The sequence below is a fragment of the Cherax quadricarinatus genome, chromosome 64, assembly GCF_038502225.1.
Source record: "Cherax quadricarinatus isolate ZL_2023a chromosome 64, ASM3850222v1, whole genome shotgun sequence".
In the NCBI taxonomy this organism is placed as follows: domain Eukaryota; kingdom Metazoa; phylum Arthropoda; class Malacostraca; order Decapoda; family Parastacidae; genus Cherax; species Cherax quadricarinatus.
Genome location: NC_091355.1, coordinates 6,657,957 through 6,718,904, shown reverse-complemented (window position 1 = coordinate 6,718,904; position 60,948 = coordinate 6,657,957). Strand labels below are relative to the sequence as shown.

General features: G+C 39.4%; 2 protein-coding genes across 5 annotated transcripts in view; one reads left to right on the top strand and one right to left on the bottom strand.

The window, feature by feature from the left end:
• The first annotated feature begins 816 nt into the window (after positions 1 to 816).
• LOC128699986 (uncharacterized) lies at positions 817 to 15,197 on the top strand. 3 transcript variants are annotated; one of them, XM_053792852.2, is made up of 7 exons: positions 817 to 1,132; positions 3,791 to 4,436; positions 4,832 to 4,990; positions 8,190 to 8,343; positions 11,326 to 11,430; positions 12,817 to 13,006; positions 14,951 to 15,197. In XM_053792852.2, the coding sequence occupies exons 2-7, from the start codon at positions 3,793 to 3,795 to the stop codon at positions 15,160 to 15,162; spliced, it is 1,464 nt and encodes a 487-aa protein (XP_053648827.2). In that variant the 5' UTR covers positions 817 to 1,132; positions 3,791 to 3,792; the 3' UTR covers positions 15,163 to 15,197. The 3 variants fall into 3 exon arrangements, with proteins under 3 accessions (XP_053648827.2, XP_053648829.2, XP_053648826.2); XM_053792854.2 differs by having other exon boundaries at positions 817 to 1,191; XM_053792851.2 differs by having other exon boundaries at positions 818 to 1,111.
• A 20,398-nt stretch (positions 15,198 to 35,595) lies between these two features.
• LOC128699985 (armadillo repeat-containing protein 2) overlaps positions 35,596 to 60,948 on the bottom strand; it is a 77,741-nt gene continuing 52,388 nt past the window's right edge. The window contains exons 12-20 of one of the 2 annotated variants that reach the window (XR_008408691.2): positions 60,892 to 60,948; positions 58,796 to 58,964; positions 58,012 to 58,152; positions 53,911 to 54,127; positions 49,154 to 49,267; positions 47,123 to 47,255; positions 42,852 to 43,012; positions 40,841 to 42,073; positions 35,596 to 39,518 (exon numbers count right to left, since the gene is read on the bottom strand). The exon at positions 60,892 to 60,948 is cut by the window's right edge and continues 140 nt beyond it. Coding sequence is in view for 1 of the 2 variants with exons in the window: in XM_053792848.2 (XP_053648823.1) it covers positions 41,910 to 42,073; positions 42,852 to 43,012; positions 47,123 to 47,255; positions 49,154 to 49,267; positions 53,911 to 54,127; positions 58,012 to 58,152; positions 58,796 to 58,964; positions 60,892 to 60,948 (1,156 nt within the window). In the remaining variant the exon portion in view is untranslated. Of the gene's footprint in view, positions 42,074 to 42,851; positions 43,013 to 47,122; positions 47,256 to 49,153; positions 49,268 to 53,910; positions 54,128 to 58,011; positions 58,153 to 58,795; positions 58,965 to 60,891 lie in introns of both variants that reach the window. The other variant, XM_053792848.2, reaches the window with a different exon arrangement.

The following is a 60,948-nucleotide window of genomic DNA, read 5'->3' as shown; positions in this document are numbered from 1 at the left end:
TGTCGTCTCACTTCGCATCTTCATCAGCAGGCGTCGTCTTGGTCTTCATCAGCAGGTGTCCACTTGGGCTTCATCAGCAGGCGTCTGTAGGGCCCATGGTATCTTGAAGTAAAAGTGGATAACTTCCAGCAAGTGATCACTGGTGAAAACGATTCAGTGGATGCAGACAGTGAGAGTGATTACGCACTAGACTTCTGCGTCAGCCTTCGTCGGGTGTGAACGTCTCTCTCTCGCCTGAGTATCAGTGACAAATTTCCCCCGTCCTCACTGGGACGCTTGTCTTCATCTATTTTGCCCGCCGGGCACTCTACAGGAGGGGCACCTGTACATCAACTTACTTTAGCCAGCTCCATTTTTTCCGCTCTGCGGAAAATTCTTTTAGAAATTTTAGCATACATACAGAGGTACAAAAAAAAATACAGGTAAGAGCAGCATGCCAAAGCCACTTATATGCATAGCATTACGGGCTGGCTTAAAATTAACTTAAGATTAACTAAGCATTGATGAAATCAGTGATAAGACATTATTGTAAACAGATAACTATAAAGCACAAATGAGTATTACAAAGATAGGTCATATGGTTGCATGCATTGCTGTTCATTCAGTAGAATGGAGTATTCTGTTAGGTAGTGTATTTAAAAAAATAACAAAGTTAGATTGGGTCCTAGGTTTAACATTTATGTGATATAATTGTGAGTAACATTTTGGATATACAATTTATAAGGTTCAGTTATTCAGTATTTATTTGGTTTTGAGTAAGTGAACTTTGAGAAGAGACTTGAATTTATCGGTGTTTAGTGGGAAGCCGGTTACTGAACTCAGGTGTGAGTGTGGGCGTCCCTCTCTGCTGGGGCTTGGCAAGGACGTCCACCGGATCTAATTGTAAACTTCAAGTTTCTATCTCTATTTCCAAAGGAATTTTTGTTCCTTTTCTCTCATCGCCCAGCCTTGGGCAACAAATCTTCCTGGTACCATCTAGAAACCGGGTTCGATACAGCGTCTGCTGTCAGTGGCCCTGATAATCCCAACAAAGAAAAAAAAAAGAAAGTGATAACACATTAGAGTTGTTACAGTCACAGGGAGGAGAGGAAACCTCTACAGTAAATTGCTGGTGAGAAGCTCTTGATCCAAGGTATTTGACCTATCCTCTCATTCCTTGGATCGAAAATCATTGCCCATCATTCTGCTCAGGTGCTGTATGACCCCTACAGGTTCACTTCTTCCCCATGAATATGCTAAGTTGAGCAGTGCTAGTAAATAAGTAAGTTTATTTAGGTATAGGTACACATTAGTACAATTATCATACATAGTAATATACAAAGTAACCACTGTGAAAAAAACAGTGAATTTCCAAGTGCTTGGAGATTCACTATCTTTTCACAGTGGATATTTTGTATTGTGTGATATAATCTGTTTACTGTGATCTTATTGCATGATAGTAACATATGTGTAACTTACCTAGGATTGCCAAAAAGGTCAGGCAAAGTGACTTATTTCCATTGGGGTGTTGCTTTACTAGGCCCCTCAAGGAAGGTTCCTTGATGTTGGTGAGGGGCTCTTGATTTAGGGAATTGGATCTGTGCTTCAGTTCCCCGAATTAAGCCTGAATGCCTTCCACATCCCCCCCAGGCGCTGTATAATCCTCCGGGTTTAGCGCTTCCCCCTTGATTATAATAATAATAATGCTTTACTAGGACACAACTCATAAGTCTGCTAGCCTCAGTCACTTTGACTTTCTTGGGTTATCCTAGGTCATCTACACATATGCTGCTATGTTTGATAATTTATGTAACTGTATTTATGTGTACCTGTATCTGAGTAAGCTTACTTAATTACTTACTAGAGGAACAACAGCAACAGGAGTTATAAGATTTGGCCATAGGTCTCACCCAATCCAAGATTGAATCCAGTGGAAATAAGTCACATTATATAAGAACGGGAATTTTTTAGTAGGCCTGCTTGCCCATACTAGGCAGGTCCTTCTCATATCCAATGTTTCTCACTCGTATGTTTGTCTAACCATTATTTTTGAGCTTGGAACATTGTCCCACTTGCCTGCAACTCTGTTTCAAACCCAATTCTTTCCAATATCCTTTCCAAATCTGAATTTATTCAAACTGAATCCGTTGTTTTTTTAGTTTTTCTTGGTTAGATATATGTTTTCCAGCCGTACCATGAGCTGAATGTGCTAGCAATCGAGCTGTGATGCATTCTGGGAAGAGGACCAAATACCCCCAGTGGAAATATGTGAGACATACTGGCTTTATTGGGTGATCCTGTGTTACTAAGCCTTTGCATTAATAAGTTGAATAAAATATTCTCTCATACTTTGCCTTTCAAGAGAGTGTAGATTCTATGCTCGCAATTCCTTATAGAGTGAATAAATGTTGTCATTCATTCTAGGTTCTCCAATTCAATTATATCCATTCTGTAATATGGCAATGAGAACTTTGCTGAATAATCTAAATGAGGCTAACTAATGAGGTATAGTGTTGTGGAATAACCTTTGGATTCTTGTTGCTTATAAATTAGGTACTGCCATCTTGGCTTCAGATTTTTACTTAATAAAACTCTCAGGCCCTTTTCACACACTGTATGATCAAGTTCTTTATTATTCAGATTATACATACTGCTTATTTTCATTCATAAGGGTAAGGACTTACTCTTTTTTGCATTGAACCCCATTTGCCACTGTTCTTAGTCCATTTTTTAATGTCTTTAAATATTATGTGCATATGTATTAATTATTTTATGATGGGTTGGGTTAAATTCCTCTCTGTTCCCCTAAGAGATGTTTTGGTCTTCTCTTCATCCATTTGAGATCATGTTTATTTCATCTAATTTCTCTGTGGGGAGTAAAAATTCTTTGGGCTTCAAGTACAACTGAAATCTTGCATGTTTATGAGACAAAAAAAGGACACTAGCAATCCCCCCATCATGTAAAACAATTACAGGCTTTCGTTTTACACTCACTTGGCAGGACGGTAGTACCTCCCTGGGTGGTTGCTGTCTACCAACCTACTACCTTCTTATCATTATTTTATGTAACACATGTACTGTATTAAAAGTTATAGATTTGCAATTCTCTGTGCCAAGGTCTACTGTAATCTCTACATTATTTACAAGGTATCCTTGTTTACCAGAACCATGTCAGTCAAGTTATGACCTAGCTACTTTACTGTATGCCTTTTCTATCCTAGACCATCCTTAATCTTGACCAGTCTTAAGATATTGTTTTAGGGCTGTTGTATTATATTTTTAAATATGAAGTGTAAGTTTGTTGGTTAACATCCATGTATGAATTTCTTTTAAGTTCATTACTTAAGTTGTTTAGTGTGTTGGCATCAGCATGCAGGAAGACAGTTGTCATCCAGTACCTGATTGAGTGAGAAAACATGGTATTATTAATTCTTATAATGCTTAGCAAAAAAATGCGTTTAGTTATAATCAAGGAGATTTTGATATTTTAGAATATTCTACCATTTAAGGGGATGCCTTAATTGTTGTGAAAGGCTCTTATACAAGAAATTAGAGCTTCTGGTCACAGGCCGGGCTGTGGGGGCGTTGACCTGCTAAACCCTCTCCGGGTATACTCTTCTTTGGATGAAACCTAATTACTTCCCATTCTCCAGGCATTGTATAACCCCTCTGTGTGTAATCCTTCCTAATAACTATAAAAATTTTGTGTAATCCTTCCTAATAACTATAAAAATTTTGTGTACACATTAAAAACTTAGTATGTAGCAAAAAATGTATTCATGAAAATTATTACTTTCTGTGAATTTTTCAGGAATGCAGCAGAGGAGTTTATCACGTATGCACATCCTAGTGCAGAGATGGGGTCGAACCTGTGGCAGCTGTACATCATTTCGTCATGTACACAGTGATGCCAGTCCATCTACAATATATAACAAAGACAGGGAGCTTAGAACTGATAAACAATTGGATTTGATAGTACATCAGTTTCAAAATACATTTTTGAAAATCAGGGATGGGAAAAAAGGATGTGTGAGAGCTAATAAGTATAGAAACAATAAATATAACAGTAGCTTTGATAAAGAGTCACTCACTGACATAAACAAGAATGAGAACATTATTGATTGTGACTCAAATACCACTTGTAACAATAACAATACAGATTTAAGATCTCTTAATGTGTTTGCAGTGGAAAAGGAGTCAGCAAAACTTAGTGCACAAATTGAGAAAAATACATCTCTGAATAATACTAAAGGTATAGATCAGTTTGACAAAATGAACAGTAAGACATCTGAGTCATCAACCATGGGGAATAAAAGTGCTGATGTAAATTTTATGGCATTTAAGAGCAATTTAGAACAACCAAAGATACTAAGCAGCAAAGAACTCTTTCTCCTGAATGACCTTGTTAGATCTGCACAGCAAACCAAGGAACTAAAAGAGGTAGAAAATTGTGTCAGGTAAGAATGAAAAAAAAAATCATAAATCTTAGATTTATATAGTGTGGATAGCTTTATCAGTAGTATTTGCAAGAGAACATGAATATGCTCAATTCTCAAAACTTGTTTTGATCAGAATGTGGAAGTCAGTTTAGTAAAACATATTGATGATTTGATTATAATTGAATGATAATTTCTTCACACTAGCCCATATTATTTAAGATACAAATATTAAACTCTGTATATTGTGCTTACTTCAAGGGGGTGTCATTTTTGCTGGTGAAAGGCTCTTCATCCAAAGAGTGGAACAACCATATCCATCCTTGGATCAAACCTATTTCTCATTTCCCTGTTGCTGTATGCCCCCTGTGAGTTTAGTACCTCTCCAAATATGTAATAAGAATACTTTACGACAGAGAGAACATTCAGCCACCCTTTGCTGTGCTACAAAGATTATGTGCTCGGACCAGCAAGTCCAATCAAGTAGGTGTTATACACAAGTTGCAGGAGCTTGCTCAGGAGATGTACCCTGAGGAATCTGTCCAACATATGGGCTTCAAATATTACCTTGCAAGGTAAGTCAGGTTTACAACTTAATAAGAAACAGTTAGGTTCCAAAAGAAGATTTTTGAAACTAGTTTGGTCCAAATCTAGTTTCAAGGGACCAATATTTTGTTATAAACATTTGTTCCCACAGTGGGTTTCGAAGATAACTTTGCTCACATGTACCTGCTGGATGCTCAAGCCCTTCCTCTCAAAATCTCTTTCAACACTTAACCCTTTCCCTGTTGTCATCTCCCAAATTGAAAGCCCCTTCAAAAATGGAAAATTTGATGTAATACTCACAGAATTATGCAGGCATGAAGTTGGAGGTCAGAGAGTGCTTTATGCAACAGTGATTTTATCTTCTTCGAGGACCATTATAGCCAATTCCAGTGGTCAAAAATAACCCAATTACTGGCTTTTGTACTAGTATGCTTCGGTCCTATACATTGATTTCAAGAAACTGCCCATTCAGCCATCAGAACTGCGCTATTAAGTACAGCCTCTCCTCACTTAACGATGGAGTTCCATCCCTAAGACCACATCGTTCAAAGAGTGCGTCGCTAAGTGAGGAGCATACTTTAATTGTAGTGAGTTTGTGTCAACCATTTTTTATATTGTTTTAATGTCACCTTTGCACCATTTATAAAATTTTTGGTATATTTTTAAATGTTTATACAGTAGTGTACTGTACATATTGAAATAAACAGAATAGAGGAAATCAGCTCTAATATACATTATTTAGGTATGACTGTTGGTCAGAGAGCCCATCGTAAGTCCAAGGTGTTGGTAAACGAGTACGTCGCTAAGTGAGGAGAGGAGAGGCTGTACTTAGAAGTTAGTAATTTGTCCAATTTTACACTAGAGTATTTTCAGAAAATTTTAATTTAAATACAGAGCTCAAAACAAACACTGTAGGCATTCCAGCGATGGGCTGGAGTTTTGAGACACTCTGACCGCGGGTTCAATCCCGGCCGGGGTATGGTTTGTTTGCAATCGTGTCATTACGATTTTGTGAGTCATTCCAACTATTAAAGCAACCTTCCTTTTCTTCATTAATCATGTCCCCAAGCCTCTCCTATATAACACTTGCTTTTCAGTTTCAGTCCATTGTCCTGCAAAAATTTGAGGTTTTTTTCCTATTTCTTGATTAATAAACCTTAACCAAGAATTCTCATTCATGGTTTTGGCTGTTCCCATAATTGAAGCAGACATAGTAAAAACCCATAAAACAGACTGGGGTGGAAAGGGTAGGGAGCCCCTACCCTTCACTAGGAAAATTGTCAAAAAATCATCAGTTTACAATATTTTGAGGCCTACTGAAGGCTGTTAGGTAAAAGGACACAAGTGACATTTTATTGTGGCAACGTTTCGCTCTCCAAGAGCTTTGTCAAGTTTCACGTGTGTCCTTTTACTTAACAGCCTTCATTAGGCCTCAAAATATTGGAAAGTGACGATTTTTGACAATTTTCCTAGTAAAAGGACACAAGTTTCACTTGTGTCCTTTTACCTAACATATTGTCAGTAATTTTACCAACATTAATACTACTGAAGGCTACTTCTGGTCTGAAACTGACCAGAATTTTCTGTATTCTGCTAGTGTGTTTTCTAGTCTATCTGATAACACCAAGAACCTGCCAATAAAAAATGAAAAACCTCTTTAAAAAAGTATCCCAAAGTTGCCATTTTAACCGAATTGTGGTGGGAGAGGATTTTGTTTTTATACTGTGTACACCTGCCACACAAATCCATTCTCTTATGTCTAAAGCAAAAGTTGCCATGCACAGAATATTTGATGGTGTTGTGAATTATGCATAGATCTCCGCAAGTGACATTGATGTAGATCTATGTAACCGAAATCAAAAAGGCTAATGGGAGACTCTGTACACTCTTTCTGTCCACCTTAGGTTTACATCTTTCTGGTAAACTCAAGGATCCCCCACTGAAATAAGTTCCATAATTTGACACTTTATTGGGCAAGCCTAGGTTAAATTCCACATAATTGCTAAATAAAATTACATTGGACCCCTGGATATCAGCCAAATCAGATTTTGGCCGCTTTTTTGGCCGAAATTCTGTTCTGGATTTCGGCCAGCAACTCGGAAATCGGCTGTATGGGACGTGTCCGCCCGCCACACCACGTGCGTGAGTCAGTCTGGCTGTGTGTCTTGGTGAGTGAGCAACACTCTGCGCATTCATTCAAACATTTCGTTATAATCCATTGTTTTTTGTGGTTGTTTATGGAGTGTGACTGCGAAATAAGCCACCATGGGCCCAAAGAATGTTCCTAGTGCCAACCCTTTGGTCAAGAAAGTGAGAAACATGATAGAATTCAAGAAAGAAATTGTAACAAAGTACGAAAGTGGTGCACGTGTGCTCAAGCTTGCCAGGATGTATGGGAAATCCAAATCAACAATCTCACTCTGGACAGTTCTTTTGTGCGACAGGGGTGAAGTGACTTTCAAGCTGGTCTTAGTGCCAATAAAAGACAAAGAATTGAAGTATCCCCTGATAGGGACTTGATAACTGAAGTCCTTATGGAGGGAGGATTCCCCTTCCAAACAATAATCAGTCCTCCCTCTCTCCTCCTCCCTGTCTTCCATACGCCAACAAGAATCTTCAGTAAAGGTTAGTGTGATGTTAAATGTTCATTTATCCATTTCATTAGTCATTTTATTTAGTTCTCATTGTTTTGTGTATGTAAAACTATAGTTAATCTTTAAAAGAATGTATTTTTTGTTAATATTTTTTGGTGTCTGGAATGGATTAATTGTATTTACATTAATTTTTATGGGAAATATTACTTCGGTTTTTGGCCTTTTCGGATTTAGGCCGACCTTCTGGAATGGATTACGGCTGAAATCCGGGGTTCCACTGTATTGTAAAATTTTCATATTATGTGCAGTATGAAGCCTAAACAAAAGTTTATATCAATCCATCTTTTATAAAATGTTCTATCATAACAAAAATCTTCCACTCACTGAATAATGCTTCTCACTAATGTTCCATTTTTTCAATCCTTATTTTCTGTATAAATTGATCTTATACATACCATTGCCTCCAACCTTATCTTTGCAACATCAATGACAGTACCTCATACCCACTCTGTAATTATTATTATTATTGTTATTATTATTCTGTTGTATTAACCAGTGTTGTAAACATTTCAGCCTGTTTTTGAACACTTTTGCACTCTTTAAGGTGGTAGTGTAATACACTAATACTTTCCAGTGCCCTGTGTTATGCTGGAGATGTGAAAGGAAGCTTGGAGCAGCTTTCTCAGCTGTACTTCAGTCACCCTCGGGGACTGAAGAAGGTCAAGGATACTACCACTTTTGTTATTTATCATGTTCTCAGTTCCAACAATGAAGAACATGAACAACTGGTAATTACTTCATTTATTTATTGATTTGCTTACTTTTTGGGGGGGGAATGTTGCATTTTGAAGAGGTATTTGAAGGGTGATGGCCAAACACTTCTGGCAAGACAGCTGTTGAATGGTTTATAATGAATGTGTTCCTTTTTTGGGTCACACTACTTTGATGGGAAGATATCTGTGGTAAAAAAAAAAAAGTTACAGTACTGTACTATATTTTTTATTTTGTTTCTAACAGGTCTCTTATTTTTGTGTATACATAATTCTATCACTATTACTACTACTGCTATTACAGCTACTGCTGTTACTACTACTATTACTACTACCACCACCAATACTACTACAGTGGACCCCCGGTATTTGATGGCATCGGTATTCGATAAATCCGGTATTCGATGCATTATATCGCAAAAAAATTTTCCTCGGTATTCGATTGAAAACCCGGTATTCGATACGATTCGTACGAGACCTGTCCACATGTGGCCTGAACTGCCCCATGTGTGCCAGTGTTTACAAGCCAGCCAGTGTGCGCGCATCTAAGGATACATTTGGTACATTCCATATTATCCATATTATCACTGTGTTTGGTGCTTGTTTCTGCAAAATAAGTCACCATGGGCCCCAAGAAAGCTTCTAGTGCCAACCCTGTGGTAAAAAGGGTAAAAATTAGTATGGAAATTAAGAAAGATTTTGAAGGGTTTGGGGCTAAACCTGAGAAGCCTATGCCAGTTGTGGAATCCATTGTGTCTACTTCAAAAATTAAGGAAATGTGTGCACAGTGGGTTGAAGTGCAAACCTTTATGGATGAAAATCACCCTAACACAGCTATTACAATGACAATGTTGTGGCCCATTTTAGACAAATCGTAAAGGAACGGGAGGTACAGAGCTCTATGGACAGATTTGTTGTGCGACAGAGGTCCAGTGACTCTCAAGCTGGTCCTAGTGGCATTAAAAGAAGAAGGGAAGTAACCCTGGAAAAGGACTTGCTACCTCAAGTCCTAATGGAAGGGGATTCCCCTTCTAAACACTAACACCTCTCCCCTCCTCCCATCCCATCAATCATCACCAGATCTTCATTAAAGGTAAGTGTCAATTATTTTATTGTTATTGTAATTATTCTATTGCATTAAACTAATATTTCATGTAGTAAAAATTTTTTTTCATACTTTTGAGTGTCTTGCACGGATTAATTTGATTTTCATTATTTCTTATGAGGAAAATTGATTCAGTTTTCGATATTATCGGTATTCGATGAGCTCTCAGGAATGGATTAATATCGAATACCGGGGTCCACTGTACTACTATTACTACTATTTTTACTACTACTATTTTTACTACTATTTTTACTACTACTATTTTTACTACTACTATTTTTATTATTTTTTTTTTTATTATCACACTGGCCGATTCCCACCAAGGCAGGGTGGCCCGAAAAAGAAAAACTTTCACCATCATTCACTCCATCACTGTCTTGCCAGAAGGGTGCTTTACACTACAGTTTTTAAACTGCAGCATTAACACCCCTCCTTCAGAGTGCAGGCACTGTACTTCCCATCTCCAGGACTCAAGTCCGGCCTGCCGGTTTCCCTGAATCCCTTCATAAATGTTACTTTGCTCACACTCCAACAGCACGTCAAGTATTAAAAACCATTTGTCTCCATTCACTCCTATCAAACACGCTCACGCATGCCTGCTGGAAGTCCAAGCCCCTCGCACACAAAACCTCCTTTACCCCCTCCCTCCAACCTTTCCTAGGCCGACCCCTACCCCGCCTTCCTTCCACTACAGACTGATACACTCTTGAAGTCATTCTGTTTCGCTCCATTCTCTCTACATGTCCGAACCACCTCAACAACCCTTCCTCAGCCCTCTGGACAACAGTTTTGGTAATCCCGCACCTCCTCCTAACTTCCAAACTACGAATTCTCTGCATTATATTCACACCACACATTGCCCTCAGACATGACATCTCCACTGCCTCCAGCCTTCTCCTCGCTGCAACATTCATCACCCATGCTTCACACCCATATAAGAGCGTTGGTAAAACTATACTCTCATACATTCCCCTCTTTGCCTCCAAGGACAAAGTTCTTTGTGTCCACAGACTCCTAAGTGCACCACTCACCCTTTTCCCCTCATCAATTCTATGATTCACTTCATCTTTCATAGACCCATCCGCTGACACGTCCACTCCCAAATATCTGAATACATTCACCTCCTCCATACTCTCTCCCTCCAATCTGATATCCAATCTTTCATCACCTAATCTTTTTGTTATCCTCATAACCTTACTCTTTCCTGTATTCACCTTTAATTTTCTTCTTTTGCACACCCTACCAAATTCATCCACCAATCCCTGCAACTTCTCTTCAGAATCTCCCAAGAGCACAGTGTCATCAGCAAAGAGCAACTGTGACAACTCCCACTTTGTGTGTGATTCTTTATCTTTTAACTCCACCCATAACATTTTTACTACTACTATTTTTACTACTACTATTTTTACTACTACTATTTTTACTACTACTATTTTTACTACTACTATTTTTACTACTACTATTATTACTACTACTATTATTACTACTACTATTATTACTACTACTACTATTATTACTACTACTACTATTATTACTACTACTACTACTATTACTACTGATAATACTATTACTACTACTACTGTTACCACTACAGTGGTACCTTGAATTTCAAACAGCTCCCAACTCGAACAGTTATGTAAGTGTATTTTTGTAAGTGCTTTTGTAAGTGTATTTTTGGGGGTTTGAAACAGACTAATCTAATTTACATTATTCCTTTTGGGAATAAATTTGTACGGTAACGGCACTTGAACAGCCTTTTGGAATAAATTTCGCCCGATACTTGAGGTACCACTGTACTGCCGTTATTACTACTATTTCTACTACTAGTATTACTACTACTATTTTTAATGACTATTATTACTACTACTACTAATAATAATGTCATTATCTTTCAGGTTCTGAAGTTTGTTAACAATTTGGCCGAAGAGCTGGGTTGGCTAGCTCCTGCTCTCTCATTGTGGAGTATCAGTTTCTCTAGCTCACTCTACAGACTTCAGATGGCAAGTGTCACTCCTCTTTATATCTGTTATATTTAGTGTTTCTTTAAATAGAAATGAGATTTAATGTCACTTATTTTTTATGGAGGCAGTGTCTTATTTGCTTACAGTCCTTCCATAAATCCTTATACTATATCTACAAATTTTAGGATCCATGAGATATTTTTGTCAGTTTTTACCCACATAAATACAAAATGGGAGTTGACACAGTTACTTTTGCTAATGATACTTTTCTTTTGGAGGATTTTAAAGAAAAGTAGCAAAGGTTAGTGGACAACAGTGGCGTCGTAAAGGGGGGGTGCCCTGGGTGACACCATAGAGCCTCTAAAGAAGGTGACACTAATGCCCAAAAGAGTGCTGCAGCAACAAAAGAGAAAAATCCTTCGTTTCTATATAGCCTCTTATATGATTACAGAGTACAAATATGCGTATATATAGGTAGTAGGTTGGTAGACAGCAACCACCCAGGGAGGTACTACCGTCCTGCCAAGTGAGTGTAAAACGAAAGCCTGTAATTGTTTTACATGATGGTAGGATTGCTGATGTCTTTTGTCTGTCTCATAAAGGAAATTTTGTGGGGGAGGGGCTTGGACTTCCAGAAAGCATGCATGAGTGTGTAAGATGGGAGTGCATGGAGACGAATGGTTTTTGGGACCTGACGAGCTGTTGGAGTATGAGCAGGGTAATATTTTGTGAAGGGATTCAGGGAAACCGGTTATCTGGACTTGAGTCCTAGAAATGGGAAGTACATTGCCTGCACTTTAAAGGAGGGGTTTGGGACATTGGTTGTTTGGAGGGACGTCTAAGCTGTCGTATCTGAGTGCCTCTGCAAAGACAGTGATTATGTATGAGTGATGGTGAAAGTGTTGAATGATGATGAAAGTTTTTTCTTTCATCTTGGGTCACCCTGCCTCGGTGGGAAATGGCCGATGTGTTAAAAAAAAAATAAATAAATTATTATTAGATCATCTTAGATGCTACTGATGATATTGGCTGTTTGGAGTGACATCTGAACTGTCATATCTGGGTGCCTCTGCAAAGACAGTGATTATGTGTGAATGATGGTGAAAGTGTTTCATTCTTTTTTGGGTCGCCCTGCCTCAGTGGAAGAAAGTCGACGTTAAAAAAAAAGATGCTGTCGTTAATAATATATATTGATATGTTGAGCTTTGGTTCAAGTATCCATAACATTTTATATTTATAAATGACCTTAAGCCTTGTTTGAAGCTACGCTTTATGTTAAAAAAGCTTAATCTTTTTACAGATACTAGCTGTCATAATGAATGTTTCAATTGTAATACTTAAAATTTTTTCCTTCAAGAAACATCAGCATGACTGTAGTCAATAGTTGAGTTGATGTCTCTTGCTTAATTGATCTCTCTTTCCTAGATGTCTGAAGAATTGCTAGAGAAGCATCCTGGCCTTATTAAGATGCTGCAACGTAAGCTTGATGGCATGGTACAGAGGGCTACGTGGGATGGAGATACTGATCTATTGTACCGAATTTTACAACTTATGCTTCACTTTCAACTATCAAAATCCTATTCTCCTGTCACTAGCATGCTATTAAAATTGCAGTGTAAGTTTATGTTAATGGGGGTAATACTTTTTATTAGAAATTTTGTTGTTCTTTTCATTGTATAAAATATAAAATTTTAGGTAGAATAATTTAAAAGTCTTGATATTAGACATCGGTTCCAGCAGTATATAATGTATCAGACATCACTTCCAGCAGTATATAAGGTATCAGATATCACTTCCAGTAGTATATAAGGTATCAGACATCACTTCCAGCAGCATATAAGGCATTAGACATCACTTCCAGCATACCCAAAGCCTCTTTATATGCAGATCATTTTGGGCAGACTTGAGACTAACTTAAGATTAATAAGGCAATAACAAATGCAGTAATTGTACATATGGTCATTAGGTGAGTTACAGTGAATACAAGAGAATTAAATATTCTGTTAGATCATGCTATATGCCTTTAATAAGTTTGATAGAGAAGAATTACAGTTTTGATTATTAACCTAAGGTGGACACACTGGAATGATTACCATTTGAGAGGATTACAGATATTGAGAGTATACCTGGAGAGAGTTTAGGGGGCCAACGCCCCTGTGGCCTGGTCTGTAACCAGGCCTAGTAAGTATATATCGATTATAATGTTTTACCTGTGTTCATATTGAACAAATGCACATATAGTTTTTACATATGTATTTCTGATGGACTGAGATAGGTTAAGGAGATAAGGTGTTTTCTAACTGTAGTTTTAAAATTGCTAGCTGAGCCAATGGTTCGGGATATTTCTGGTAGAGTTCCGGATTTTGGGCCCTTTTATGTACATTGAGTTTTTGAAAAGATTTAGCCTGGCAAGGGGAATGTTATAGAGATTTTTTTGTCTAGTGTGTCTATGGGTCCTATTGCAATTGTCAAGAAAACACTTCAGGTCAGGCTTTATATTAAAATTGATTGTTTTGTCAATGTAGGTTGCACAGTATTATGGGTGAATGTTTTGTACAGTGAATAGGTTTAGATCTTTGAAGTGGATGGGGGGATGTGTTGTCTAGCAGTGCATTGTGTGATCATTTGCACTTCAGCTTTTTGTTGGATTATTATTGGCTTTAGGTGATTTGTCGTTGTGGAACCTCAGGCACAAATAGCATAGGTGAGGTAGGGGTAGATCAATGAATAGTATAATGTAAGTAGTGCTGTTTGTGGTACATAGTAACGTATCTTTGAGAGAATGCCAACTGTTTTAGATACTTTTTTTGTTGTGTTGGATATGGCAGTTGAATTTCAGGTTGCTGTCAAAGTATAAACCCAGGAATTTTCTATGTTTAGCAGCTAATAAGGATGTTGTTAAACATAATGTTTAGTTGGCCCTCACTTGCTCTACTCCCAAACATAATGTAAAAGGTTTCATCTATATTAAGTGTAAGTTTATTGACAGTCATCCAGGTTGCTATTTTAGTGAGCTCTTCATTAACCATAGTATTAAGTGAGGCTAGATTAGGGTGGGAGATGACAAAAGTTGTGTCATCAGGAAAGAGAATAGGCGTAAGTAGTGATACGCTTGGAAGGTCGTTGATGCATAAAAGGGAAAAGGAGGGGGCCAAGAATGCTTCCCTGTGGTGCAGCAGTATCCAGGGGTCTTGTTGAGGAGGTTGTGTCCTTGATAGAGACTTATTGCTTTCTATTAGTAAGGTACAAAATGATGTATGCAAGTGCATGGCCTCTTATACCGTAATGATCAGGCTTGAGGAATAGGATGCTGTGGTCTACTGTATCAAGAGCTTTCTTAAACTCGATAGAGAGTCCAAGTGGGTATTTGTTTTTTTTTCAAGTGCTGTGTAAAGTAGGTCTAGCATTTTTATTATTTCATCATTTGTGCTTTTGTTTCTCCTGAAGGCAAACTGGCAGGGTTGAGGATGCTTTGTGATAATTAGTAATAAGTGGATAAAGAAATTTATTTAAGACTAAAATAGGTAACACCACAAAATATTTTTACAATTTGCAACAGGTGATATGGGAAACCTAAGTGGAGCAGAAGAAACAATAAAATTTGCCCGGCACATGGATGTGCAATTGACTGCATCAGCTGTGCAGAGGTTCCTAGCCTTGCTTAACTACCACAAACGGCCAGCTCCATTGTTCCTCCTTTCTCTTAAGTACGGTCACCCTCCTGCCAAGCCTTCAGTATCTAAACCACCTAAGTATACTTATAAATTTTAGTAATAAAAATTTAGTAATAAAATTTATTCCATGAATGTATTTTCTTCTTGCGCCCTCATTAGTTCATTTTGAATATTGATGAAGAATACGCATATGTAATCAGCATATGCAGTTCAGACCATGTTCAGCTAGATTATACAAATATTAGTGACCTATATTGCTTTAGTACTGTTTTGTGAATATACAGTGGAACCTCTGTTTTCGTTTTTAATTCGTTCCAGAGTGATGAAAACCAAATTCGATGAAAACTAAAGCAATATTTCCCATAAGAAATAATGTAAATCCAATTAATCCATTCCAGACACCCAAAAATATTAGCAAAAAATACATTTTATAGAGAATAACTATAGTGTTGCAGCTCTTCAGTGGTCAGCTCTTCCTTGTGGTCATCCACCAACTCTTCCACATCCTGGACACTCACATCCAACCTCATGGACTTCCCCCAAAGCCACAATAGATTCCACAACAGGCATAGGGTTGTCAAGTTTACACTAACTTATATTTAGTTAGTAATAGAACTAAGAACTAAAACACAAAAAGTAAAATACATAAACAGTACATTCATTACTTACCTTAAAATATTTGTAGTCTTAATGTAGGGCGAGAGGTCAGTAGTACTTATTTGTAGGAAGTCAGGCGTAGGTAGCCGGTAGATGTAGGTATGTAGTCCGGCTGGGCTACATACCTACACCTACCCACATAGCTACATGATATTTAATGCAGCCCAGAGCCATATTATTACCATCGACATACCATGTTCACTGAGTTTAATCGTTTCTAACAACTACCTCTAGATGTCATCATAAACAAAGGGAGTTATGAATAATTCATGCCGAGAATTTTAAACAAGTGTTGTGTTAAGAGGGGTGACTAGGCCAATGCAGATTCATACACGTTTTCTCTGATGCTGAACCAGAGAAAATACAGTGGACCCCCGGTATTCGATATTAATCCGTTCCTGAGAGCTCATCGAATACCGATAATATCGAAAACCGAATCAATTTTCCTCATAAGAAATAATGGAAATCAAATTAATCCGTGCAAGACACCCAAAAGTATGAAAAAAAAATTTTACTACATGAAATATTAAGTTTAATGTAATAGAATGATTACAATAACAGTAAAATAATTGACACTTTAATGAAGATCTGGTGATGATTGATGGGATGGGAGGAGGGGAGAGGTGTTAGTGTTTAGAAGGGGAATCCCCTTCCATTAGGACTTGAGGTAGCAAGTCCTTTTCTGGGGTTACTTCCCTTCTTCTTTTAATGCCACTAGGACCAGCTTGAGAGTCACTGGACCTCTGTCACACAACAAATCTGTCCATAGAGCTCTGTACCTCCCGTTCCTTTACGATTTATCTAAAATGGGCCACAACATTGTCATTGTAATAGTCACCAGCACGACTTGCAATAGCTGTGTTAGGGTGATTTTCATCCATAAAGGTTTGCACTTCAACCCACTGTGCACACATTTCCTTAATTTTTGAAGTAGACACAATGGATTCCACAACTGGCATAGGCTTCTCAGGTTTAGCCCCAAACCCTTCAAAATCTTTCTTAATTTCCATACTAATTCTCACCCTTTTTACCACAGGGTTGGCACTAGAAGCTTTCTTGGGGCCCATGGTGACTTATTTTGCAGAAACAAGCACCAAACACAGTGATAATATGGGTAATATGGAATGTACTGAATGTATCCTTAGATGCGCGCACACTGGCTGGCTTGCAAACACTGGCACACGGGGCAGTTCTGGCCACACATGGACAGGTCTTGTACGAATCATATCGAATACCGGGTTTCCAATCGAATACCGGATTTATCAAATACTGATGCCATCGAATACCGGGGGTCCACTGTATAATGTTTTCCCTCCACCCGACTACCACCCCTCCATGTAACGTGTTTCTTATATAATTTTGAAGAAAATATCATACATGGATTAATGAAAATGTCTATATTAACGTAAAATAAGACATTTAAACCTTTCAGGGTTGGCAGGCCCTCTCCTAAACTTGTTCTCAGGATCGGAAATTTTTCGAAAAAAAAAATTTATTTTTCTTATGGAATGATAGAGAATTTTTTCCCGATCATAATGACACCAAAAGTATGAAATTTGATGGAAAACTTAGGAAATTATGCTCTCACGAAGTTAGCGGTCTTGACGATGTTTACGCATCGGTGATTTCGCCCACTTTGAGCCCTATTTTCAGCCAATTCCAATGTACCAGTCGACAAAAATCATAACTATTTTGCTAAACTCCATTTTTTCTATCGAATGAGTACAAGAAACCACCCATTTACCGATTTCAACTATCCAATAAAGTGGTCAGAAATTGGCAATTTTGCCAATTTCACACAAATTTCAAAAGATGCCAATTTCCAAATAGGGTCAAGAATAAACAAGACAGACATTTCTGGCACTAAAATAACATTTCCTCTGTTCATTAGTCACATCCCCAGGCCTCTGTTACATTTCTTTTGCTTTTCACTTTGAATTTTTATTCTCACAAAAAAATAGAAGATTTACTGTTTATGCAGACTGCTGCATTAGTGTAGAAATGGTATAAATAATATCAGTACACTTGTGAAAGAATATTAGACTCACCAGTTGACGTGTATTGGATGCATGGCATGTTTTGTTTACTTTTGAACTTTGGCAAAAGTCGAACATTTCTGCTACTTGGAGCTCAATTTCAAGGTACTTTTCATTGTGAAACCAATCAAAATCATCTCAATTTCCATAATATGTCTTCCATTCTATAAAATGGGACCAGGAAAACTAGAATACAACCATAAATAGCATACGAAAATACACTGCAAAGTCGCTGTTTTAAACCAAAAACATGGTCGGAGTTTTTTTCTTTTTCTCATTATGCACTGTGTGCTGCAGGATTTTTTTTTATGTTGTGCACACTGACCACATAGACCCACTCTTTCATATGTAGGTCTACCAGCTTTCTCTCGCTAGATTTGAAGGCACTAGAATTTATGCATATTAGTATGACACCAACCCTGGCGTGCAAGCCGTACTAGTACGGCACCAACCCTGAAAGGGTTAATGTGCCCAGGAGTGATTATTATTACATATTGTACAGTGGAACCTCAAATTTCGAACGTATCGCTTATCGAACTCTTTGAAAATTGACCACTTTTTTCGAACCAACTTTGTCCTTATTATCGAACTGGCCCCTATTTTCGAACCGCCGGGTACCGGACCTGTCTGCCAGCCTGCTCTGTCTGTGTCCCCACGCAGGCGCCATGAGCCAGTCTGGCTTTGTTGATGATTGAGTGAACACTAACCTGTGGTCTCATTCAAACATTTTACAATTAATTCATTGTATTTAGTGGTAGTGGTACTCCTGTGGTAAAGAAAGTGAGCAACACCATAGATGTGAAGAAGGAAATAATACAGAAGTGGAATGATGTCCAAATGTTTGTGGAGAAGTACCACCTGGAGCAAGCTGAAACAAGCCATCTTTGCAACAAGTTCAGTGACAGAACCATGTCCCATTTTAGGGAAATCTTAAAGAGGCACCAGAAATAGAGGACTGTAGACAGTTATTTTGTGAGACAGGGGTCCAGTGTCTCAAGCTGGTCCTAGTGGCATTAAAAGACAGAGAAGGGAAGTAACCCTAGAGAGGGCTTTGATACCTAGAGTCCTTATGGAGGGGGATTCCCTCTTCCAAACACTAACCCCAACTCCCTCTCTCCTCCTCCCTATCTTCCAGATGTCATCACCAATCTTCAATAAAGGCAAGTAAAAATGTTATTTTATATGTTTATTTAAATTTATTTTTAATTGTGCACTATATTTGTTGTGTGTATGTAAAACTATAATACTATCTAGGGATCCCCGGGCAGCTAGTTTTCTGTTCCAGCGGCTCAGTGCGGTTGTTCAAAGGGGTAATGCCTACTGTATTTTGGGCACACGCCCCAGCTCTGAGGAGCTGGATGAGATTTTCGCCTTATAATCGGTGATACACACGTAACAACATGTACCTTATATGCCACCTTTATATCAACAATGTATCTCTTAAATCTTCTGTACCATATTATGTAATAAAATACTCCTATTGGTAAAAAAGAAAAATATATTAAAAGATGGGGTGGTAGGGGAAGTGGAATATTCAAATGGCTTCAGGAAGAAATCCAGACTTTGGAACAGAACTTCTCCAGGCTGAGGGACTGACAACCTCAAATCTACCACTTCAAGGGTGATGGACTGATTACATCGTCTTCACATCTCTACTGCTCCCGCCTACTTTCTGTACTCGACTGAAGAAGCCTACTGTTTAGGCGAAACGTTTCGAAATAAAGTTGCCTAAATGTTGCTTATGTGTCTTATCTATTCTTCCTTGAAGCCTTTTTATCCACTTCTCCGAGGTTATGGGTCCCACAATTTACACCAGAGGTGGACCCAATCTGTAAAATGTATTGTTTTTGTGTGAATATTTTTGGGTTTCTTGAACGGATTTACTGTAGTATTTCCATTATTTCTTATGGGAAATATTGCTTCGCCTTTCGAACTTTTCGAATTTAGAACTAGCTCCTGGAACGGATTAAGTTAGAAATTTGAGCTTCCACTGTATTACTATGGCGTTAAGAGTAGAGGGACACTCTTAGTGATTTTAATGTGTACCTGCACGAAAAGCAAGGTGATGAACGAAAACTGGGACAATATTTCGATGAAAAAAGTAATCAAAAACCAAATTCGACAAAAACCAGGGCAAATGAAAGCCAAGGTTCCACTGTATTATGCTGCATAATCCTACGGGTTTAGCTCTTCCCCTTGATTATAATAATAATAATAATCCACTGTATTATAATATACAAATATCTTTTTAAACTCTGTACCCCTTTTTTAATAGTAAGTTAATATACTGAACAGCTGTCAAAGCCTCATCTGATGGATAAATGGTCAGGTGTTAAACACTTATATGTATGATATTTGACTAGGTTTTTCTTCAGATGTGGTGATCAGAACATAAACCAAGTAAGAGAGACTTTAGTATCATACACTGAAAACTGTAGTTACTCAGATGTAGTTAACACTGATATGTGTTAACTAGGTTATAGCTGTTTTGAATGTTGACCATATAGTTGAATGAAAAGTGATGAATTGGCAAGATTAGTGGGAATTGTGTTGTTTTGGGAATTTGTGCTATTCAGTTATTTGTGATGGTACTTTAAAATTTTAGTAAGACTTTCTTTCAACACACCGACCATATCCCACCAAGGCAGGGTGGCCCAGAAGGAAAAACTAAAGTTTCTCCTTTTATATTTAGTAATATATACAGGAGAAGGGGTTAATAGCCCCTTGCTCTCGGCATTTTAGTCGCCTCTTACGACACACATGGCTTACGGAGGAAGAATTCTGTTCCACTTCCCCATGGAGATAAGAGGAAATAAATAAGAACAAGAACTAGTGATAAAATAGAAGAAAACCCAGAGGGGTGTGTATATATATATATGCTTGTAGATGTATGTGTAGTGTGACCCAAGTGTAAGTAGAAGTAGCAAGATATACCTGAAAGCTTGCATGTTTATGAGACAAAAAAAGATTTTAGTAAGACATGCTAATTATATTCCCAGGCACTAGCTCAGTTGAATAAGCTCTGGAAAGTGGAAAATAGTTAAGTGACTTTTTGGTTACGACAGAGACCAGTAGCAGAGCTTTAAGCTCCATCATCCTCATACCTCAGCAAGGAAGAATAAACAGATTTAAATGAGAAAATGTTTTTTTTACTTCAGCGAACCAGCTGTATCCCACCAAGGCAGGGTGACCTAAAAAAACCTAAAGTGTTTCTTTTTAATTTTAGTAATTTATACAGGAGAAGGGGTTACTAGCACCTTGCTCCCAGCATTTTAGTTTCTTTTCCGACATGCATGGCTTACAGAGGAAGAATTCTTTACCCATTTCCCCATGGGGAAGAAAATATTTACTAACCTTTAAAGTCAGAGATATCCACAGTTAATCAAATTATTTTCAACAGTTTAATCTTTATCTGTCCCTCAGGGGAAGCGCCTTGATGTGGGCGAGGGGGTTCTTGATCGAAGAAACTGGACCTGTCCTCCCCTTTCTTGGATCAAACCTGTTCTATGTGATCCTTAGTTTTTAATCCTGTAATATTTCCTCTTGCAACCTAGGAGGCCTAGTCCAAGACTGGGCCATGGAAAGCATAATCCCAGGAACCACTTACAGATGACTGCCTCTTTCCTGTTCCCCATTTGCTATATGACATACAATATGTTTACAAATTGATGGTATATTGTGTAGAAATACACAAATTATCAATGTTTATCACTTCATATAATAAGATTTTACACAGTCTTATAATGCTGTCCCTTGATTGTAATAATTTCTATCCAAGGAATTTGAACTACCCTCCTCCTTCTTGGATCAAACCTGATTACCTTATTGGTCGGGCTAGCAACCAGAGGGAATGGTCTGGAACCAGGCTGTGGGGAAGGTGACCTCCAGAAGCAACCAGAGGTAACCTAGAGGTAACTCACCTTCCCTTTCTATTCTCCAGGTGCTGTTGACCCTTATTAGGTTGAATGCTTTCCTGTGAATATTATCATCACCAGAGAAATGTAGGAGTACATGTATATTTGTGGCGAGAGATAATGCTGAAATATTAGAACAAATAACTGGTTTGAATGGCAAGTAATTCAACTACCATAGACATGAATCACAATGGAAAATTCATTTGTAAAAAAGAATATTATTATATATGGGGCATTGGTTGTCCAAATGGTTAGTAAGACTAAATGGGTGCTTTATTTACTTTGTGGTAAATTATAAATATTCACTAACACATCAGTCAGGTAGTTGCTTTTTTCAGCACCAGTGTTCAAATATTTTACTACATATTACTTAACCAGCTTACAAGTGCCAGTTGTTCTAAAATAATGGTACTGGCATTGGTTTGCCACACATTGTTGCTGTGGTCACTGTATCTCTCCTTTAAAGGGTGCGGATTGTTTTATTGCTGATGAAGGATTCTGGATCCAAAGCATTTGAGCTACTCTCCTCTTGGATCAAACCTGAATACCTCCCACTTCCCAGGCACTGTATAACTCCTTCAGAATTAGCACTTCCCATTAAATGTAATTTAACAGTTAAAAACAGAATAGGAGTTGGAAGTATTGGGAAAATGGCAGAAATACCTTGAACTGTTTACTGTTGATGAACAGAGGGAGGCAGTAATTTTATGCATTGGCCAGGGAGGTATAACATCTTTTAGGAGTGAAGAAGAGCTGGATGTGATTGTGGGGAAGGTGCACGAGGCACTAAGTAGAACAAAAGGAGGTAAAGCAGTTGGAATTGATGGAATTATGACAGAAATGTTGATAGCAGGGAAGGAGGTATAGTTTTAGAGTGGCTGGTACTTTTGTTCAATAAATGTATGAAAGAGGGGAAAGTACATAGGGATTGGCAGAGAGCATGTATAATTCCTTTATACAAGGGAAAGGGGGTTAGTATATCAGGTAAAGTGTATGGTAGGGTTATTTTTGAAAAAAATTAGAGGTAAGACAGAGAGCAGGATTGCAGATGAACAAGGAGGCTTTAAAATGGGTAGGGGATGTGTAGCTCAAGTGTTTACATTAAAGTATACAAGTGAACAGTATTTAGATAAAGGTAGGGATGTTTTCATTTTATTTATGGATTTAGAAAAAGCATAATAGGGTGGATAGGGAAGCAATGTGGCAGATGTTGCAAGTGTATGGAATAGGTAGCAAGTTACTAAATGCTGTAAAGAGTTTTTATGAAGATAGTGAGGTTCAGGTTAGGGTGTGTAGGAGAGAGGGAGATTACTTTCCAGTAAAAAGTAGGCCCTAGATAGGGATGTGTAATGTCACCATGGTTCTTTAAGATGTTTATGGATGGAGTTGTAAAAGAAGTAAATGCTTGGGTGTTAGGAAGAGGGGTATACCTGGAGTATGTGATAAATGGTTTAAAAACCGACAAGTTGAAGATTGAGACACTTATGCAAAACAACTCCTCTCCTTACACCTTTCTGCTTTGTATTGGACTGATGAAGCCACTGTGTGGCGAAACGATTCCCATATGTTGCATAAGTGTCTCAGTCTTCTACCTGGAGTATACCTGGAGAGGGTTTTGGGGGTCAACACCCCCGTGGCCCAGTCTGAGACCAGGCGGGATTAAATTATGGGGAATGAAATACAAAATGGGAGATGACACAGTTACTTGTTGCTCATGATACTGTGCTTTTGGGAGATTCTAAAGAGAAGTTGCAAAGATTAGTGAATGAGTTTGTAAAGAAAGAAAGTTTAAAGTGAACATAGATAAGAGATTATAGGTAGTAGGTTGGTAGACAGCAACCACCCAGGGGAGTACTACCGTCCTGCCAGATGACTGTGAAGCGGAAACCTGTAACTGTTTTGCATGATGGTAGGATTGCTGGTCTCTTTTTCTGTCTCAAACACGCTAGATAGCAGGGATATCTTGCTACTCCTACTTACACTTTGGTCACACTTCACAGACACGCACATGCATATATATATACATACATCTAGGTTTTTCTCCTTTTTCTAAATAGCTCTTGTTCTTCTTTATTTTTTCTATTGTCCATGGGGAAGTGGAAAAGAATCTTTCCTCCGTAAGCCATGCGTGTCGTATGAGGCGACTAAAATGCCGGGAGCAATGGGCTAGTAACCCCTTCTCCTGTAGACATTTACTAAAAAAGATAAGAAAAACTTTATAAAACTGGGATGCTTGAATGTGCGTGGATGTAGTGTGGATGACAAGAAACAGATGATTGCTGATGTTATGAATGAAAAGAAGTTGGATGTCCTGGCCCTAAGCGAAACAAAGCTGAAGGGGGTAGGGGAATTTCGGTGGGGGAAAATAAATGAGATTAAATCTGGAGTATCTGAGAGAGTTAGAGCAAAGGAAGGGGTAGCAGTAATGTTGAAGGATCAGTTATGGAAGGAGAAAAGAGAATATGAATGTGTAAATTCAAGAATTATGTGGATTAAAGTAAAGGTTGGATGTGAAAAGTAGGTCATAATAAGCGTGTATGCACCTGGAGAAGAGAGGAATGTAGAGGAGAGAGAGAGATTTTGGGGGATGTTAAGTGAATGTATAGGAGCCTTTGAACCAAGTGAGAGAGTAATTGTGGTAGGGGACCTGAATGCTAAAGTAGGAGAAACTTTTAGAGAGGGTGTGGTAGGTAAGTTTGGGGTGCCAGGTGTAAATGATAATGGGAGCCCTTTGATTGAACTTTGTATAGAAAGGGGTTTAGTTATAGGTAATACATATTTTAAGAAAAAGAGGATAAATAAGTATACAAGATATGATGTAGGGCGAAATGACAGTAGTTTGTTGGATTATGTATTGGTAGATAAAAGACTGTTGAGTAGACTTCAGGATGTACATGTTTATAGAGGGGCCACAGATATATCAGATCACTTTTTAGTTGTAGCTACACTGAGAGTAAAAGGTAGATGGGATACAAGGAGAATAGAAGCATCAGGGAAGAGAGAGGTGAAGGTTTATAAACTAAAAGAGGAGGCAGTTAGGGTAAGATATAAACAGCTATTGGAGGATAGATGGGCTAATGAGAGCATAGGCAATGGGGTCGAAGAGGTATGGGGTAGGTTTAAAAATGTAGTGTTGGAGTGTTCAGCAGAAGTTTGTGGTTACAGGAAGGTGGGTGCGGGAGGGAAGAGGAGCGATTGGTGGAATGATGATGTAAAGAGAGTAGTAAGGGAGAAAAAGTTAGCATATAAGAAGTTTTTACAAAGTAGAAGTGATGCAAGGAGGGAAGATTATATGGAGAAAAAGAGAGAGGTTAAGAGAGTGGTGAAGCAATGTAAAAAGAGAGCAAATGAGAGAGTGGGTGAGATGTTATCAACAAATTTTGTTGAAAATAAGAAAAAGTTTTGGAGTGAGATTAACAAGTTAAGGAAGCCTAGAGAACAAATGGATTTGTCAGTTAAAAATAGGAGAGGAGAGTTATTAAATGGAGAGTTAGAGGTATTGGGAAGATGGAGGGAATATTTTGAGGAATTGTTAAATGTTGATGAAGATAGGGAAGCTGTGATTTTGTGTATAGGGCAAGGAGGAGTAACATCTTGTAGGAGTGAGGAAGAGCCAGTTGTGAGTGTGGGGGAAGTTCGTGAGGCAGTAGGTAAAATGAAAGGGGGTAAGGCAGCCGGGATTGATGGGATAAAGATAGAAATGTTAAAAGCAGGTGGGGATATAGTTTTGGAGTGGTTGGTGCAATTATTTAATAAATGTATGGAAGAGGGTAAGGTACCTAGGGATTGGCAGAGAGCATGCATAGTTCCTTTCTATAGAGGCAAAGGGGACAAAAGAGAGTGCAAAAATTATAGGGGGATAAGTTTGTTAAGTATACCTGGTAAAGTGTATGGTAGAGTTATTATTGAAAGAATTAAGAGTAAGACGGAGAATAGGATAGCAGATGAACAAGGAGGCTTTAGGAAAGGTAGGGGGTGTGTGGACCAGGTGTTTACAGTGAAACACATAAGTGAACAGTATTTAGATAAGGCTAAAGAGGTCTTTGTGGCATTTATGGATTTAGAAAAGGCGTATGACAGGGTGGATAGGGGGGCAATGTGGCAGATGTTGCAGGTTTATGGTGTAGGAGGTAGGTTACTGAAAGCAGTGAAGAGCTTTTACGAGGATAGTGAGGCTCAAGTTAGAGTATGTAGGAAAGAGGGAAATTATTTCCCAGTAAAAGTAGGCCTTAGACAAGGATGTGTGATGTCACCATGGTTGTTTAATATATTTATAGATGGGGTTGTAAGAGAAGTAAATGCGAGGGTCTTGGCAAGAGGCGTGGAGTTAAAAGATAAAGAATCACACATAAAGTGGGAGTTGTCACAGTTGCTCTTTGCTGATGACACTGTGCTCTTGGGAGATTCTGAAGAGAAGTTGCAGAGATTGGTGGATGAATTTGGTAGGGTATGCAAAAGAAGAAAATTAAGTGAATACAGGAAAGAGTAATGTTATGAGGATAACAAAAAGATTAGGTGGTGAAAGATTGGATATCAGATTGGAGGGATAGAGTATGGAGGAGGTGAATGTATTCAGATATTTGGGAGTGGACATGTCAGCGGATGGGTCTATGAAAGATGAGGTGAATCATAGAATTCATGAAGGGAAAAGGGTGAGTGGTGCACTTAGGAGTCTGTGGAGACAAAGAACTTTGTCCTTGGAGGCAAAGAGGGGAATGTATGAGAGTATAGTTTTACCAATGCTCTTATATGGGTGTGAAGCATGGGTGATGAATGTTGCAGTGAGGAGAAGGCTGGAGGCAGTGGAGATGTCATGTCTGAGGGCAATGTGTGGTGTGAATATAATGCAGAGAATTCGTAGTTTGGAAGTTAGGAGGTGCGGGATTACCAAAACTGTTGTCCAGAGGGCTGAGGAAGGGTTGTTGAGGTGGTTCGGACATGTAGAGAGAATGGAGCGAAACAGAATGACTTCAAGAGTGTATCAGTCTGTAGTGGAAGGAAGGCAGGGTAGGGGTCGGCCTAGGAAAGGTTGGAGGGAGGGGGTAAAGGAGGTTTTGTGTGCGAGAGGCTTGGACTTCCAGCAGGCATGCGTGAGCGTGTTTGATAGGAGTGAATGGAGACAAATGGTTTTTAATACTTGACGTGCTGTTGGAGTGTGAGCAAAGTAACATTTATGAAGGGGTTCAGGGAAACCGGCAGGCCGGACTTGAGTCCTGGAGATGGGAAGTACAGTACCTGCACTCTGAAGGAGGGGTGTTAATGTTGCAGTTTAAAAACTGTAGTGTAAAGCACCCTTCTGGCAAGACAGTGATGGAGTGAATGATGGTGAAAGTTTTTCTTTTTCGGGCCACCCTGCCTTGGTGGGAATAGGCCAGTGTGATAATATAATATAATATAATATAGATAAGAGTAAAGTGATGAGGGGTATCAAATGAGTTAGGTAAAGAAAAATTGGATATCACATTGGAGGGAGGGAGTATGGAAGAAGTGAATGAGTTCAGATATTTGGGAGTAGATTTGTCAGCAGATGGGTTTATGAAAGACGAGGTTAACCATAGAATTGATGAAGGAAAAAAGGTGAGTGGTGCATTGAGGTATCTGTGGAGATAAAAAAAAAAAACATTATCCATGGAGGCAAAGAAGGGAGGGGAATGCACGAAAGTATAGTGGTATCAACACTCTTATATTGGTGTGAAACACAAGTTGTGAATGCTACAACAAGGAAGAGGCTGGTAAGGGCAATATGTGGTGTAAATATTATGCAGAGAATTATTAGTATGGAAATTAGGTGTAGAACTACAAGAAGTATTATTCAGAGGGCTGAAGAGGGGTTATTGAGGTGGTTTGGTCATTTAGAGAGGATGGAGCAAAATAGAATGCCTTGGAGGGTGTATAACTGTAGTGGAGGGAAGGAGGGGTAGGGGTCATCCTAAGAAAGGATGGAGGTGGTTAAAAGAGGTTTTGTGTGCAAGGGGCTTGGACATGCAGTAGGCATATGTAAGTGTGTTAGACGTGAATGGAGTCAAATGGTTTTTGGGACTTGATGAGCTATTGGAGTGCGAGCAGGGTAATATTTTGTGAAGGGATTCAAGGAAATCAGTTAGCTGGACTTGGGTCCTGGAGGTGGAAAGTACAATGCCTGCACTTTAAAGGAGGGGTTTGAGATATTGGCTGTTTAGAGTGACTTATAAACTGTCATATCTGGGCACCTCTGCAAAGACATTGATTATGTGTGAATGGTGGTTAAAGTGTCTCTTGTTTGGGTCACCCTGCCTCGGTAGGAGACAACCAACATGTTGAAAAAAAAATCTATATACATGCATATACTTTAAACCACTGGCTGTCTCCCATTGAGGCAGGGTGACCCAAAAAAGGAGAACTGAAAGTTGTTCTTTTTACATTTAGTAATTTATATAGAAGGGGTTATTAGCCCCTTGCTCCCAGAATTTTAGTCGCCTCTTATGACATGCATGGCTTACAAAGGAAGGATTCTTCTCCACTTACCCATGGAGAATATACCTATATTATCTTCATTTCTAAATGGAAACTTTACTCTTTTAGTCTATGTGCCAACCCTCAGTAATTCTACTTTTTTCTCCTCTGCTGTTCCCTTTAAAGAAGGTACCATAATCCTTATGAAGGGCTCTTTATCCCCTTCCTCAGATCAAACCTGAGTGCTTTACATTCTCAGTGCTATATGATTCCCCATGAATACCTCTGCTGTCAACCTACCTTGTTCTGTGGAGCAGTAAGGACCTGCATGGGTTTATGCTTTCCAGTGATTAATAAGAACTGTCTGATAAGTACATCACTTACTGGTAATTAATATGAGCAGTTACCCCTTGCTTTCACAGAGAAAAAGAATGTATGGAAAAGATAGAGCTGCTTTAGCTAGTATTAGAAGGGAAAAAATGGGAAATATAAATGTAAGTTAAAGAAAGAAAGAAAGAATATAGACATGTGCAAGTATGGAAATATACAGCATGATGATATAGAAACGTGTAGGTAAGGAAAAACAGTAGGAAGATATAGAAAAGTATTATTACTATTCACAAAAATGTACCAAGAAATTGAAAGATACAAGAAAAATATATGACTGAAAAGGTTCTTGTAGAGGTCATGCTGTATAGCCCTTGTGGCTTAGCGCTTCTGTTTGATTATAATAATAATTGTAGAGGTCAGTAAAGTGATAACCTGGCACTGATGCTGCATTAACATAACCAGAGACTTGTTAAGATACAGATTCAGTGAAGCACAACTTAATTCGTTCTTTTATTAAAAAGTTTAAAGTGCTAGTGAATATATTAGCCTTTAGTATAGTACAACTAACAGTGCAAATACATTGCTCAACATATATTTGCATTGTATACTATGTAATACAAAGTGGATGTTCTAGGCCTGTTTGCACTTAACATTTAAATCAAGTTAAAAGGTTGTCTAACTTAGACAAGGACATTAAAGTTTTCACATGCACACACACATATACTGTATATACATATATACACATACACACACTCAAGTATATTTGCACTGAAGTACACATCAAAGTTGGGATAAGTGTACTTATTTTTTTCTAAGGAAATGTTCTTTAATTTTGAATATGTTGTCTAGAAAAGGAAACACTGTACAATAGCTGATAGTAGTTCCAGAATGATGTAGTACAAAACTGAGGTTTGGTTAAAACTAAAGCACAGTTATTTAAAATTTAAGCATATGTAAGGCAGGATAATCTTTTTCTTGAGGACAATACCTCAGTTAGGACTAAATGTTCAAATATAATTTACTTACACCTCTGATTCATTTTTTTTTTAAAGAAATAATTAAGAAATGTACTTTTTACATCTACTGTGCAATGGTTGATGTGAGGAGTCAGTCAGAAGATCGATGTAAATCATTCTCACGTACTGTCAGTGTATACAGTTGTTCTTACAGGGATTTACTAACTGTATCTACAATATAAGCTTTATGTACAACTGGAACTTCATATACAAATGGAACAACATTTACTACATTTTATCAATGGTCACTGATGTAGAAATCTGTTTTATGTTAAAAAGTCACAATCACAGAACTGTAGCTTTGTCACCTCTAGATTGAAAAGTTTTTTTTGAAACAATTTGTCAGAAATATTGTAACAGATATTCAACCTACCTGTGTATGCATTATTGTACTGTAAATCCTCTAACTAACATGAACAATATCAAAAACTTTTAAATTGCAATTATTTTTTTTCAACATACCGGCTGTCTCCTAGCAAGGAAGGGCGACTTGAAATAGAAGAAAACTTCATAAAGCTCTTATTCTCTTTACATTTAGTAATTTATACAGGAGATGGGGTTACTAACCCCTTGCTCCCAGTATTTTAGTCATTTTTGTTAACTGATTATTATTATTATAATCAAAAAGAAGCGCTAAGCCACAAGGGCTATACAGCGCTGCAGGGCAGGAAGGAAGCGAGGGCATCAGGTGGCAAAAGGGAGATGGATGAATAATAGGTTACGGATAACAGCGGGGGTAGTGGATGGTGTAAGGGTAAAGGGCAGCAAGAGACTGAACTAGAAAGGGCTGAGGGGAGTGCGAAAAGTATCATCAGAGTTTGTGGAGTAAATCAGTCGTTGTCAAGAAGTCAGTGAGAGAGTCAGGATTAAAGGAGGGTCCATCAGCAAGAAGGGAAGGTAAAGAGAGTGTAGTAGAACGAAGATGACGTTGGAGGTAAATTCTGCGTGCTCGTTGATAGAGAGGGCAGTCTAACAGAATGTGGCTAATCGATACTGGAACTTGACACTGCTCACAGAGAGGAACAGGGTGCCTCTCCATGAGATACCCATGAGTAAGACGAGTGTGGCCAATGCGAAGGCGGGAGAGAGTGGTCTCCCAACCTCGGCACTGATGACAAGAAGACGGCCAGTAACCTATGCTCGGTTTAATAGAATGAAGTTTGTTACCGAGCAGAGTTGACCAACGTTGTTGCCAACGGGTGCGAAGGTGGGTAGCTATTGCAGCAAAATAGTCCAGAAATGGAACACCTCGATAGGAAATTGGTAGGTCATGTACTGCTGATCGCGCAGCAGTGTCTGCCTGTTCATTGCCCTGTACGTCGACATGACCAGGGACCCAACAAAAAACAATATCTTTATGTTTGGTAGAGATACGGCATAGCCAAAGTTGGATACGGAGAACTAGGGGATGAGATGTATCAAATTTTCGTATAGCCTGTAGAGCACTAAGGGAGTCTGAGACTACTACAAATGATGACACAGGCATAGATGCGATACGAATAAGTGCTGCAAGAATGGCATACAGTTCAGCAGTAAAAATGCTAGCTGAAGATAGTAAATGCCCCCGTACGATGCTGTCCGGAAACACTGCTGCGAATCCGACGCCGTCTGAAGACTTAGAGCCATCTGTGTACACAGCGGTGGCATGAGAATGGGAGTGGAAGTGATCAAGAAAAAGAGCGGGAAGCCACCGTAGGCAGTTGAGCTTTCGAGCAAGGGAGTGAGAAAGAACAGACCTGAACAGCTGGAACTTCCCAGGGGGGTAGGGAAAAGTGAGATGCTACATGAACATATAAAGGTGGTAACTGAAGGGAAGACAAGAGTGAATGTAGGCAAAGAGAAAAGGGACGGAGCAAACAGGGACGGCGAACGAATAAAGAATGTCTACTAATATCGGTGACCATTCTATAAATGGAAGGATTGTGTAGATCGTGAGAGCGTACATAGTAGCGAAGGCAATGGGCATCACGGCGATCAGACAAGGATGGAACATTCGCTTCTGTATAGAGGCTCTCAACAGGGGAAGAGCGAAAAGCACCAAGGTACAAACGTAATCCTTGGTGATGGATAGAGTTAAGGCTAGAGAGAGTAGAACGACCCTTACGAAAGCCATATTGACTAGCGGAGAGACTGTTGTGTGTCTCTAAATACCACATTAAACGTCGATTTACGAGACGTTCCATCACATTGCAAACTGCACTAGTAAGAGCGATGGGGCGATAGTGGGAGGCATCATGTCCTGTAGTACCCGGTTTGCGGAAAGGGAGAACAATGGCAGATTTCCACAGCTCTGGAAGAACTCTTTGTGCCCAAATAAGATTGAAGAGGTGTAAGAGGACTACAAGGGCTGACCGATGTAAATGTTGTAACATACGAATATGAATGTCATCAGGCCCAGCTGCCGATGATCGGCAAGCTGAGAGCGTTGCCTCCAGTTCTTGAAGTGTAAAAGGCACATTATACTGTTCTTCTCTGAGAGAAGAAAAGTCCAAGGGTACTAACTCTCTGGCAGACTTTGAGGAAAGAAACGAGGGGCATAGATGGAGCCCTCGGGAAATACGGACCAGATGTGTGCCAAGTTCAATGGCAACGTCGAGAGGGTTTGCTACATCAACACCAGCGACCCGTAGAACAGGAGCCAGGTCAGGAGAGTATTTACCACTCAATTTCCTCACTTTTTTCCAGACTGCACTCATAGAAGAAGCAGAGGTGATGGTGGAAACATAATCTCGCCAACAAGTGCGTTTAGCTTCACGGATGACACGGCGAGCGATCGCACGCTTCTGCTTAAAATCAAGAAGTCTCTCAGCGGTTCTATTGTACCGGTACTTGCCCCATGCAGCACGTTTCAAATGTACTGCACGAGCACAAGCAGGAGACCACCAAGGCACGTACTTCTGAGAATACCTGCCTGAGGTTTGGGGTATAGAATGAGAAGCTGCGCTATAAACTGACGTCGAGAAGATGTGTAGGAGCTCATCAATGGAGGATGAAGAAGGAACCTCACTAAAAGCAGTGAGGTGTGAGTAAAGATCCCAATTTGCCCGATCAAATTGCCAGCGAGGGCTACGGAAAGGTGGTGAATAGGAAGGAGAAGTAAGAATGATCGGAAAATGATCGCTGTCATGTAAGTCTGGTAGAACAGACCAGGTGAAGTCTAGTGCAGTGGAGGAAGAGCAGACTGATAGATCGATGCAAGAGAGAGTATGAGTACGAGGATCAAAATGGGTGGGAGTACCCGTATTTAAAACATGGAGGGGGTGAGAGGCGAGAAAAGCCTCCAACTGGATGCCACGTGAGTCACAATGAGACCCCCCCCCAGAGGAAATGGTGGGCATTAAAATCACCAAGTAACAGAAGGGGTGGTGGTAAGGATGAAACAAGAAAGGCAAAGTCTGGGATAGAAAATGCTCGAGAAGGAGAGAGATATAAAGAACATATTGTAAACCACTTATTCAAGTGGATACGGGCTGCAGTGTAATGCAGCGAGGTATGGACAAATAGTTGACAGTACGGAATATCATTGCGTAGAAGAAGGGCACTTTCATTAAGGGTCCCATCTGAGAAAGGATCCGAAGAATACAATAAATTATAGCCTGAGATAGGTTGGAAAATAGCCGAGTGTAATTTTGGTTCTTGTAAGCAAGCACCAACAGGGGAAAACCTGGAAAGCAACATCTGAAGCTCATCCCGATTACCCCTGAGGCCGCAGATATTCCACTGTAAATAGGCCATGATTGGCAATGAAGAAAATACCAGGAATCTGTAGGTAAAGGCACCTACGGACTAGAGGGGTTAGAAAAGTCAATGTGTGGTAGCATTGGAAGACGTTCAAGTAGCGAAGGAATGGAGCGTTGCGAAGAATGGGGTTGTGAAGATGGAGGAGAGGGAAGAGAAGGAACAGGAAGTGAATCAGTGTCCATTGAAGGTTTAGTCTCTGCAATATATTCTGAAATGGCTTCAAGTGTTTCTGAATTCAAAGATGTATGGGAGACCATATTGGAGATAGAAGGAGGAGGGTGAGTAAAGATTGGGACAGTAATGGACTGTACCAAAGTAGAGGGGGAGGGAAGAGTGTAAGGGACTGGAGATGAAGTGTGGGGGGGGGGGACAGAAGAGGCAGAAACCTGGGAGGTGGCAGAAGAGGGAGAAACTTGGGAGGGGACGGGGGTGGAAGGCATAGTACGAGGAGGAGGGTGAATCTCCACACTTGTAACAGAGCCAGAGAGAGGGGAAGAACTAGGTACAGAGACTGGAAAGGTAAAGTGTGGAGGTGGAAGAAGGGAAGGAAGGGGCAAAGATGATTTGAGCAATGTGGATTTTTTGGACTTCTGAGTAGAGGGGCGATTGGTATTAGGTGTCGTATGAAGTCTTGTCGATACTGGGGTTTGTGAGGAAGGACGCAAAGATGTGAGAACAGACTGAGTTGTAGTCGGGACGTCAGAGCCAAGGACAGCAAAAGGATTAGATGCCGTAGTGGCTATGGGAGGGGTAACAACAGAGGAGGCTGCAGAAGATGGGACCCCAGAAGTGGGGGATGTTTGGAAACACGAGAATAAGAAACGCGGGGTAGTCTCCCTTGGAGGCGGAGATGAGTAACTGCCATAGCATAAGGGAGACCTTCTGCCTCTTTGAGGCAACGGATTTCACGCTCATTTAAGTAGACCTGGCAATGGCGGGAGTACGAAGGGTGAGCTTCATTACAATTAAGGCAAGATGGAGGTTGACTGTAAGATGTATTAGAATGGTCGTCGGCACCACAGACTGGGCATTCGGCCATAGATCTGCAATATTTCGCTGGGTGACCAAAACACCAGCAATTTCTACATTGTTGCGGTGTAGGTATCACCTTTCGAACTTGTAACCGATGTCCCGCGACATATACAGAGGACGGGAGTTCTCGGCTGTCAAAAGTTAAACGAGCCACATTGCAAGGGTAACGTCTCCGCCCCCGGGCAGGAAGGACATAAGTGTCTACTTTGAGGATTGGGAGATCCTGGAGTTCCAGCTGTTCAAAAATGTCATTGCCACATGACTGGAAACTCTGTTGGACCATGGTATGGGGCAGAATGACAGTACCACTACAAGAATTGAGAGAAAGATGTTTTTCAATAGTGATAGGAGTAGTATCGATATTCGAAAGGAGAGAAAGATCATGAGCTTGGGTAGCATTCTGGACAGTGACGATGTGCATACCGCTCTTAAGAGCATGAAATGAAATATCTCTACCAACATGACGCAGGAGCGCTTTGCCAATACTATGGTCAGAAACGTAGGCAGAAGAAGAAGTCGGTCTTAAAGTAAAGAATTTAGGCCATTGTGTGGTCTGAAACTGAGCGTGGAGAGGGAGTGCTTGACGTGTCGGTCTTTTCCAAGTAGAATGGGAAGGTAACGAAGGAGCATCATCAGGAGATGGACGTTGGCGTTTAGGAGTAGGACCGGAGTTGGTCCGGTTTGAAATGGAAGGGGCGATTCAAAAATTGCCGTACCGTAGAGGGAGAAGCCGGAAGCATAGTCAAAGGAGAGCGGAGTTCAGACAAATCGAAGGAGTCAGTCGAAGCCCCGGTACCTGAAGCGGGTGAGGAAACAGCACCAGCAAGAGGTACAGGGGCATCAGGAGTGTCCGAAGAGTGGTCTAAACACAAGGCAGGGTCAGAATGGGGTGCGGTATCAAGAAGGGGCCCGGGGGTAGTGGGTTCATGGACTAGGGCTGCCATGGTTAGGTTACTCCTTTGCTTTTTGTTTTTAAGAAAAAAAAAGAAAGAAGAAAAGAAAATAAAAATAAAAAAAAAAGAATAAAAAAAGGGGGGAGCGGGGAGGAATAGTTCCCAGGAGGAATGAAAGGGCCGGAAATCTCCCTCCGCGCCCAAGAGGACCTCAGCACCACTAGTAGCGCAGATGCAGCATGGAACCCGTGCCATACCCTACCCTTCATGCCAGTAAACCAGCAATCCGGGCTAGCAACCTCACATCTGCCGAGCTACCTCGGTGGACAAAAGAGAGGGCGGCCGGATATCCGCCACAAAGCATACCTCCTTCGGCCACCACCCCCGGAATCCGAAAGGTGGCTTCCAGAGATACACCCGTCGCCCGAAAGACACCCAAAGCTACTCCGGGATACCAGAGAGGGATCGGGCCATCCCCAGGCAATCCAGATTCCACGGCAAACTATGCCACCGCCAAGAACCTCAACGGAATGGGATGGACCCCGGTGTCCTTTCCCCTACCTAGGAACTAGCGCGCCTGTGGGAGAAATCCCAAAGGCCAAAAAGAGGAAGGGCAAAAGGGAGGGGTGAGGAGGAGGAGGAGGAATGGAAAAAGGGGAGGATGGGATAGGGGAGGGGAGAATGGGGGGTAATTAGGTTCAGTCTGAGGAAGAAGACCGACAGGGCTAATTCCTCAGACCAAGAGCCTCTTCACCACGCCAAGGAGCCCCCCTTGAAGAGGTTTGTTAACTGAGAGGTTTACAGAATAGCGTTGCACAATTGGTCTCCTAAACATTATAAAATACTTCACACTAAATAATGAGATTTACCACCTCACAGAACTATCAGAATTGGAAGTAGTTTCCTTTAGGACAATATAATCTCAAGGAAAGTCATGAAGTTTAAAATCATCTGCATCTGTAAGAAAGTCAAGATTCCAGATGCTGGTTTATCTGCAGCATTCAGACCTTCAACATAGGTAAGATTCTACCTGCAGATCAATTTATAAAGTCTTAATTTTAAATTAGTAGTAATATCTCACCACAAGGAAGGGTTTGGGATATTGGCCGTTTGGAGGGATATATTGTGTATTTTTTATACGTATATACTTCTAAACTGTTGTATTCTGGGCGCCTCTGCAAAAACAGTGATTATGTGTGAGTGAGGCGAAAGTGTTGAATGATGATGAAAGTATTTTCTTTCTTTTTGGGTCACCCTGCCTTGGCGGGAGACGGCCGGCTTGTTGGAAAAAAAAAAAAAGCACCATGGATAAAATATTATACACTATTACTGGCATATACAATACAATATATCCACTGTATATAACAATAATTGTTTTAACATTTACAAGTACTATATAACAAAATTAAAAACAGTCGAGAATCCGTTATCCGAAATGCTTGGGACCAGAAGTGTTTCCTATTTCAGATTTTGGAAACTGGGACAACTTGGGGATGGGACCCAAGTCTAAACACATTATTGTACTGTACAAGTACAGTACCAAGAAACACGATCACTGCTTATAAAAAGAAGATAAATGTAGGCCTAGACTATGCCGTTAGATTTTCACCAGCAACAATCTTGCCAAACACACAAATGAATTTCTCTGCTGCTTTGTGATCAGCAGATGCTTTATCACCACTAATCTTTAAATATTTAATGCTGTGTCTTTTCTTAAATTTTTGTAACTAGCCAGCAGAATATTCACAGTTACCTTTAATATTTAGTTATCATAATAGATTTTTGTTTGTTTCGTGATCAGCATTTTGTTAAGAGGCATGTGCTCACCCCAGTGTTGACAAATCCACTCCAATACATGATCACAATCTTCATTTTTCCTTCTGTGCAATGTTTTTTCTGTTTTTTCATTAACTTCTGTTCAACACTTTCAGCACAGAACTTCAACAGTTTGTCCTTCTGTTTGGTTAGGTGGTCGATTGTGGTTGTTCCAACACCAAACTTCCCAGTCAGACACTTCACACTTATGCCACTGTCAAGTTTTTCCAACAACTTGACTTTCTGTGATATATAAAAACATAAATGCTTCCTCTTTTTCTTTTAACCATTACCCATATGCCTTTTTGACATTTTCAACAATATCTTCACACCACAGAGCACAAAACAAGTGGTAGTCAGAGAGTAATTTCCGCTGACAACAAAGTGGCACTAGTACAAATGTGAAGCATGTCTGGACTCAACAGATGGAGGATTGCGCCTCCATCACATCTTGTTCTCAATGATCCATTTGCGACGCATCATGTCAACACTCAAAACACTCAGATTTTGGAGGCTTTTGGATTTTGGATAAAGGATTCTTTACTGTAATTGGAATTTCTTGTAAATATAATTAATCACAGTCATATTTAAAGATTATCACCTTTATCCAGATACTACATTTTTAAAGTTATCTATAAAATATTTTTATTTAAAATATGTATAATTAGAAGATATTGAACTGATTTTTAAAGTTCTTATATTCGTGAAAACTTTTATCTATTTTAATTCGTAGTATTTTATTTTAACCGTCAGTAATACAGTAATCCCATTTAGTGACTATAATTTTGACAAGTAACTAAAAGATACATATGAGAATATATTTTGTTAGTACTACTTGTTCCCCTCTAAAGAGAACACCCCATGTTAAACATCTATAAAGATTAGCATTCATATTACAGTTTTGTTGCTCACACTAGCTCTTCTCTCACACCTGTACACCTTCACTTTGTGCCTTTAGTTACTTGTTATTATATTCATTAGGCAGCACTAAACCCATAAGGGCTATACAACACCTGGAGAATAAGAGGCAATTAAATTTAATTCAAGGAAAGGCAGGGTAGCTCAAATTCTTTGGATCAAAGAGCCCTTAGCCAGCATTAAGGTGCCTTCCTTGAAGGGACTTATCATAATCATTATTGCACAGTACTTTTAGAAAATGTGATGCAAACTGAACACTTCATTTTAATGCTACCTTATTATAATTCTGAAATCTTGACCTCTTAAGAGTTCAAGCTCTTAGTATTAAGAGTTGACAATCAGGGGGAAGCCCCCTGATATTTAACAAAATAGAAAATCATGGTTCTATTTACATATACAATACAGGCTTTTGTGTTTACTGTAGGTTTGCCTTAAGCGAATTCACTATTACGCGGTCCCATTTCTATCAGTAATCCTGTATACCAGTTATACATTCGCTGCATGTGAACAGTGCAAGTTCACAAAGATTTTTCAAGACACTTATTATGTAGAATTAGGTGCTGTTTATCCAACTACACTTAGTACAGCTGCCCTGTCCCTGTAAAACATTTAATGCATAAAGCCAGGGACACCTGCATGCCTAAATTATCATGTTTCTATACAAGTCAAAGTGCCATAACTAAAACATTACAACAAGACCACTATTTGTGAAAGGTGAATTATGTTTTTGTGTTTTCTGGATTGGTATCCTTTACACCTCTTCAAGGGAAAATGCCTTGATGCTGGTGAAGGGTGCTTGATACAAGAAATTGATTATTCGTGCCTTTCTTTGGGTCAAATTTGATTGCCTCCCATTTCCCAGGTGCTGTTTGACCCTCAGGTATTTTGTGCTTCCCCCATGAATATGAAAATAAATAAAATATGATCAGTGTTAATAGAGGTTGTTTTATGATCAGTACTATTGGCTTAGGCTGGTACACAGTGTACACCCAGATTTATAATAAAAGCAATAATATTTTTTTAACACTATGGCAGTATCCCTCAAAGAAGAAAATACTTTAACTGTCACTCATTCAATCACTGTCCTGCCAAAAGGGTGTTGACATCATAGTTAAGATTACCCTCCAAACTGCAGCATCCTCACTCCTCCTTCAGAGTGCAGGTACTGTACCTCCCACCACCAGGACTAACTGGTTTCCATGAATCTCTTCATAAATGTCACCTTGCTCACACTCCAACAGCATATCAACTCATAAAAACCACTTGCCTCCACTCATTCCTGACCAACATGCTCACAAAAGCCTGTTGGATGCCCAAGCCCCTAGCACTCAAAACTTCCTTTACTCCCTCTTTGGATGACCCCTACCTCTCCTTCCCTCTTTCCCCAAATTTATATGTCCTCCTAGTCATCCTATTTATCTCCATTCTCTCTAAATATCTAAACCATGTCATTAACCCCTACTGCAACATTCAAAACCCATGCTTGGCATCCATACAAGTGTTGGTACCATTATACTCTGGCACCCTTCCCTTTTTGTCTTCATGGATAAAGTTCTTTGTCTGCACAGATGCCTCAGTGCACCCTACCTTTTTCTCCTCACCTCATGGTTCACCTCATCTCTTACAGAACGAACTGGAGGCAAGCTCCTCTCAGCATGTCAAGCCACACCTAGCCAAGAACAAGGTTATGTTAAAATTGTCACCCACCTTGAAGTCCCTGATTGATTAAATTGTAATTTATGGTTGCATAATATCAAACACTAAAATAACAAATGTCTTCTATACAGCACTTGTTATATTTGACATACCGGATGTATCGAATGTATTATTTTGTCTCAAACACATAAATGCAGTAATTAATAACCATATCATTTGCAAAAATCTGTGAAACCCATTTTATATACTGCACTGTATTCAACCCTTTCAGGGTCGGAACCTCTGATCTGAAACTTGATCTCAGGGTCGGAGAATTTAAAAAGAAATGAGATGATACAGAATCATTTTCCAAACATATTGAAACCAAAAGTATGAAATTTGATGGAAAACTTACGGAATTACGCTATCATAAAGTTAGCGGTTTTGGCAATATTTATGCATCAGCAATTTCAGCCAATTTCAGCCTTATTTGTGGCCAATTCCATTCTTCAAGCTGCCAAACTCTAGTATTAATTTTATTCTGTCGATCGAGTACAAGGAACTGCCCATTTACCTATTTTCAACTACCCAACAAAATTCAAGAACTGCTAATTTCAAAATAGGGTCCAGAATAAACACTGTAGACATTCCTGGCACTAAAACAACATTTCCTCTGTTCATTAGTCACGTCCTCAGGCCTATCCTATATTATGCCTGTTTTCCCATGTTGAACTTTTATTCACACAAAAAATAAAGGATTTACTGTTATGCAGACTACTGCATTATTGTAATACTTGTATAAACCATATCAGCACATTTCTGAACACGTATCAGACCGACCAACTGGACAGGTATTGGATGAGTGACAATTTGTGTACTCTAGAATATCGGCAAAAATTGAACATTTCCACTACTTTGAGCTCAATTTTAAGCTACTTTCAGTCCTGAAACCAATCAAGATTCTCTCTATTTCTGTAATATGTTTTCCATTCTATCAAATGAGACCCAGAAACCGAGAATACAAAGATAAAAACCATATGAAAATACACTGCAAAGTTCCTCTGAGTCTTCAACTTTTACCTCTGACCCCTTGATCCTGGCCTTTCTAATTCAAAAAATCTTTCGCTGTTTTAAGCCAAAAACGCTGTCACAGTTTTTTCTCCATAATGCACCATGTGCTGCAAGATTTTTTTTATATGGTGCACACTTACCACACAGACCCATTCACTCACAGTTTATTTAAGAGAGCTGAGCTCATTGAATACTACTACCTTACCTTTGATATACCTTTGAAGAGTTTCGAGAGTTTAACTATTCTCAGAGCCCAGCCATGGGCCAGGCTTGTCCGGTGCTTACCTGATCAACAAGGCTGTTGCTGCTGGAGGCCCACTGCCCCACATATCCATCACAGCCTGGTTGATCTGGCACCTGGTGAAGATACTCCTCCAGTTTCCTCTTGAAGGCTTCTACGGGACCGATCCACGCTTCAAAGTTGAAGAACAACAACACTGACCTCGAAATTGTTAACAATTCTAAATTATAACATCTTTAGTTACTGGGTACAATCTACATACTGGTACTTTATATAGAGTATATTTTTTTGATATATATATGTTCTCCTCTCCCTAACTGTAATTTTAACAGACAAAAAATTGAGTTTAGCATATTGTATATTAAAAAATTACCCCATCAACTATTTCCCACCAAAGTAACATAAGCCAAAACAAGAAAACACATTAGCCATCACTTATTCAATAGCTGCCTTGCTAAAGGTACGTACACACACACCACCATTCAAATGACTCTGAGTTGCAACATTACCACTAATCCTTCAAAGTATGTGGAATGTACAAAGATTATTCTGAAAATGAATAATAATATATGTACATGGCATAGTGAAATTAAAAACAGATTTTTTTTACACATAAAAGCATCACAGGCCAGCATCTTATGATAGCCAATCTAAAATACATACACTTAATGTAAGTGATATACACTATATATGTGAATTTTCTAATCATACATTTAATACATTATTTTACAGTGTCAATATATGTGTATAGTAGGAGCTTGATATTCCTAAAATTTGTGAACAACACCAGTGATCACTGTGATATAAGTATTAATTCTGGGTTAGACTAAACTGTTTATATTCACAAAAATATGGTAAATAAATATGTACAATACAGAACTATATTAACATTTGTACATGATATAATAAAATAGTTTTACTTCAATGTTTACAGTTTTGACTGGCTGACTAGTTGCCAGGCCCTAAGAAAGCCCCACAAATAGTGGAGATTAATTACAAAAGATTCATAAAACAATAACTTGAATATTAAGTTATGTGAATGTTCATGGTGTGAATACTGAGGACCTACTGTGCTGTATACTACTATATTTACATAAGCAGCTATAAAATATCTTATGAGGATGCAATAACTGGGAGTGCTGAAGTATTCTCCTCTATACGATCTAAGAGTTTGGTGGCAACGTGTGCAAAGTCCTCCCATAGTTGATACACGATGTCCTTTGTTTCTGGGTCACACTCCCCAAACACCTCAGGGTTATTGAAGTAGGAGTCATCATCTGTCATGTAAAAATTTTATCACTTTTTACCATATTATTTTATTATCATTATTACAGCAATATATTGTTTTAACATATCTCCCACTGAGGCAGGATGGCCCAAAAAGAAGAAAACACATTCACCATCATTCTTTCCAATTCTGTCTTGCCAGAAGGGTGCTGATAGCACCTCATCCTTCATAGATCCATCTACTGACATGTTCACTCTGAAATATCTAAACACTTTTACTTCCTTCATACTTTCTCTCTCCAATCTGATATCTAATCTTTCATTGCCTAGACCTTTTTTTTTATTACTCATCACTTTGCTGTTTGCTATGTTCACCTTTAATTTCCCTCTTTTACTTACCTTCCCAAATTCTTCCACCCAACCTTTGTAACTTTCCTTCAGAATCTCCCATAAGAACTGTGTCATCAGCAAAGAGCAACTGTGACAATTCCCACTTTGTATCAGTTTCATTATCTTTTAATCCCACATCTTCCCCTAAGCCCCTAGCATTTACTTCGCTCCTACGAATATGTTAAAACAACCATGGTGATGTCTTGCATCCCTGTATAAAGCCTTTTACTAGGAAATAGCTTTCCCCTTTTTCCTACAGTGATAATAATAATTTGCTTTAAGCTGTATGATGACAAAATGTTTTTCTCTTTGGGCATAATTATTTTATTGAAAATAAGTGTCAAATTACATCAATGCTAATAAGAAAACAACACTTAATAGAATTGCATCGCATAGAAATTAACGCAACTTTCAATACAAAGAAGTCAATGCCCTCACCTAAAAATTCTTCCAATACAAAAATGAGTTTTTCTGTTTCTTTGTGTCCAAGCGTATCTTCAACATCAGCAGCCGAAGCACAGTAGTTCCAAAGCACCTGACATGCAAGACTGCACAACTGCCAGTCTCCATAGCCAAAGTACTGAAGCACATCAATCATTCTGCAAACAAGGACATCTTAATGTAAGAATTTCCTGGTAGTGTGACATATCTTGAACAGACGACTTCACAAAATTTATTTATATCCTAATAAATCCTCATTAAAGAAAGAGGGGCTTGTGATGTTTCTAAAATCTAGCAGGCAATGTTGGCCAACAGCCTTGGATAGGAATGGTGGATGTGATATTCTCTGCTACTGAGGACCAGACTAACTGCTGCCACAAGTGCAAGACCTTCAAATTGGTCATCAACTTTACCCCTGAGGTTGCCCTGTATTGGATGGTTGAGTGTCTTGGTTGAGGTACATTGGGGAAGGGTGTCTTCACTGGCATTGACTAACATTCATTTTATGTGGCTCTTTATTATGGGAAGTCCCTATAGGGATGCAGTAACCCTGTCAACATTGGCATGTACTCAGTCTTATTCTTTAGACCCCTTAGCTTTAATGTCTTATTACCATTAATACTATACTACAGTACTATTCAGTACAGTACTATTCAGTTTATGAATTTGAGTAGTTAGTAAAGAAATGTAAGAATGATACGAGTCACTATAAAAGCTCAAAATGTGAGGTGTGCAACAGAACAGTGGCCCAAGGGAAATTCTTTGTTGATCTGAACAACTGGAGAGGGTGACTGGTTGCAGACTTATATGAACAATACATAACAGTGAGGTACAGAGGGTTGTGCATTTCTGGTGAAGGACAGGTAACATCATAGGAAGGGTAAGGACTGCATTACTTACAGAATATATATATTCTTCTTTCAACAAACTGGCCGTATCCTACTGAGGCAGGGTGGCCTAAAAATATAAACGAAAGTTTCCCTTCTTAAATTTAGTAATGTATACAGGAGAAGGGGTTACTAGCCCCTTTGCTCCCGGCATTTTAGTCACCTCTTACGACATGCATAGTTTATGGAGGAAGAATTCTTTTCCACTTCCCCACGGAGAACAGAATGTATATACGATGGTTTAAAGAGCATATTAGTATTAAATTCAGGAGGAGTACTAAACCTGTAAGGGCCATGCAGCACCTAAGAAATGGGAAGTACTGTTCTCTGGTTTGATCTAAGGAAGGGGAAAGAAGCTCCAAGTTCTGAAGTTGCACTGTATGACCCCTTGTTGATTATAATAATAATAATAATGATTATAATAATAATAATAATAATAATAATGATTATAATAATAATGATTATAATAATAATACAGATGATTGCTGATGTTATGAATGAAAAGAAGTTGGATGTCCTGGCCCTAAGCGAAACAAACCTGAAGGGGGTAGGGGAGTTTCGGTGGGAGGAAATAAATGGGATTAAATCTGGAGTATCTGAGAGAGTTAGAGCAAAGGAAGGGGTAACAGTAATATTGAAGGATCAGTTATGGAAGGAGAAAAGAGAATATGAACGTGTAAATTCAAGAATTATGTGGATTAAAGTAAAGGTTGGATGCGAAAAGTGGGTCATAATAAGCGTGTATGCACCTGGAGAAGAGAGGAATGTAGAGGAGAGAGAGAGATTTTGGGAGATGTTAAGTGAATGTATAGGAGCCTTTGAACCAAGTGAGAGAGTAATTGTGGTAGGGGACACTTTTAGGAGAAACTTTTAGAGAGGGTGTGGTAGGTAAGTTTGGGGTGCCAGGTGTAAATGATAATGGGAGCCCTTTGATTGAACTTTGTATAGAAAGGGGTTTAGTTATAGGTAACACATATTTTAAGAAAAAGAGGATAAATAAGTATACAAGATATGATGTAGGGCAAAATGACAGTAGTTTGTTGGATTATGTATTGGTAGATAAAAGACTGTTGAGTAGACTTCAGGATGTACATGTTTATAGAGGGGCCACAGATATATCAGATCACTTTCTAGTTGTAGCTACACTGAGAGTAAAGGTAGATGGGATACAAGGAGAATAGAAGCATCAGGGAAGAGAGAGGTGAAGGTTTATAAACTAAAAGAGGAGGCAGTTAGGGTAAGATATACACAGCTATTGGAGGATAGATGGGCTAATGAGAGCATAGGCAATGGGGTAGGTTTAAAAATGTAGTGTTAGAGTGTTCAGCAGAAGTTTGTGGTTACAGGCAAGTGGGCGCGGGAGGGAAGAGGAGCGATTGGTGGAATGATGATGTAAAGAGAGTAGTAAGGGAGAAAAAGTTAGCATATGAGAAGTTTTTACAAAGTAGAAGTGATGCAAGGAGGGAAGAGTATATGGAGAAAAAGAGAGAGGTTAAGAGAGTGGTGAAGCAATGTAAAAAGAGAGCAAATGAGAGAGTGGGTGAGATGTTATCAACAAATTTTGTTGAAAATAAGAAAAAGTTTTGGAGTGAGATTAACAAGTTAAGGAAGCCTAGAGAACAAATGGATTTGTCAGTTAAAAATAGGAGAGGAGAGTTATTAAATGGAGAGTTAGAGGTATTGGGAAGATGGAGGGAATATTTTGAGGAATTGTTAAATGTTGATGAAGATAGTGTGAAGGATGTGTGATGTCACCGTGGTTGTTTAATATATTTATAGATGGGGTTGTAAGAGAAGTAAATGCGAGGGTCTTGACAAGAGGCGTGGAGTTAAAAGATAAAGAATCACACGTAAAGTGGGAGTTGTCACAGTTGCTCTTTGCTGATGACACTGTGCTCTTGGGAGATTCTGAAGAGAAGTTGCAGAGATTGGTGGATGAATTTGGTAGGGTGTGCAAAAGAAGAAAATTAAAAGTGAATACAGGAAAGAGTAATGTAATGAGGATAACAAAAAGATTAGGTGATGAAAGATTGGATATCAGATTGGAGGGAGAGAGTATGGAGGAGGTGAATGTATTCAGATATTTGGGAGTGGACGTGTCAGCGGATGGGTCTATGAAAGATGAGGTGAATCATAGAATTGATGAGGGGAAAAGGGTGAGTGGTGCACTTAGGAGTCTGTGGACACAAAGAACTTTGTCCTTGCAGGCAAAGAGGGGAATGTATGAGAGTATAGTTTTACCAACGCTCTTATATGGGTGTGAAGCATGGGTGATGAATGTTGCAGCAAGGAGAAGGCTGGAGGCAGTGGAGATGTCATGTCTGAGGGCAATGTGTGGTGTGAATATAATGCAGAGAATTCGTAGTTTGGAAGTTAGGAGGAGGTGCGGGATTACCAAAACTGTTGTCTAGAGGGCTGAGGAAGGGTTGTTGAGGTGGTTCGGACATGTAGAGAGAATGGAGCGAAACAGAGTGACTTCAAGAGTGTATCAGTCTGTAGTGGAAGGAAGGCGGGGTAGGGGGCGGCCTAGGAAAGGTTGGAGGGAGGGGGTAAAGGAGGTTTTGTGTGTGAGGGGCTTGGACTTCCAGCAGGCATGCGTGAGCGTGTTTGATAGGAGTGAATGGAGACAAATGGTTTTTAATACTTGACGTGCTGTTGGAGTGTGAGCAAAGTAACATTTATGAAGGGGTTCAGGGAAACCGGCAGGCCGGACTTGAGTCCTGGAGATGGGAAGTACAGTGCCTGCACTCTGAAGGAGGGGTGTTAATGTTGCAGTTTAAAAACTGTAGTGTAAAGCACCCTTCTGGCAAGACAGTGATGGAGTGAATGATGGTGAAAGTTTTTCTTTTTTGGGCCACCTTGCCTTGGTGGGAATCGGCCAGTGTGATAATAAAAAAAAATAATTATAATAATAATAATAATAATCCAAGTTCTCAGTATTAGGGCACTTCCTTGAAGGGCATTTAGAGAGGCTGGAGGGAAGAAGGGGTAGGAGTCATCCCAGAAAGAATTGAAGGGTGTGAAGGTTTCAAGTGGCAGGGGCTCAAGCATCCATCAGGTGTGTGTCAGTGATAGATCAGAGCAACAGATAGTTGAAGGATTTGATGTACAATCAGAGTGTGAGTAGGGTAACATATAAAATGAGATTCAGTGAAGCAAACCTGTTAGTTCTGGAGGTGGGAAGTGAAGAAGGGGCAGGGATGTTACAGTTTGAAGGATCATTTAAATTGTGATGTCTGTCCATTTGTGGTAAGACTGAATGAATGACTCATTTTTGGGGTCACCCTGTCTTAGTGGGAGAAGGCCAATGTAGTAAAATATAAATGTAAACAATCAAACATAATTATTTGATGATTAGGAAATTGTATAGTCTTATCATACCTGAGAACTCCATTTTCATCTTTAAATATAGATCGCCTGGAAGCATCCGACATTAGATTAACAAGAACACCAGCACACACGTAGACCAGCTCCCTTGAGTCACAATCCAGCATTTCCACCAACACCTCCAACACTGAGTGAGATGGTACAAGTTTTAATACCATGGCTGCAATAGTTCATAGCTAACTTATAAATTGGAAATAAAAAAAAAAGACAGGCTGAAATGTCTCATTTGCAATTTGTGGGTTAGTTGCAAACTGGGTAAGTGAAATAGCCATGAAACACAAAATATACATTAAAACAGGCAAATTAACCTAAAAAACTTTTCTAATTCACTGAATGAAACTTGTGTAATTCTGCTAGTTTTTGTCTAATATATATTTTTTTGTGTACAAATAGTTTGGAATATGTATTTATTTACTAAAGATACACAGTTTTATTACCAAGTTTCCAAGAGAGGTGAACAGTATTATCAAGAATGTTAGTCTCAGTTAGTGTTTATCTTTGTTGTAATATCATTCCACCTCAGCTATTAATGTATTTCATATACAGTGTGTTAGTGGACACTCCTGCTAGAAATAATGATAAAACTATAACTATGGTATATTAATAGTTAGCACTCCTTAACTGCAAGAACTAGCAACTGTGGATTGGGAACAAGGTGGTGTGTGTGTGGATTGCTAATCCACCACAGTGTCCCTCCTTAAGTTACTATCTTGTGGTCTGTCATGCAGTTAAGATAATGAGGTGTAGCCTCACTCAAGTTATTATCTGCTTCTCTAAGTTAGTAGTGAAGGCCATGACAGGCATGTTACAGTGCCAGTTTAGGCTTAGAGTCTATTTTAAATAAAATAAGAACCACTACTGAATGGCTTAATGAGAGAATGTAGCATTAAGTAGCTAACAGGGTGTCCCCCATACCCATACTATGGTAGAAGAAAATTTACTACAATAAGAAAAATGTACTGTATATGGCATGTATAAAGAAATAAAAGGAAAGATGAAGAAAAGGGAATGGAGAAGAAAATGATGAAATGAGAATAGGAGGAAAGGAAATGAAGAATGGAGGAGAGGAGGAAGAGGGATAAAGGAGAATGAAAAGAATAAGAGAGGTTAGAGATGAAGAGGAGTTGGAGGAGGAGAGGACTGGGATGAATGTAGAGGAAATGAAGAGTGTTTTAGATAAAATAAAGAGGATATGTGGAGGTGTATGAAAAGAGGATAGGGAGGAGGAGGATGGGATGAAGAAGATGAAGTGTGGAGGATAAGAAGAGGGTGGAAACCTAAAACACAAGGAAAATGGATGAAAAAGGAAAATGTGAGGAAGATGGGTAGAAGATAATCAGCAGTAATAGACAAGAAAAGCAGGAGCAATGATTGTTAGGAATAATGGAGAAAAAAGAAAAGTAAATGTGGAGAGGAGCAAAATTAAAAAGATTTAAAACTAAAGAAATGGGAGGTAAAGAATGAAGAGAAGAGAAAAACTGTAGTAGTGGAGAAAATACAGAGGAAAGAATAAATACAAATCAGAAGGTAGGGAAAATGAGATGTTGAAAATCAGAGGAGCAAGACGAGAAAATGATGACAAGTGGAGGAGACAGGGAAAAAGAGGATGAAAAAAAATTATTTTCAAAACTGTTACAAAGCAAGGTAACATACATTATTTATTAAATTTTTAAAAGCCCCTGGTTATGCAAAGCATCCCTTCTTTCTGGTTATGCAAAGCATAACCAGAAAGAAGGGATAAGAAAGAAATGGCAGAAGATAAAATCAGACAAGGAGGTGAGATGAAGACAGACTGGAAGGAAGGAATATATGTTAAAATATAGAAAAATAAAGACAGGATGAACAATATCTTTCCTCCAAGGAAAGATAAAATTATGTTAGTGTTAGGTTAGGTAAGATTTGTCAGGAAAACAGGTCAATGTTTATTCCCAAACTTAACCTGAAAGCCATGCTATTACTCTGCCTCAAGTGAGCCAGTTGAAAGAAATATTTAGGACAGGATTGTGTCTAGGGTTGTAGGCTTACCAGCACGCTTAGTGAGTATATCTCTGATATCCTTAAAGTGTGTGAGGTTACCAAACACACGGATGGTCTCCACTAGTCCCTCGACGTGGTCCATTGGTAGCATGTCACATAGACCTGCCATAGAAAGGATGTGGGGTCATTTAACAGGTCATGTCAGTGTATTTCAGTGTTTAGTTCACATACTATTACAGTCAGCAAGCTCTTGACCTTTGCTCTTACATTCTTATTTTAATAGAAATAAGGGGTTACGTTCTCCAGATTCTTTGTTGCTTTAATTACTTTGCTTTCAACTTGTGCGACTTCCGTACAGCTAAATGGACTTGATGACATGCCTGCATCTCTACTCCGAATGCCATTACTCCTGCGAGTGTAGTTTGGGAGGTGTGGAAACTGGAGGGCAAGTATACTTCAGATCTGGCTCCCATCCTTGGCATTACTGGCGAGAATATATATAACAGCTGATATGACAGTGGCTATTGAGCACCATTTTGTTATGTCTCCAAAAGACTGCAATTCTCTGCCAGACTTCCTCCAGTTCAGGAATACATATTACAAAATTTCACAATTTATGCTGCATTTCAACATTCCTACTGATACTAATAAGAACTATATTAAGTATGTTTTATGCTTTTTAAACTTACATTGAATTTACAGTGGCTGGTGCAGATGAGACATGTATCTGGTGGCAGCCTATAATTTTTTTTTTGACACACTGGCTGTCTCCCACCAAGGCAAAGTGACCCAAAAAAGGAACGCTTTCACTATCACTCACAATATCACTGTCTTGCCAGAGGCACATAGATACGACAGTTCAGATATCCCTCCAAACAGCAAATAATTAACCCCTCCTTTAGAGTGCAGGCACTGTACTTCCCACCTCCAGGACTCAAGTCCAGCTAACTGGTTTCCCTGAATCCCTTCACAAAATGTTACCCTTCTCCTGTATAAATTACTAAACAATAATATTAATAAGAAAACCTATATTATTATATGATGACTCCATCCACAAAGGAGATGCCACAATGCTGGTGAGGAATGCTTGATCCAAGGAACTGGATTTATGCTCTCCTTCCTTGAATGGAGCCTGATGCTTTCTATTCTTGAGGTCATACGAACCCTACAAATTTAACCCTTAGCCCTTTCAGGGTTTCGGCCGTACTAGTACAGCTTACGCACCAGGGTTTTTGACGTACTAGTACTGTATGTCTAAATTCTAGCACCCTCAAATCTAGTGAGAGAAAGCTGGTAGGCCTACATATGAAAGAATGGGTCTATGTGGTCAGTGTGCGTGGTATAAAAAAAATCCTGCTGCACACAGTGCGTAATGAGAAAAAAAAAAACTTTGACCGTGTTTTTGGATTAAAACAGCGACTTTGCACTGTATTTTCGTATGGTATTTATTGTTGTATTCTAGTTTTCTTGGTCTCATCTTATAGAATGGAAGACATATTACAGAAATTGAGATGATTTTGACTGGTTTTACAAAGAAAACTACCTTGAAATTGCACTCAAAGTAGCAGAAATGTTCGATTTTTACCAAAGTTCAAAAGTAAACAAATCATGCTATGCGTCCAATACATGTCAACTGGTGAGTCTAATATTCTTTCACAAGTGCGCTGATAATATTTATACCATTTCTACACCACTGCAGTAGTCTGCATAACAGTAGTTAGTTAGAGATTTGCCGGTATTTCCGGCCCGGGTCTTCTCCAGATGGTGACCCGGCGTGCATAACAGTAAATCTTCTATTTTTTTGTAAGAATAAAAATTCAAAGTGGAAAGCAAAAGAATGTAAGAGGGGCATGGGGACGTGACTAATGAACAGAGGAAATGTTATTTTAGTGCCAGGAATGTCTTTCTTGTTTATTCTGGACCCTATTCGTGAAATTTGTGTGAAATTGGCAAAATTGCTAAATTCTGACCACTGTATTGGATAGTTGAAATCGGTAAATGGGTGGTTTTTTGTACTCATTCGATAGAAAAAAATGGAGTTCTAGCGAAATATTTATGATTTTTGTCGACAAGTACACTAGAATTGGCCGAAAATAGGGCTCAAAGTGGGCAAACTCGCCGATGCGTAAACATCGTCGAGACCGCTAACTTCGCGAGGGCTTAATTCCGTAAGTTTTCCATCAAATTTCATACTTTTGGTGTCATTATGATCGGGAAAAGATTCTCTATCTTTTCATAAGAAAAAATAATTTTTTTTTAAATTTGGACGACCCTGAGAACAAGTCTCTGAGAGGGCCTGTCGACCCTGAAAGGGTTAAACTGTTCAAACGTAGATCTACGTTTACTTGCTTTGCGCTTCGACCATAGATCTACGTTTTTTTTACGTGCTTTCAAAAGGAGAAAATAAAGGTCGGAGCGCTGTGCACGTAAACGTAGATCTACGTTTGGATAGTTTAAGGGTTAATGTTTATCCAGTTAACAACAGTACCCTATACTACTGGTATATTCATGGAGAAAGGCTAACCCAATATGGATCACTATAAAAATAGGACTGATAGATATCAGTTAAAAACAGAGTAGGGGAGTTAGTAGATGGGGAGAGGGAGGTATTAGGTAGATGGCGAGAATATTTTGAGGAACTTTTAAATGTTGAGGAAGAAAGGGAGGCGGTAATTTCATGCACTGGCCAGGGAGGTATACCATCTTTTAGGAGTGAAGAAGAGCAGAATGTAAGTGTGGTGGAGGTACGTGAGGCATTACGTAGAATGAAAGGGGGTAAAGCAGCTAGAACTGATGGGATCATGACAGAAATGTTAAAAGCAGGGGGGGATATAGTGTTGGAGTGGTTGGTACTTTTGTTTAATAAATGTATGAAAGAGGGGAAGGTACCTAGGGATTGGCGGAGAGCATGTATAGTCCCTTTATATAAAGGGAAAGGGGACAAAAGAGATTGTAAAAATTATAGAGGAATAAATTTACTGAGTATACCAGGAAAAGTATACGGTAGGGTTATAATTGAAAGAATTAGAGGTAAGATAGAATGTAGGATTGCGGATGAGCAAGGAGGCTTCAGAGTGGGTAGGGGATGTGTAGATCAAGTGTTTACATTGAAGCATATATGTGAACAGTATTTAGATAAAGGTAGGGAAGTTTTTATTGGATTTATGGATTTAGAAAAGGCATATGATAGAGTGGATAGAGGAGCAATGTGGCAGATGTTGCAAGTGTATGGAATAGGTGGTAAGTTACTAAATACTGTAAAGAGCTTTTATGAGGATAGTGAGGCTCAGGTTAGGGTGTGTAGAAGAGAGGGAGATTACTTCCCTGTAAAAGTAGGTCTTAGACAGGGATGTGTAATGTCACCATGGTTGTTTAATATATTTATAGATGGGGTTGTAAAAGAAGTAAATGCTAGGGTGTTCGGGAGAGGGGTGGGATTAAATTATGGGGAATCAAATTCAAAATGGGAATTGCCACAGTTACTTTTTGCTGATGATACTGTGCTTATGGGAGATTCTAAAGAAAAATTGCAAAGGTTAATGGATGAGTTTGAGAATGTGTGTAAAGGTAGAAAGTTGAAAGTGAACATAGAAAAGAGTAAGGTGATGAGGGTATCAAATGATTTAGATAAAATAAATTGGATATCAAATTGGGGAGGAGGAGTATGGAAGAAGTGAATGTTTTCAGATACTAGGGAGTTGACGTGTCGGCGGATGGATTTATGAAGGATGAGGTTAATCATAGAATTGATGAGGGAAAAACGGTGAGCGGTGCGTTGAGGTATATGTGGAGTCAAAAAACGTTATCTATTGAGGCAAAGAAGGGAATGTATGAAAGTATAGTAGTACCTACCCTCTTGTATGGATGTGAAGCTTGGGTGGTAAATGCAGCAGCGAGGAGACGGTTGGAGGCAGTGGAGATGTCCTGTCTAAGGGCAATGTATGGTGTAAATATTATGCAGTAAATTCAGAGTGTGGAAATTAGGAGAAGGTGTGGAGTTAATAAAAGTATTAGTCAGAGGGCAGAAGAGGGGTTGTTGAGGTGGTTTGGTCATTTAGAGAGAATGGATCAAAGTAGAATGACATGGAAAGCATATAAATCTATAGGGGAAGGAAGGAGGGGTAGGGGTCATCCTCGAAAGGGTTGGAAAGAGGGGGTAAAGGAGGTTTTGTGGGCGAGGGGCTTGGACTTCCAGCAAGCGTGCATGAGCATGTTAAATAGGAGTGAATGGAAACGAATGATACTTGGGACCTGACGATCTGTTGGAGTGTGAGCAGGGTAATATTTAGTGAAGGGATTCAGGGAAACCGGTTATTTTCATATAGTCGGACTTGAGTCCTGGAAATGGGAAGTACAATGCCTGCACTTTAAAGGAGGGGTTTGGGATATTGGCAGTTTGGAGGGATATGTTGTGTATCTTTATACGTATATGCTTCTAAACTGTTGTATTCTGAGCACCTCTGCAAAAGCAGTGATAATGTGTGAGTGTGGTGAAAGCGTTGAATGATGATGAAAGTATTTTCTTTTTTGGGGATTTTCTTTCTTTTTTGGGTCACCCTGCCTCGGTGGGAGACGGCCGACTTGTTGAAAAAAAAAAAAAAAGATACAAGTACCTGCCTAGTATGAGCCAGTGAGCTTGAAGCACTCCTCTGTATTTATACACTCTCCTATCAGAGAGGCAGCACTGATATTGGTAAAGAGCTCTTTTATATAAATCAAATCTGATTACCTCCCAATTCCCAGGCACTGTAGGACCTTTACCAGTTTAGTGCTGCCTCACGAATATAACAATTATGTTGTCTTACACTCTGCCAGCTGGGTATGTAGGGCGGAGACAGGCTGGTCACGGGTGTAAAAGGTGAGATTGTTAAGTGTAGCAAGGGCAGACAAGACCAGTTCCTCACTCTCGTCCACAGCCTTGTGTTGCAGCACAGAGATGAGCAGAGAGAGGCAGGTGCGTGAGCGTGCCAGCACTGGTCCCACACGTGCGTGCACAGACACATTGGCCAGCACCCGGATCAGCTGTTGACACCCTTATGGGATCAGGTCAAAGACTGGTGCATTTGATACACGAACAACACTATTTCTATCATTAAATGACATCACTCCTTGTGATGAATGACCCACAAAGGTTTTAGCTTCATGTACTGTACTATACATCTAAGTGAATGAACCTGTAGTGTTATTAATATATAATCTCCAACTTTTAAATTGTATTATTTTATTAGCTTAGCATTAGTAGCATCAGTCAGTTTTTATTACCATATTGATCACCAACCAATATACTACATTATTCATGAAGCATTGTGAAAACAAATGACAATTCATGGAAAATGGACCTGTGATGAGTGAAACATAAAAGAAGGAAGACATCATAAGAATTGAGGTAGACATTACCAAAGTAAACAAATTCAAATTCAAAGTTTATTCTCTATAAGGATTACAATGCTGAGTTTACAGAATTTGGTTATTGTGTGGTTTACATGTAGTAAAATAGTGATTACAGAGTGTACCACTAGAACACCTAGCATGGCTAGGCATTTCGGGGAGACTTAGTTTAATTCTTAATTTTAAAATATTACAAATTATGAAGTAAGTTGGTATTATGGCTAAGTGACTAAATACTAGTTTGTGAGTTTAGCAATGTGAATGCTTTTGTTTTGGCACAGTACATAGTTTCAGTATTGGAGTATCATAGGATTCATTATTTTAAGATTGAGATTAACATTTCTGTTTATGGTCAAATGGGTGAGTGAGTGTAAGTGTGAACCACCAGGTGGTATTCGTGTAGTTAGTTGATGGGGTGTATCAGGGAGATAAGATGTTTTCTAATGGTAGTTTTGAAGGTGATGAATGTGTCTGCAGTTCTAGAGTTCTCAGGTAGGGTGTTCCAGATTTTAGGGCCTTTGACATACATTGAATTTTTGTAAAGGTTTAGTCGGACACGGGGAATGTCAGAGATGTTTGTCTGGTATTGTACCTGTGGGTTCTGTCACAACCATCAAGAAAGCGTTTTAGGTCAAGGTTGATATTGGAGTTTAAGGTCCTGTAGATGTAGACTGCACAGTAGTGTGGATGTACTGAACAGGGAGTAAGTTTAGATCTATGAAGAGGGGGGGGTGTTGCCAGGGATGGGATTTAGTGATTATTCTTACTGTGGCTTTTTGTTGGGTTATTATTGGCTTTAGGTGTGTTGCTGCAGTTGATCCCCAAGCACAAATAGCATAGGTGAGGTATGGATAAATAAGAGAGTTGTATAGTGTGAGAAGGGCATTTTGCGGCACGTAGTATCGTATCTTGGAGAGGATCCCAACCGTTTTGGATACTTTTTTGGTTATGTGTTGGATATGGGTGCTGAAATTCAGGTTGTTGTCAAGGTATAGGCCTAGGAATTTGCCCTCATTATGTCTGGTAATTAGAGTGTTGTCGATCTTAATGTTAATTTGTGCATCTCCTGCTCTGCTACTCAGTGTTGAGCGTAAGTTTATTGGCTGTCATCCAAGTCGATATTTTGATCAGCTCCTCGTTAACAATGGTGTTGAGGGTGGCAAGATTAGGGTGAGAGATGACAAAAGTCGTGTCGTCAGCAAAGAGAATTGGTTTCAGGTGTTGGGATATGTTTGGAAGATCATTGATGTATATGAGGAAGAGCAGGGGACCAAGGACACTTCCCTGCGAAACTCCAGTATCAAGTGGCCGTGTTGTTGATGCTGTGTCTTTAATGGTGACATACTGATACCTATTAGTAAGGTAAGATTTGAAATAAGCAAGCACATGGCCTCTTATACCGTAATGGTCAAGTTTGTGGAGTAGGATGCCGTGGTCTACTGTGTCAAAAGCTTTTCTTAGGTCAATAAAAATTCCTAGTGGATATTCCTTATTTTCCAATGCTGTGTAAAGCAGATCTAGCATTTTTATGATTGCGTAATTAGTGCTTTTATTTTTCCTGAATCCAAATTGGCAGGGGTTGAGTATGTTTTGTGCCGTTATAAATGAATATAGTTTCCTGTGCACGAGTTTCTCAAAGATTTTGGATAGTAATGGTAAGTTTGATATTGGCCTATAGTTGTTTAAGTCTGTAGGGTCACCACCTTTATGTATTGGTGTAACCCTTGCCATCTTGAGTAGTTTCGGGAAGGTGCTAGTTTCTAGTGACTTGTTAAAAAGTAATGAAATAGCATGCGAAAGGACATGGGCCACTCGCTTGTACATTAATGGTGGGACATGAGACAGATTCCCTGAGTTATTTTTAAGTGACTTTATAATCTCGGTGACTTCCGTGGGCTCAGTTGGTGCAAGATAGAAGGAATTTGGGAAATTCCCATCTAGGTAGTCCCCGGCATGGGCATTGGTATGTGGGATTTTATTGGCGAGATTAGATCCTATGGTTGAGAAGAAGTCGTTTATTTTGTTAGCTGCGTCAGTGGGATGTAGTGGTGTTTCATTAGGTTTAGTTAGGACAATATTCTTGTTTTTTTTCAGTTTGTGGGTCCCTAGAATCTGAAAGAGTGTTTTCCAGGTCTTTTTTATATCTCCTCTAGTGTCTGTGAATCTACTGGAGTAGTATAGTTGTTTGGCTTTCTTTATTACTTTGGTGAGAACTGATGAATAGTGTTTAAGAATACCTTTGTGTATTAAGCCCTGTCTATATTTTTTTCATATTGGTGTTTCTTGTCAATGAATTTCAGAATGGTGCTGGTTAGCCATGGGCAACCAAGCCGTTTGTTTGTGATCTGTTTCGTTTTTATAGGACAATGTTTGTTGTATAGTCTAAGTAATTTGTTAAGAAAAATGTCTGTCCAGTCATCAATACCATTGGCCTTGGAGAATTCTGTAGGCCAGTCAACAGTTTCTAGGTCAGCTGTGAACTTCCTTATTGAGGCCTCATCATGGAGTCTAAATGAGACTTTGTTGTATTCAAGTGGTGGTTTACTAATGTTTGTCAGGAGGAAGGTAGGGTAGTGGTCTGTAGCGCTATCTGTGATTATCCTTGATTTAAGGGGGGCTAGTATATTGGTCCATATGTGGTCTATTATGGTTGCACTTGTCTCAGTGAGCCTGGTTGGTTTAGTTATTGTTGGTATGAGAAGTGTGTTGTTCATATTGTTGATGAAATCAGTTACAGGCTGATCATCTAGTATGCCAAGGTTGATGTTGAAGTCTCCAGCTAAGAGAAGGTGGTGCTTATTCATTTGTCTGTTTGTTATTAGTGACTTGAATTTCTCACTGAAATTTGGGATGTTTGTGTGAGGTATCCGGTAAATGGCACCGATTGTTATAGGTGTCTTAAGGTTTTTTACAGTAAAATTAGCAAAAATGTATTCCCCATATTCATCACTAAAGCAAGTGGTGCTAATACAAGATAATTGGTTAGAGTAATAGATTGCAATACCACCCCCAACTTTGTTTGGTCTGCAGTTGTGAATTGCTGTGTATCCTGGTAGAGGGTAGATATCTATTGTGTCCTGCTTAAGCCAGGTCTCAGTAAGAATAATGCAGGAGAAGGGTGTCTTTAGGGATTCAAGGAGTGCCAGGAGGTCATCATAGTGTTTGCTTAAGGACCTGATGTTGTAGTTAAGTACTGATAGACTTTTAGCATTGTTTAGGATAGTGCTGGCTTGTGATGCTGTGTAATAAAGGCAGTTACTTTCCAATAGGTTTTGATTGGGTGTCAGATTATGGAGGTTTAGATCAGGGTCAACGTGATCAATCATCTTCTAGGTTTAAATTATGGTTATTTATATCCTGAGTTGTGTGTTGAGTTCTAGTACTGATATCTGTAGTGGAGGGAAATATCACCATAGGAATCAAGGTAGACATCACTATAAGGGCCAAGGGAGATATTATCAATGAAGATGTAGGAGACACCATAGAATATAAGGGAGACATCACCACAGGAGACAGACCTTGACCATGACATCCTCCGGGGTTCCGCTGGCTGGAGAGAGGTTATCCATGATCTCCTCAGCCTGGTGGTGGCGGTCCCGTCGCAGGTACTCCATCAGCAGCTCCAGCAGCGTCTCCGTGAACCCATCTTCACTGAACAACTGAGTGACACAATTATAAAATTTTATTCAGGGATGAGTGTATGAGACTATTACTTGTGATGGCAGTTGTTCAGAGATAAGAAACCAAACCACGGGCGGGATTGAACCCGCGGGCAGAGAGACTCGCTGCCCGCGGGTTCAATCCCGCCCGTGGTATGGTTTGTTTGCAACCGTGTCATTACGATTTCGTGAGTCATGTTCAGGGATAAGTGTATGGGACAGTTACTTGTGATGGCAGGTGACAATAAGGGGAAATCTTGAGAGTACTGTGTACGTGTACTGTGTTTCTCAGGGTAACCCTTCAAATGGGTGACTTTATGCCATTGAAGGACTCTTCATCCAAGGAACTGGAGGTACCTTCCCCTTTCTTGGATCAGTCTGATTTCCCCTATGGTTTTAGCACTTCCATGAAAACATGAAATAATTCAAAGGCAAACTTAAGTGTAGTTTCTCTCTCAAGGTTAGACTTGTGTCTACAGCATTTTTGCTTGAATTTTTAATTAGGGTATATTACATGTACTGTATAATTATTTCATTGAATACTGATGTTTTTAATGTTATGTGAATCAATTTGTCTTCTTGAATTCTGTAAATGTTTCACACTTCAGTTTTTCATGTATTAAAATGTCTCCCTTTTTCTCACCTTCCATCTGGCATCATCAGAGTTGGCCATCATGTTGCCGAGGGCATAAGCCAGCCTCACCACTATAGCAGGGGAGGCAGAGTGGCGGCGGAGGGCAGCCACAGCAGCAGGTAGAGTGGCAGGGTGGGCAGCAGCTGCAGCACAACACTCCTCATGGGTCGAGATGATACTGCAGTGATGTTATTTTGCTTATACTATATATACATTATTATTTTTTTTAACACACTGGCCATCTCCCACCGAGGTAGGGTGACCTGAAAAAGAAACATCTTCACCATCATTCACACTATCAAGTATATACACTGTCTTGCCAGAGGCAAGATTGTGATTGTGAAGACAGCGGAGATGCATGGTTTGGCCCTACTGGGCTGAGGTGGCTGGTTTTTGAATGTCGGAAGAAGTGGATGGTTTTTGGTTGTTGTCAGAAGTGGATGGTAGAGTTTCCGGTACTAAAGTCGATGGTTGTATTGGAGTGTGCATAAATCTGTAATGGATCTCTGGGCTCTTTTACCCTGCAGTACATTGTACGTACAGCTGAGAGTAAGGCATCATCAGCTGGTCTAGACCCCGTTTTGAAGCACTGCTTCTAGATTTGTCAGGGTCCTCTTCAGTGAAAAAGTCTGCTAGTTTAGCAACAACATGGAACTGCTCATGTACCTGCTACAATGTTAACCGTTTTTCTTCAGATTCTTCTTCTTCTGTTATGTGGCTCCCTTGTATCTGTGCATTGAGCTCTGCCAACATTTCCTCTGGACTCCTGTCGTCATCATCATCTTCTAAGAGCTTATTCACATCTTCATTCATATCTTCAAAACCATCACCTGGTACTTTCCTTGCCAGCTGAACAATTTTCTGAACCTGACTCTCAAGCAAGAGAAAAGAACTAACTACGGAAGGCCATAACTTTCCCCAGCCTGCATTTAATGTTGATTGGGGCATTTCATTCCATGCACTTTTAGCATAGCTGATAACATCTGCAATGTTAAATTTATTCCAGAAACTTGGTACTGCCAGGTTGGAGTCAGAGCTCATTGATGCAACCAGGTTTTTCATAACTTTTTTTGTGTAGTTACACTTGGATGGCTTAATAACTCCCTGATCCAGTGGTTGTATTAGAGATGTTGTATTTGGAGGTAAAATTACAACTTCTACATGTGGGGTCACATCCAGCAAAGCTTGTGGATGAGTATGGGAAATATCAAGAATAAAGAGAGCCTTGAGTGCAAGGTTCTTGCTGTGCAGGTAAAACTTGACTTCAGGAATAAAGTGATGCTTAAACCAATCAATAAATATTTCCCCTGTCATCCATGCTGACTGGTTTGACCTTCAAATTATTGGTAAGGTGTTTTTATCTACACCGTTCAGAGCACCAGGATTCTTAGAGCAACACTCCAAATTTTTTCCTTTCCCGCAAACTGAACCGTGTTAAGTTCATTTTACGAAGTGTTGTATAAAATTGTGCTGCAATTTTTCAGTGGTGCAATAACCAAAATGTGCTAAATAAAACCATGTAATATAATGGTGTACTGTATATGTATGTATACACATATACACTCTCCTGGCTCTTGGAGTCCTGGAGAGTGGACCTAGTAGCGACAAGTGAAGAGGCGGGGCCAGGAGCTGTGGCTCGACTATGCAACCACATATAGGTGACTGTGTGCGCACACACACACATGCACGCACATGCGTGCACACACACACGTTTGTTTTATTCTATTACTCTTTGTTTAGTGGCAGCTAGACTGATAAATTTGCTTCCAAAATGATGACATTCTTATCTTATTAGCTTGCACATAATTTGAGAAAAAAATTCTACGAGACAACCAACACTCAGGGCTAGTTCTTCAGCTCAGCTTTTAGCCAATACAAGCACAGAATTGACACACCCCTCCACCATCCATTTACAACTCAGTTTTTTAAAACTGGTACTTAATGAGTTTATGCTGAAGCACCTCACACATACAGAATTATTTTTATACAGTATTGTGTTATATTATTGTACTGGTCTGTGATGGGTAAGTGTTATTACTGCACTGGGTCATGCAAAAAAACTTTACTTTTAAGAATAATGCCCTACAAGAGTCCCTTCAACACACCTGAGTATCCTGACAACATTAGCAGTGACATCTTGGTCGTGTGAGAAATGGTGGAGG

Bases quoted from the DNA above. Each gene is read 5' to 3' on its own strand.
- LOC128699986 (XM_053792852.2), top strand. From the start codon at position 3,793: ATGCAGCAGAGGAGTTTATCACGTATGCACATCCTAGTGCAGAGATGG. The intron at 4,437-4,831 runs GTAAGAATGAAA...ACTTTACGACAG, and splicing joins GAGGTAGAAAATTGTGTCAG to AGAGAACATTCAGCCACCCT. The intron at 11,431-12,816 runs GCAAGTGTCACT...TCTCTTTCCTAG, and splicing joins CACTCTACAGACTTCAGATG to ATGTCTGAAGAATTGCTAGA.